This window comes from Lissotriton helveticus, assembly GCF_964261635.1.
Source record: "Lissotriton helveticus chromosome 3_1 unlocalized genomic scaffold, aLisHel1.1 SUPER_3_unloc_1, whole genome shotgun sequence".
NCBI lineage: Eukaryota > Metazoa > Chordata > Amphibia > Caudata > Salamandridae > Lissotriton > Lissotriton helveticus.
Window position 1 is genome coordinate 3,604,900 of NW_027611740.1, and position 72,089 is coordinate 3,676,988.

Below are 72,089 nucleotides of genomic sequence, written 5' to 3' on the forward strand. Positions count from 1 at the left end.
GTTCAAGCAAAAACAGCTGATCTTTGACAAAAGAGATAACACCCCCCCATTACGTCATGCTTCAGAAAGGTGAAAAATTGTCCATTTTCAAATGTTTTATTTTTGAATGTCAGTTCACATTTGTAGGTGAATTATTAGTTTTAGAGCTAAAATTAGCATGTTTAAAGTGATTTTCATGCTTCCTGTGGCCCTAAACACAAAGTTTGTGGAATGGTTAAAAGTGCATGAAAATGGCCAATTTGCTCACTCTGAGGTCTCAAAAAGTGTTTCTTCACCCCGGGAAGTGAATTAAATACCATTTGGAGGCATTTAATGTTCAAGCAAAAACAGCTGATTTTTGACAAAAGAGATAACACCCCCCATTAAGTAATTCTTCAGAAAGGTAAAAAATGGTCAGTTTTCAAATGTTTTATTTTTGAACGTCAGTTCACATTTGTAGGTGGATTATTAGTTTTAGAGCTAAAATTAGCATATTTAAAGTGATTTTCATGCTTCCAGGGGCTCTAAACACAAGATTTGTGGAATGGTTAAAAGTGCATGAAAATGGCCAATTTGCCCACTCTGAGGTCTCAAAAAGTGTTTCTTCACCCCGGGAAGTGAATTAAATACCATTTGGAGGCATTTAATGTTCAAGCAAAAACGGCAGATTTTTGACAAAAGAGATAACACCCCCCCATTACGTCATTCTTCAGAAAGGTGAAAAATGGTCCGTTTTCAAATGTTTTATTTTTGAACGTCAGTTCACATTTGTAGGTGGATTATTAGTTTTAGAACTAAAATTAGCATGTTTAAAGTGATTTTCATGCTTTCAGGGGCTCTAAACACAAGATTTGTGGAATGGTTAAAAGTGCATGAAAATGGCCAATTTGCTCACTCTGAGGTCTCAAAAAGTGTTTCTTCACCCCGGGAAGTGAATTAAATACCATTTGGAGGCATTTAATGTTCAATCAAAAACAGCTGATTTTTGACAAAAGAGATAACACCTCCCATTACGTCATGCTTCAGAAAGGTGAAAAATTGTCCGTTTTTAAATGTTTTTTTTTTAATGTCAGTTCACATTTGTAGGTGGATTATTAGTTTTAAAGCTAAAATTAGCATGTTTAAAGTGATTTTCATGCTTCCTGTGGCCCTAAACACAAGGATTGTGGAATGGTTAAAAGTGCATGAAAATGGCCAATTTGCTCACTCTGAGGTCTCAAAAAGAGTTTCTTCACCCCGGGAAGTGAATTAAATACCATTTGGAGGCATTTAATGTTCAAGCAAAAACAGCTGATTTTTGACAAAAGAGATAACACCCCCCCATTACGTAATTCTTCAGAAAGGTGAAAAATTGTCTGTTTTCAAATGTTTTATTTTTGAATGTCAGTTCACATTTGTAGGTGGATTATTAGTTTTAGAGCTAAAATTAGCATATTTAAAGTGATTTTCATGCTTCCAGGGGCTCTAAACACAAGATTTGTGGAATGGTTAAAAGTGCATGAAAATGGCCAATTTGCTCACTCTGAGGTCTCAAAAAGTGTTTCTTCACCCCGGGAAGTGAATTAAATACCATTTGTAGGCATTTAATGTTCAATCAAAAACAGCTGATTTTTGACAAAAGAGATAACACCCCCCATTACGTCATGCTTCAGAAAGGTGAAAAATGGTCCGTTTTCAAATGTTTTATTTTTGAACGTCAGTTCACATTTGTAGGTGGATTATTAGTTTTAGAGCTAAAATTAGCATGTTTAAAGTGATTTTCATGCTTCCAGGGGCTCAAAACACAAGATTTGTGGAATGGTTAAAAGTTCATGAAAATGGCCAATTTGCTCACTCTGAGGTCTCAAAAAGTGTTTCTTCACCCCGGGAAGTGAATTAAATACCATTTGGAGGCATTTAATGTTCAAGCAAAAACAGCTGATTTTTGACAAAAGGGATAACACCCCCCCCCATTACGTAATGCTTCAGAAAGGTGAAAAATGGTCCGTTTTCAAATGTTTTATTTTTGAAGGTCAGTTCACATTTGTAGGTGGATTATTAGTTTTAGAGCTAAAATTAGCATGTTTAAAGTGATTTTCATGCTTCCAGGGGCCCGGGAAGTGAATTAAATACCATTTGGAGGCATTTAATGTTCAAGCAAAAACGGCTGATTTTTGACAAAAGAGATAACACCCCCCCATTAAGTCATGCTTCAGAAAGGTGAAAAATTGTCCATTTTCAAATGTTTTATTTTTGAATGTCAGTTCACATTTGTAGGTGAATTATTAGTTTTAGAGCTAAAATTAGCATGTTTAAAGTGATTTTCATGCTTCCTGTGGCCCTAAACACAAAGTTTGTGGAATGGTTAAAAGTGCATGAAAATGGCCAATTTGCTCACTCTGAGGTCTCAAAAAGTGTTTCTTCACCCCGGGAAGTGAATTAAATACCATTTGGAGGCATTTAATGTTCAAGCAAAAACAGCTGATTTTTGACAAAAGAGATAACACCCCCCCATTAAGTAATTCTTCAGAAAGGTGAAAAATGGTCCGTTTTCAAATGTTTTATTTTTGAACGTCAGTTCACATTTGTAGGTGGATTATTAGTTTTAGAGCTAAAATTAGCATATTTAAAGTGATTTTCATGCTTCCAGGGGCTCTAAACACAAGAATTGTGGAATGGCTAAAAGTGCATGAAAATGGCCAATTTGCCCACTCTGAGGTCTCAAAAAGTGTTTCTTCACCCCGGGAAGTGAATTAAATACCATTTGGAGGCATTTAATGTTCAAGCAAAAACGGCTGATTTTTGACAAAAGAAATAACACCCCCCATTACGTCATTCTTCAGAAAGGTGAAAAATGGTCCGTTTTCAAATGTTTTATTTTTGAACGTCAGTTCACATTTGTAGGTGGATTATTAGTTTTAGAGCTAAAATTAGCATGTTTAAAGTGATTTTCATGCTTCCAGGGGCCCGGGAAGTGAATTAAATACCATTTGGAGGCATTTAATGTTCAAGCAAAAACGGCTGATTTTTGACAAAAGAGATAACACCCCCCCATTAGGTCATGCTTCAGAAAGGTGAAAAATTGTCCATTTTCAAATGTTTTATTTTTGAATGTCAGTTCACATTTGTAGGTGAATTATTAGTTTTAGAGCTAAAATTAGCATGTTTAAAGTGATTTTCATGCTTCCTGTGGCCCTAAACACAAAGTTTGTGGAATGGTTAAAAGTACATGAAAATGGCCAATTTTCTCACTCTGAGGTCTCAAAAAGTGTTTCTTCACCCCGGGAAGTGAATTAAATACCATTTGGAGGCATTTAATGTTCAAGCAAAAACAGCTGATTTTTGACAAAAGAGATAACACCCCCCCATTAAGTAATTCTTCAGAAAGGTGAAAAATGGTCCGTTTTCAAATGTTTTATTTTTGAACGTCAGTTCACATTTGTAGGTGGATTATTAGTTTTAGAGCTAAAATTAGCATGTTTAAAGTGATTTTCATGCTTCCAGGGGCTCTAACCACAAGATTTGTGGAATGGTTAAAAGTGCATGAAAATGGCCAATTTGCCCACTCTGAGGTCTCAAAAAGTGTTTCTTCACCCCGGGAAGTGAATTAAATACCATTTGGAGGCATTTAATGTTCAAGCAAAAACGGCTGATTTTTGACAAAAGAGATAACACCCCCCATTACGTCATTCTTCAGAAAGGTGAAAAATGGTCCGTTTTCAAATGTTTTATTTTTGAACGTCAGTTCACATTTGTAGGTGGATTATTAGTTTTAGAGCTAAAATTAGCATGTTTAAAGTGATTTTCATGCTTCCAGGGGCCCGGGAAGTGAATTAAATACCATTTGGAGGCATTTAATGTTCAAGCAAAAACAGCTGATCTTTGACAAAAGAGATAACACCCCCCCATTACGTCATGCTTCAGAAAGGTGAAAAATTGTCCATTTTCAAATGTTTTATTTTTGAATGTCAGTTCACATTTGTAGGTGAATTATTAGTTTTAGAGCTAAAATTAGCATGTTTAAAGTGATTTTCATGCTTCCTGTGGCCCTAAACACAAAGTTTGTGGAATGGTTAAAAGTGCATGAAAATGGCCAATTTGCTCACTCTGAGGTCTCAAAAAGTGTTTCTTCACCCCGGGAAGTGAATTAAATACCATTTGGAGGCATTTAATGTTCAAGCAAAAACAGCTGATTTTTGACAAAAGAGATAACACCCCCCCATTAAGTAATTCTTCAGAAAGGTGAAAAATGGTCCGTTTTCAAATGTTTTATTTTTGAACGTCAGTTCACATTTGTAGGTGGACTATTAGTTTTAGAGCTAAAATTAGCATGTTTAAAGTGATTTTCATGCTTCCAGGGGCTCTAAACACAAGATTTGTGGAATGGTTAAAAGTGCATGAAAATGGCCAATTTGCCCACTCTGAGGTCTCAAAAAGTGTTTCTTCACCCCGGGAAGAGAATTAAATACCATTTGGAGGCATTTAATGTTCAAGCAAAAACAGCTGATTTTTGACAAAAGAGATAACACCCCCCCATTACGTCATTCTTCAGAAAGGTGAAGAATGGTCCGTTTTCAAATGTTTTATTTTTGAACGTCAGTTCACATTTGTAGGTGGATTATTAGTTTTAGAGCTAAAATTAGCATGTTTAAAGTGATTTTCATGCTTCCAGGGGCCCGGGAAGTGAATTAAATACCATTTGGAGGCATTTAATGTTCAAGCAAAAACGGCTGATTTTTGACAAAAGAGATAACACCCCCCCATTACGTCATGCTTCAGAAAGGTGAAAAATTGTCCATTTTCAAATGTTTTATTTTTGAATGTCAGTTCACATTTGTAGGTGAATTATTAGTTTTAGAGCTAAAATTAGCATGTTTAAAGTGATTTTCATGCTTCCTGTGGCCCTAAACACAAAGTTTGTGGAATGGTTAAAAGTGCATGAAAATGGCCAATTTGCTCACTCTGAGGTCTCAAAAAGTGTTTCTTCACCCCGGGAAGTGAATTAAATACCATTTGGAGGCATTTAATGTTCAAGCAAAAACAGCTGATTTTTGACAAAAGAGATAACACCCCCCCATTAAGTAATTCTTCAGAAAGGTGAAAAATGGTCCGTTTTCAAATGTTTTATTTTTGAACGTCAGTTCACATTTGTAGGTGGACTATTAGTTTTAGAGCTAAAATTAGCATGTTTAAAGTGATTTTCATGCTTCCAGGGGCTCTAAACACAAGATTTGTGTAATGGTTAAAAGTGCATGAAAATGGCCAATTTGCCCACTCTGAGGTCTCAAAAAGTGTTTCTTCACCCCGGGAAGAGAATTAAATACCATTTGGAGGCATTTAATGTTCAAGCAAAAACGGCTGATTTTTGACAAAAGAGATAACACCCCCCCATTACGTCATTCTTCAGAAAGGTGAAGAATGGTCCGTTTTCAAATGTTTTATTTTTGAACGTCAGTTCACATTTGTAGGTGGATTATTAGTTTTAGAGCTAAAATTAGCATGTTTAAAGTGATTTTCATGCTTCCAGGGGCCCGGGAAGTGAATTAAATACCATTTGGAGGCATTTAATGTTCAAGCAAAAACAGCTGATCTTTGACAAAAGAGATAACACCCCCCCATTACGTCATGCTTCAGAAAGGTGAAAAATTGTCCATTTTCAAATGTTTTATTTTTGAATGTCAGTTCACATTTGTAGGTGAATTATTAGTTTTAGAGCTAAAATTAGCATGTTTAAAGTGATTTTCATGCTTCCTGTGGCCCTAAACACAAAGTTTGTGGAATGGTTAAAAGTGCATGAAAATGGCCAATTTGCTCACTCTGAGGTCTCAAAAAGTGTTTCTTCACCCCGGGAAGTGAATTAAATACCATTTGGAGGCATTTAATGTTCAAGCAAAAACAGCTGATTTTTGACAAAAGAGATAACACCCCCCATTAAGTAATTCTTCAGAAAGGTAAAAAATGGTCAGTTTTCAAATGTTTTATTTTTGAACGTCAGTTCACATTTGTAGGTGGATTATTAGTTTTAGAGCTAAAATTAGCATATTTAAAGTGATTTTCATGCTTCCAGGGGCTCTAAACACAAGATTTGTGGAATGGTTAAAAGTGCATGAAAATGGCCAATTCGCCCACTCTGAGGTCTCAAAAAGTGTTTCTTCACCCCGGGAAGAGAATTAAATACCATTTGGAGGCATTTAATGTTCAAGCAAAAACGGCTGATTTTTGACAAAAGAGATAACACCCCCCCATTACGTCATTCTTCAGAAAGGTGAAGAATGGTCCGTTTTCAAATGTTTTATTTTTGAACGTCAGTTCACATTTGTAGGTGGATTATTAGTTTTAGAGCTAAAATTAGCATGTTTAAAGTGATTTTCATGCTTCCAGGGGCCCGGGAAGTGAATTAAATACCATTTGGAGGCATTTAATGTTCAAGCAAAAACAGCTGATCTTTGACAAAAGAGATAACACCCCCCCATTACGTCATGCTTCAGAAAGGTGAAAAATTGTCCATTTTCAAATGTTTTATTTTTGAATGTCAGTTCACATTTGTAGGTGAATTATTAGTTTTAGAGCTAAAATTAGCATGTTTAAAGTGATTTTCATGCTTCCTGTGGCCCTAAACACAAAGTTTGTGGAATGGTTAAAAGTGCATGAAAATGGCCAATTTGCTCACTCTGAGGTCTCAAAAAGTGTTTCTTCACCCCGGGAAGTGAATTAAATACCATTTGGAGGCATTTAATGTTCAAGCAAAAACAGCTGATTTTTGACAAAAGAGATAACACCCCCCATTAAGTAATTCTTCAGAAAGGTAAAAAATGGTCAGTTTTCAAATGTTTTATTTTTGAACGTCAGTTCACATTTGTAGGTGGATTATTAGTTTTAGAGCTAAAATTAGCATATTTAAAGTGATTTTCATGCTTCCAGGGGCTCTAAACACAAGATTTGTGGAATGGTTAAAAGTGCATGAAAATGGCCAATTTGCCCACTCTGAGGTCTCAAAAAGTGTTTCTTCACCCCGGGAAGTGAATTAAATACCATTTGGAGGCATTTAATGTTCAAGCAAAAACGGCAGATTTTTGACAAAAGAGATAACACCCCCCCATTACGTCATTCTTCAGAAAGGTGAAAAATGGTCCGTTTTCAAATGTTTTATTTTTGAACGTCAGTTCACATTTGTAGGTGGATTATTAGTTTTAGAGCTAAAATTAGCATGTTTAAAGTGATTTTCATGCTTTCAGGGGCTCTAAACACAAGATTTGTGGAATGGTTAAAAGTGCATGAAAATGGCCAATTTGCTCACTCTGAGGTCTCAAAAAGTGTTTCTTCACCCCGGGAAGTGAATTAAATACCATTTGGAGGCATTTAATGTTCAATCAAAAACAGCTGATTTTTGACAAAAGAGATAACACCTCCCATTACGTCATGCTTCAGAAAGGTGAAAAATTGTCCGTTTTTAAATGTTTTTTTTTAATGTCAGTTCACATTTGTAGGTGGATTATTAGTTTTAAAGCTAAAATTAGCATGTTTAAAGTGATTTTCATGCTTCCTGTGGCCCTAAACACAAGGTTTGTGGAATGGTTAAAAGTGCATGACAATGGCCAATTTGCTCACTCTGAGGTCTCAAAAAGAGTTTCTTCACCCCGGGAAGTGAATTAAATACCATTTGGAGGCATTTAATGTTCAAGCAAAAACAGCTGATTTTTGACAAAAGAGATAACACCCCCCCATTACGTAATTCTTCAGAAAGGTGAAAAATTGTCTGTTTTCAAATGTTTTATTTTTGAATGTCAGTTCACATTTGTAGGTGGATTATTAGTTTTAGAGCTAAAATTAGCATATTTAAAGTGATTTTCATGCTTCCAGGGGCTCTAAACACAAGATTTGTGGAATGGTTAAAAGTGCATGAAAATGGCCAATTTGCTCACTCTGAGGTCTCAAAAAGTGTTTCTTCACCCCGGGAAGTGAATTAAATACCATTTGTAGGCATTTAATGTTCAATCAAAAACAGCTGATTTTTGACAAAAGAGATAACACCCCCCATTACGTCATGCTTCAGAAAGGTGAAAAATGGTCCGTTTTCAAATGTTTTATTTTTGAACGTCAGTTCACATTTGTAGGTGGATTATTAGTTTTAGAGCTAAAATTAGCATGTTTAAAGTGATTTTCATGCTTCCAGGGGCTCAAAACACAAGATTTGTGGAATGGTTAAAAGTTCATGAAAATGGCCAATTTGCTCACTCCGAGGTCTCAAAAAGTGTTTCTTCACCCCGGGAAGTGAATTAAATACCATTTGGAGGCATTTAATGTTCAAGCAAAAACAGCTGATTTTTGACAAAAGGGATAACACCCCCCCCCATTACGTAATGCTTCAGAAAGGTGAAAAATGGTCCGTTTTCAAATGTTTTATTTTTGAAGGTCAGTTCACATTTGTAGGTGGATTATTAGTTTTAGAGCTAAAATTAGCATGTTTAAAGTGATTTTCATGCATCCAGGGGCCCGGGAAGTGAATTAAATACCATTTGGAGGCATTTAATGTTCAAGCAAAAACGGCTGATTTTTGACAAAAGAGATAACACCCCCCCATTAAGTCATGCTTCAGAAAGGTGAAAAATTGTCCATTTTCAAATGTTTTATTTTTGAATGTCAGTTCACATTTGTAGGTGAATTATTAGTTTTAGAGCTAAAATTAGCATGTTTAAAGTGATTTTCATGCTTCCTGTGGCCCTAAACACAAAGTTTGTGGAATGGTTAAAAGTGCATGAAAATGGCCAATTTGCTCACTCTGAGGTCTCAAAAAGTGTTTCTTCACCCCGGGAAGTGAATTAAATACCATTTGGAGGCATTTAATGTTCAAGCAAAAACAGCTGATTTTTGACAAAAGAGATAACACCCCCCCATTAAGTAATTCTTCAGAAAGGTGAAAAATGGTCCGTTTTCAAATGTTTTATTTTTGAACGTCAGTTCACATTTGTAGGTGGATTATTAGTTTTAGAGCTAAAATTAGCATATTTAAAGTGATTTTCATGCTTCCAGGGGCTCTAAACACAAGAATTGTGGAATGGCTAAAAGTGCATGAAAATGGCCAATTTGCCCACTCTGAGGTCTCAAAAAGTGTTTCTTCACCCCGGGAAGTGAATTAAATACCATTTGGAGGCATTTAATGTTCAAGCAAAAACGGCTGATTTTTGACAAAAGAAATAACACCCCCCCCATTACGTCATTCTTCAGAATGGTGAAAAATGGTCCATTTTCAAATGTTTTATTTTTGAACGTCAGTTCACATTTGTAGGTGGATTATTAGTTTTAGAGCTAAAATTAGCATGTTTAAAGTGATTTTCATGCTTCCAGGGGCCCGGGAAGTGAATTAAATACCATTTGGAGGCATTTAATGTTCAAGCAAAAACGGCTGATTTTTGACAAAAGAGATAACACCCCCCCATTACGTCATTCTTCAGAAAGGTGAAGAATGGTCCGTTTTCAAATGTTTTATTTTTGAACGTCAGTTCACATTTGTAGGTGGATTATTAGTTTTAGAGCTAAAATTAGCATGTTTAAAGTGATTTTCATGCTTCCAGGGGCCCGGGAAGTGAATTAAATACCATTTGGAGGCATTTAATGTTCAAGCAAAAACAGCTGATCTTTGACAAAAGAGATAACACCCCCCCATTACGTCATGCTTCAGAAAGGTGAAAAATTGTCCATTTTCAAATGTTTTATTTTTGAATGTCAGTTCACATTTGTAGGTGAATTATTAGTTTTAGAGCTAAAATTAGCATGTTTAAAGTGATTTTCATGCTTCCTGTGGCCCTAAACACAAAGTTTGTGGAATGGTTAAAAGTGCATGAAAATGGCCAATTTGCTCACTCTGAGGTCTCAAAAAGTGTTTCTTCACCCCGGGAAGTGAATTAAATACCATTTGGAGGCATTTAATGTTCAAGCAAAAACAGCTGATTTTTGACAAAAGAGATAACACCCCCCATTAAGTAATTCTTCAGAAAGGTAAAAAATGGTCAGTTTTCAAATGTTTTATTTTTGAACGTCAGTTCACATTTGTAGGTGGATTATTAGTTTTAGAGCTAAAATTAGCATATTTAAAGTGATTTTCATGCTTCCAGGGGCTCTAAACACAAGATTTGTGGAATGGTTAAAAGTGCATGAAAATGGCCAATTTGCCCACTCTGAGGTCTCAAAAAGTGTTTCTTCACCCCGGGAAGTGAATTAAATACCATTTGGAGGCATTTAATGTTCAAGCAAAAACGGCAGATTTTTGACAAAAGAGATAACACCCCCCCATTACGTCATTCTTCAGAAAGGTGAAAAATGGTCCGTTTTCAAATGTTTTATTTTTGAACGTCAGTTCACATTTGTAGGTGGATTATTAGTTTTAGAACTAAAATTAGCATGTTTAAAGTGATTTTCATGCTTTCAGGGGCTCTAAACACAAGATTTGTGGAATGGTTAAAAGTGCATGAAAATGGCCAATTTGCTCACTCTGAGGTCTCAAAAAGTGTTTCTTCACCCCGGGAAGTGAATTAAATACCATTTGGAGGCATTTAATGTTCAATCAAAAACAGCTGATTTTTGACAAAAGAGATAACACCTCCCATTACGTCATGCTTCAGAAAGGTGAAAAATTGTCCGTTTTTAAATGTTTTTTTTTTAATGTCAGTTCACATTTGTAGGTGGATTATTAGTTTTAAAGCTAAAATTAGCATGTTTAAAGTGATTTTCATGCTTCCTGTGGCCCTAAACACAAGGATTGTGGAATGGTTAAAAGTGCATGAAAATGGCCAATTTGCTCACTCTGAGGTCTCAAAAAGAGTTTCTTCACCCCGGGAAGTGAATTAAATACCATTTGGAGGCATTTAATGTTCAAGCAAAAACAGCTGATTTTTGACAAAAGAGATAACACCCCCCCATTACGTAATTCTTCAGAAAGGTGAAAAATTGTCTGTTTTCAAATGTTTTATTTTTGAATGTCAGTTCACATTTGTAGGTGGATTATTAGTTTTAGAGCTAAAATTAGCATATTTAAAGTGATTTTCATGCTTCCAGGGGCTCTAAACACAAGATTTGTGGAATGGTTAAAAGTGCATGAAAATGGCCAATTTGCTCACTCTGAGGTCTCAAAAAGTGTTTCTTCACCCCGGGAAGTGAATTAAATACCATTTGTAGGCATTTAATGTTCAATCAAAAACAGCTGATTTTTGACAAAAGAGATAACACCCCCCATTACGTCATGCTTCAGAAAGGTGAAAAATGGTCCGTTTTCAAATGTTTTATTTTTGAACGTCAGTTCACATTTGTAGGTGGATTATTAGTTTTAGAGCTAAAATTAGCATGTTTAAAGTGATTTTCATGCTTCCAGGGGCTCAAAACACAAGATTTGTGGAATGGTTAAAAGTTCATGAAAATGGCCAATTTGCTCACTCTGAGGTCTCAAAAAGTGTTTCTTCACCCCGGGAAGTGAATTAAATACCATTTGGAGGCATTTAATGTTCAAGCAAAAACAGCTGATTTTTGACAAAAGGGATAACACCCCCCCCCATTACGTAATGCTTCAGAAAGGTGAAAAATGGTCCGTTTTCAAATGTTTTATTTTTGAAGGTCAGTTCACATTTGTAGGTGGATTATTAGTTTTAGAGCTAAAATTAGCATGTTTAAAGTGATTTTCATGCTTCCAGGGGCCCGGGAAGTGAATTAAATACCATTTGGAGGCATTTAATGTTCAAGCAAAAACGGCTGATTTTTGACAAAAGAGATAACACCCCCCCATTAAGTCATGCTTCAGAAAGGTGAAAAATTGTCCATTTTCAAATGTTTTATTTTTGAATGTCAGTTCACATTTGTAGGTGAATTATTAGTTTTAGAGCTAAAATTAGCATGTTTAAAGTGATTTTCATGCTTCCTGTGGCCCTAAACACAAAGTTTGTGGAATGGTTAAAAGTGCATGAAAATGGCCAATTTGCTCACTCTGAGGTCTCAAAAAGTGTTTCTTCACCCCGGGAAGTGAATTAAATACCATTTGGAGGCATTTAATGTTCAAGCAAAAACAGCTGATTTTTGACAAAAGAGATAACACCCCCCCATTAAGTAATTCTTCAGAAAGGTGAAAAATGGTCCGTTTTCAAATGTTTTATTTTTGAACGTCAGTTCACATTTGTAGGTGGATTATTAGTTTTAGAGCTAAAATTAGCATATTTAAAGTGATTTTCATGCTTCCAGGGGCTCTAAACACAAGAATTGTGGAATGGCTAAAAGTGCATGAAAATGGCCAATTTGCCCACTCTGAGGTCTCAAAAAGTGTTTCTTCACCCCGGGAAGTGAATTAAATACCATTTGGAGGCATTTAATGTTCAAGCAAAAACGGCTGATTTTTGACAAAAGAAATAACACCCCCCATTACGTCATTCTTCAGAAAGGTGAAAAATGGTCCGTTTTCAAATGTTTTATTTTTGAACGTCAGTTCACATTTGTAGGTGGATTATTAGTTTTAGAGCTAAAATTAGCATGTTTAAAGTGATTTTCATGCTTCCAGGGGCCCGGGAAGTGAATTAAATACCATTTGGAGGCATTTAATGTTCAAGCAAAAACGGCTGATTTTTGACAAAAGAGATAACACCCCCCCATTAGGTCATGCTTCAGAAAGGTGAAAAATTGTCCATTTTCAAATGTTTTATTTTTGAATGTCAGTTCACATTTGTAGGTGAATTATTAGTTTTAGAGCTAAAATTAGCATGTTTAAAGTGATTTTCATGCTTCCTGTGGCCCTAAACACAAAGTTTGTGGAATGGTTAAAAGTACATGAAAATGGCCAATTTTCTCACTCTGAGGTCTCAAAAAGTGTTTCTTCACCCCGGGAAGTGAATTAAATACCATTTGGAGGCATTTAATGTTCAAGCAAAAACAGCTGATTTTTGACAAAAGAGATAACACCCCCCCATTAAGTAATTCTTCAGAAAGGTGAAAAATGGTCCGTTTTCAAATGTTTTATTTTTGAACGTCAGTTCACATTTGTAGGTGGATTATTAGTTTTAGAGCTAAAATTAGCATGTTTAAAGTGATTTTCATGCTTCCAGGGGCTCTAACCACAAGATTTGTGGAATGGTTAAAAGTGCATGAAAATGGCCAATTTGCCCACTCTGAGGTCTCAAAAAGTGTTTCTTCACCCCGGGAAGTGAATTAAATACCATTTGGAGGCATTTAATGTTCAAGCAAAAACGGCTGATTTTTGACAAAAGAGATAACACCCCCCATTACGTCATTCTTCAGAAAGGTGAAAAATGGTCCGTTTTCAAATGTTTTATTTTTGAACGTCAGTTCACATTTGTAGGTGGATTATTAGTTTTAGAGCTAAAATTAGCATGTTTAAAGTGATTTTCATGCTTCCAGGGGCCCGGGAAGTGAATTAAATACCATTTGGAGGCATTTAATGTTCAAGCAAAAACAGCTGATCTTTGACAAAAGAGATAACACCCCCCCATTACGTCATGCTTCAGAAAGGTGAAAAATTGTCCATTTTCAAATGTTTTATTTTTGAATGTCAGTTCACATTTGTAGGTGAATTATTAGTTTTAGAGCTAAAATTAGCATGTTTAAAGTGATTTTCATGCTTCCTGTGGCCCTAAACACAAAGTTTGTGGAATGGTTAAAAGTGCATGAAAATGGCCAATTTGCTCACTCTGAGGTCTCAAAAAGTGTTTCTTCACCCCGTGAAGTGAATTAAATACCATTTGGAGGCATTTAATGTTCAAGCAAAAACAGCTGATTTTTGACAAAAGAGATAACACCCCCCCATTAAGTAATTCTTCAGAAAGGTGAAAAATGGTCCGTTTTCAAATGTTTTATTTTTGAACGTCAGTTCACATTTGTAGGTGGATTATTAGTTTTAGAGCTAAAATTAGCATATTTAAAGTGATGTTCATGCTTGCAGGGGCTCTAAACACAAGATTTGTGGAATGGTTAAAAGTGCATGAAAATGGCCAATTTGCCCACTCTGAGGTCTCAAAAAGTGTTTCTTCACCCCGGGAAGTGAATTAAATACCATTTGGAGGCATTTAATGTTCAAGCAAAAACGGCAGATTTTTGACAAAAGAGATAACACCCCCCCATTACGTCATTCTTCAGAAAGGTGAAAAATTGGCAGTTTTCAATTTTTTTATTTTTGAACGTCAGTTCACATTTGTAGGTGGATTATTAGTTTTAGAGCTAAAATTAGCATGTTTAAAGTGATTTTCATGCTTCCAGGGGCCCGGGAAGTGAATTAAATACCATTTGGAGGCATTTAATGTTCAAGCAAAAACAGCTGATCTTTGACAAAAGAGATAACACCCCCCCATTACGTCATTCTTCAGAAAGGTGAAAAATTGGCCGTTTTCAAATGTTTTATTTTTGAACGTCAGTTCACATTTGTAGGTGGATTATTAGTTTTATAGCTAAAATTAGCATGTTTAAAGTGATTTTCATGCTTCCAGGGGCTCTAAACACAAGATTTGTGGAATGGTTAAAAGTGCATGAAAATGGCCAATTTGCTCACTCTGAGGTCTCAAAAAGTGTTTCTTCACCCCGGGAAGTGAATTAAATACCATTTGGAGGCATTTAATGTTCAATCAAAAACAGCTGATTTTTGACAAAAGAGATCACACCTCCCATTACGTCATGCTTCAGAAAGGTGAAAAATTGTCCGTTTTCAAATGTTTTATTTTTGAATGTCAGTTCACATTTGTAGGTGGATTATTAGTTTTAGAGCTAAAATTAGCATGTTTAAAGTGATTTTCATGCTTCCTGTGGCCCTAAACACAAGGTTTGTGGAATGGTTAAAAGTGCATGAAAATGGCCAATTTGCTCACTCTGAGGTCTCAAAAAGTGTTTCTTCACCCCGGGAAGTGAATTAAATACCATTTGGAGGCATTTAATGTTCAAGCAAAAACAGCTGATTTTTGACAAAAGAGATAACACCCCCCCATTAAGTAATTCTTCAGAAAGGTGAAAAATGGTCCGTTTTCAAATGTTTTATTTTTCAACGTCAGTTCACATTTGTGGGTGGATTATTAGTTTTAGAGCTAAAATTAGCATATTTAAAGTGATTTTCATGCTTCCAGGGGCTCTAAACACAAGATTTGTGGAATGGTTAAAAGTGCATGAAAATGGCCAATTTGCCCACTCTGAGGTCTCAAAAAGTGTTTCTTCACCCCGGGAAGTGAATTAAATACCATTTGGAGGCATTTAATGTTCAAGCAAAAACAGCTGATTTTTGACAAAAGAGATAACACCCCCCCATTACGTCATTCTTCAGAAAGGTGAAAAATGGTCCGTTTTCAAATGTTTTATTTTTGAACGTCAGTTCACATTTGTAGGTGGATTATTAGTTTTAGAGCTAAAATTAGCATGTTTAAAGTGATTTTCATGCTTCCAGGGGCCCGGGAAGTGAATTAAATACCATTTGGAGGCATTTAATGTTCAAGCAAAAACGGCTGATTTTTGACAAAAGAGATAACACCCCCCCATTACGTCATGCTTCAGAAAGGTGAAAAATTGTCCATTTTCAAATGTTTTATTTTTGAATGTCAGTTCACATTTGTAGGTGAATTATTAGTTTTAGAGCTAAAATTAGCATGTTTAAAGTGATTTTCATGCTTCCTGTGGCCCTAAACACAAAGTTTGTGGAATGGTTAAAAGTGCATGAAAATGGCCAATTTGCTCACTCTGAGGTCTCAAAAAGTGTTTCTTCACCCCGGGAAGTGAATTAAATACCATTTGGAGGCATTTAATGTTCAAGCAAAAACAGCTGATTTTTGACAAAAGAGATAACACCCCCCCATTAAGTAATTCTTCAGAAAGGTAAAAAATGGTCCGTTTTCAAATGTTTTATTTTTGAACGTCAGTTCACCTTTGTAGGTGGATTATTAGTTTTAGAGCTAAAATTAGCATATTTAAAGTGATTTTCATGCTTCCAGGGGCTCTAAACACAAGATTTGTGGAATGGTTAAAAGTGCATGAAATTGGCCAATTTGCCCACTCTGAGGTCTCAAAAAGTGTTTCTTCACCCCGGGAAGTGAATTAAATACCATTTGGAGGCATTTATTGTTCAAGCAAAAACGGCTGATTTTTGACAAAAGAGATAACACCCCCCCATTACGTCATTCTTCAGAAAGGTGAAAAATGGTCCGTTTTCAAATGTTTTATTTTTGAACGTCAGTTCACATTTGTAGGTGGATTATTAGTTTTAGAGCTAAAATTAGCATGTTTAAAGTGATTTTCATGCTTCCAGGGGCCCGGGAAGTGAATTAAATACCATTTGGAGGCATTTAATGTTCAAGCAAAAACAGCTGATCTTTGACAAAAGAGATAACACCCCCCATTACGTCATTCTTCAGAAAGGTGAAAAATGGTCCGTTTTCAAATGTTTTATTTTTGAACGTCAGTACACATTTGTAGGTGGATTATTAGTTTTAGAGCTAAAATTAGCATGTTTAAAGTGATTTTCATGCTTCCAGGGGCTCTAAACACAAGATTTGTGGAATGGTTAAAAGTGCATGAAAATGGCCAATTTGCTCACTCTGAGGTCTCAAAAAGTGTTTCTTCACCCCGGGAAGTGAATTAAATACCATTTGGAGGCATTTAATGTTCAATCAAAAACAGCTGATTTTTGACAAAAGAGATAACACCTCCCATTACGTCATGCTTCAGAAAGGTGAAAAATTGTCCGTTTTCAAATGTTTTATTTTTGAATGTCAGTTCACATTTGTAGGTGGATTATTAGTTTTAGAGCTAAAATTAGCATGTTTAAAGTGATTTTCATGCTTCCTGTGGCCCTAAACACAAGGTTTGTGGAATGGTTAAAAGTGCATGAAAATGGCCAATTTGCTCACTCTGAGGTCTCAAAAAGTGTTTCTTCACCCCGGGAAGTGAATTAAATACCATTTGTAGGCATTTAATGTTCAATCAAAAACAGCTGATTTTTGACAAAAGAGATAACACCCCCCATTACGTCATTCTTCAGAAAGGTGAAAAATGGTCCGTTTTCAAATGTTTTATTTTTGAACGTCAGTTCACATTTGTAGGTGGATTATTAGTTTTAGAGCTAAAATTAGCATGTTTAAAGTGATTTTCATGCTTCCAGGGGCTCTAAACACAAGATTTGTGGAATGGTTAAAAGTGCATGAAAATGGCCAGATTGCACACTCTGAGGTCTCAAAAAGTGTTTCTTCACCCCGGGAAGTTAATTAAATACCATTTGTAGGCATTTAATGTTCAAGCAAAAACAGCTGATTTTTGACAAAAGAGATAACACCCCCCCCATTACGTAATGCTTCAGAAAGGTGAAAAATGGTCCGTTCAAATGTTTTATTTTTGAAGGTCAGTTCACATTTGTAGGGGGATTATTAGTTTTAGAGCTAAAATTGGCATGTTTAAAGTGATTTTCATGCTTCCAGGGGCCCGGGAAGTAAATTAAATACCATTTGGAGGCATTTAATGTTCAAGAAAAAACGGCTGATTTTTGACAAAAGAGATAACACCCCCCCATTACGTCATTCTTCAGAAAGGTGAAAAATGGTCCGTTTTCAAATGTTTTATTTTTGAACGTCAGTTCACATTTGTAGGTGGATTATTAGTTTTAGAGCTAAAATTAGCATGTTTAAAGTGATTTTCATGCTTCCAGGGGCTCTAAACACAAGATTTGTGGAATGGTTAAAAGTGCATGAAAATGGCCAATTTGCTCACTCTGAGGTCTCAAAAAGTGTTTCTTCACCCCGGGAAGTGTCCGTTTTCAAATGTTTTTTTTTTAATGGCAGTTCACATTTGTAGGTGGATTATTAGTTTTAGAGCTAAAATTAGCATGTTTAAAGTGATTTTCATGCTTCCTGTGGCCCTAAACACAAGGTTTGTGGAATGGTTAAAAGTGCATGAAAATGGCCAATTTGCTCACTCTGAGGTCTCAAAAAGAGTTTCTTCACCCCGGGAAGTGAATTAAATACCATTTGGAGGCATTTAATGTTCAAGCAAAAACAGCTGATTTTTGACAAAAGAGATAACACCCCCCCCCATTACGTAATTCTTCAGAAAGGTGAAAAATTGTCTGTTTTCAAATGTTTAATTTTTGAATGTCAGTTCACATTTGTAGGTGGATTATTAGTTTTAGAGCTAAAATTAGCATATTTAAAGTGATTTTCATGCTTCCAGGGGCTCTAAACACAAGATTTGTGGAATGGTTAAAAGTGCATGAAAATGGCCAATTTGCTCACTCTGAGGTCTCAAAAAGTGTTTCTTCACTCCGGGAAGTGAATTAAATACCATTTGGAGGCATTTAATGTTCAAGCAAAAACGGCTGATTTTTGACAAAAGAGATAACACCCCCCCATCACGTCATTCTTCAGAAAGGTGAAAATAGGTCCGTTTTCAAATGTTTTATTTTTGAACACAGTTCACATTTGTAGGTGGATTATTAGTTTTAGAGCTAAAATTAGCATGTTTAAAGTGATTTTCATGCTTCCAGGGGCTCTAAACACAAGATTTGTGGAATGGTTAAAAGTGCATGAAAATGGCCAATTTGCTCACTCTGAGGTCTCAAAAAGTGTTTCTTCACCCCGGGAAGTGAATTAAATACCATTTGGAGTCATTTAATGTTCAATCAAAAACAGCTGATTTTTGACAAAAGAGATAACACCCCCCATTACGTCATGCTTCAGAAAGGTGAAAAATGGTCCGTTTTCAAATGTTTTATTTTTGAACGTCAGTTCACATTTGTAGGTGGATTATTAGTTTTAGAGCTAAAATTAGCATGTTTAAAGTGATTTTCATGCTTCCAGGGGCTCAAAACACAAGATTTGTGGAATGGTTAAAAGTTCATGAAAATGGCCAATTTGCTCACTCTGAGATCTCAAAAAGTGTTTCTTCACCCCGGGAAGTGAATTAAATACCATTTGGAGGCATTTAATGTTCAAGCAAAAACAGCTGATTTTTGACAAAAGGGATAACCCCCCCATTACGTAATGCTTCAGAAAGGTGAAAAATGGTCCGTTTTCAAATGTTTTATTTTTGAAGGTCAGTTCACATTTGTAGGTGGATTATTAGTTTTAGAGCTAAAATTAGCATGTTTAAAGTGATTTTCATGCTTCCAGGGGCCCGGGAAGTGAATTAAATACCATTTGGAGGCATTTAATGTTCAAGCAAAAACGGCTGATTTTTGACAAAAGAGATAACACCCCCCCATTACGTCATGCTTCAGAAAGGTGAAAAATTGTCCATTTTCAAATGTTTTATTTTTGAATGTCAGTTCACATTTGTAGGTGAATTATTAGTTTTAGAGCTAAAATTAGCATGTTTAAAGTGATTTTCATGCTTCCTGTGGCCCTAAACACAAAGTTTGTGGAATGGTTAAAAGTGCATGAAAATGGCCAATTTGCTCACTCTGAGGTCTCAAAAAGTGTTTCTTCACCCCGGGAAGTGAATTAAATACCATTTGGAGGCATTTAATGTTCAAGCAAAAACAGCTGATTTTTGACAAAAGAGATAACACCCCCCCATTAAGTAATTCTTCAGAAAGGTGAAAAATGGTCCGTTTTCAAATGTTTTATTTTTGAACGTCAGTTCACATTTGTAGGTGGATTATTAGTTTAGGAGCTAAAATTAGCATATTTAAAGTGATTTTCATGCTTCCAGGGGCTCTAAACACAAGAATTGTGGAATGGCTAAAAGTGCATGAAAATGGCCAATTTGCCCACTCTGAGGTCTCAAAAAGTGTTTCTTCACCCCGGGAAGTGAATTAAATACCATTTGGAGGCATTTAATGTTCAAGCAAAAACGGCTGATTTTTGACAAAAGAAATAACACCCCCCCCCATTACGTCATTCTTCAGAAAGGTGAAAAATGGTCCGTTTTCAAATGTTTTATTTTTGAACGTCAGTTCACATTTGTAGGTGGATTATTAGTTTTAGAGCTAAAATTAGCATGTTTAAAGTGATTTTCATGCTTCCAGGGGCCCGGGAAGTGAATTAAATACCATTTGGAGGCATTTAATGTTCAAGCAAAAACGGCTGATTTTTTACAAAAGAGATAACACCCCCCCATTACGTCATGCTTCAGAAAGGTGAAAAATTGTCCATTTTCAAATGTTTTATTTTTGAATGTCAGTTCACATTTGTAGGTGAATTATTAGTTTTAGAGCTAAAATTAGCATGTTTAAAGTGATTTTCATGCTTCCTGTGGCCCTAAACACAAAGTTTGTGGAATGGTTAAAAGTGCATGAAAATGGCCAATTTGCTCACTCTGAGGTCTCAAAAAGTGTTTCTTCACCCCGGGAAGTGAATTAAATACCATTTGGAGGCATTTAATGTTCAAGCAAAAACAGCTGATTTTTGACAAAAGAGATAACACCCCCCCATTAAGTAATTCTTCAGAAAGGTGAAAAATGGTCCGTTTTCAAAAGTTTTATTTTTGAACGTCAGTTCACATTTGTAGGTGGATTATTAGTTTTAGAGCTAAAATTAGCATGTTTAAAGTGATTTTCATGCTTCCAGGGGCTCTAAACACAAGATTTGTGGAATGGTTAAAAGTGCATGAAAATGGCCAATTTGCCCACTCTGAGGTCTCAAAAAGTGTTTCTTCACCCCGGGAAGTGAATTAAATACCATTTGGAGGCATTTAATGTTCAAGCAAAAACGGCTGATTTTTGACAAAAGAGATAACACCCCCCCATTACGTCATTCTTCAGAAAGGTGAAGAATGGTCCGTTTTCAAATGTTTTATTTTTGAACGTCAGTTCACATTTGTAGGTGGATTATTAGTTTTAGAGCTAAAATTAGCATGTTTAAAGTGATTTTCATGCTTCCAGGGGCCCGGGAAGTGAATTAAATACCATTTGGAGGCATTTAATGTTCAAGCAAAAACAGCTGATCTTTGACAAAAGAGATAACACCCCCCATTACGTCATGCTTCAGAAAGGTGAAAAATTGTCCATTTTCAAATGTTTTATTTTTGAATGTCAGTTCACATTTGTAGGTGAATTATTAGTTTTAGAGCTAAAATTAGCATGTTTAAAGTGATTTTCATGCTTCCTGTGGCCCTAAACACAAAGTTTGTGGAATGGTTAAAAGTGCATGAAAATGGCCAATTTGCTCACTCTGAGGTCTCAAAAAGTGTTTCTTCACCCCGGGAAGTGAATTAAATACCATTTGGAGGCATTTAATGTTCAAGCAAAAACAGCTGATTTTTGACAAAAGAGATAACACCCCCCATTAAGTAATTCTTCAGAAAGGTAAAAAATGGTCCGTTTTCAAATGTTTTATTTTTGAACGTCAGTTCACATTTGTAGGTGGATTATTAGTTTTAGAGCTAAAATTAGCATATTTAAAGTGATTTTCATGCTTCCAGGGGCTCTAAACACAAGATTTGTGGAATGGTTAAAAGTGCATGAAAATGGCCAATTTGCCCACTCTGAGGTCTCAAAAAGTGTTTCTTCACCCCGGGAAGTGAATTAAATACCATTTGGAGGCATTTAATGTTCAAGCAAAAACGGCAGATTTTTGACAAAAGAGATAACACCCCCCCATTACGTCATTCTTCAGAAAGGTGAAAAATGGTCCGTTTTCAAATGTTTTATTTTTGAACGTCAGTTCACATTTGTAGGTGGATTATTAGTTTTAGAGCTAAAATTAGCATGTTTATAGTGATTTTCATGCTTTCAGGGGCTCTAAACACAAGATTTGTGGAATGGTTAAAAGTGCATGAAAATGGCCAATTTGCTCACTCTGAGGTCTCAAAAAGTGTTTCTTCACCCCGGGAAGTGAATTAAATACCATTTGGAGGCATTTAATGTTCAATCAAAAACAGCTGATTTTTGACAAAAGAGATAACACCTCCCATTACGTCATGCTTCAGAAAGGTGAAAAATTGTCCGTTTTTAAATGTTTTTTTTTTAATGTCAGTTCACATTTGTAGGTGGATTATTAGTTTTAGAGCTAAAATTAGCATGTTTAAAGTGATTTTCATGCTTCCTGTGGCCCTAAACACAAGGTTTGTGGAATGGTTAAAAGTGCATGAAAATGGCCAATTTGCTCACTCTGAGGTCTCAAAAAGAGTTTCTTCACCCCGGGAAGTGAATTAAATACCATTTGGAGGCATTTAATGTTCAAGCAAAAACAGCTGATTTTTGAAAAAAGAGATAACACCCCCCCATTACGTAATTCTTCAGAAAGGTGAAAAATTGTCTGTTTTCAAATGTTTTATTTTTGAATGTCAGTTCACATTTGTAGGTGGATTATTACTTTTAGAGCTAAAATTAGCATATTTAAAGTGATTTTCATGCTTCCAGGGGCTCTAAACACAAGATTTGTGGAATGGTTAAAAGTGCATGAAAATGGCCAATTTGCTCACTCTGAGGTCTCAAAAAGTGTTTCTTCACCCCGGGAAGTGAATTAAATACCATTTGTAGGCATTTAATGTTCAATCAAAAACAGCTGATTTTTGACAAAAGAGATAACACCCCCCATTACGTCATGCTTCAGAAAGGTGAAAAATGGTCCGTTTTCAAATGTTTTATTTTTGAACGTCAGTTCACATTTGTAGGTGGATTATTCGTTTTAGAGCTAAAATTAGCATGTTTAAAGTGATTTTCATGCTTCCAGGGGCTCAAAACACAAGATTTGTGGAATGGTTAAAAGTTCATGAAAATGGCCAATTTGCTCACTCTGAGGTCTCAAAAAGTGTTTCTTCACCCCGGGAAGTGAATTAAATACCATTTGGAGGCATTTAATGTTCAAGCAAAAACAGCTGATTTTTGACAAAAGGGATAACACCCCCCCCCATTACGTAATGCTTCAGAAAGGTGAAAAATGGTCCGTTTTCAAATGTTTTATTTTTGAAGGTCAGTTCACATTTGTAGGTGGATTATTAGTTTTAGAGCTAAAATGAGCATGTTTAAAGTGATTTTCATGCTTCCAGGGGCCCGGGAAGTGAACTAAATACCATTTGGAGGCATTTAATGTTCAAGCAAAAACGGCTGATTTTTGACAAAAGAGATAACACCCCCCCATTAAGTCATGCTTCAGAAAGGTGAAAAATTGTCCATTTTCAAATGTTTTATTTTTGAATGTCAGTTCACATTTGTAGGTGAATTATTAGTTTTAGAGCTAAAATTAGCATGTTTAAAGTGATTTTCATGCTTCCTGTGGCCCTAAACACAAAGTTTGTGGAATGGTTAAAAGTGCATGAAAATGGCCAATTTTCTCACTCTGAGGTCTCAAAAAGTGTTTCTTCACCCCGGGAAGTGAATTAAATACCATTTGGAGGCATTTAATGTTCAAGCAAAAACAGCTGATTTTTGACAAAAGAGATAACACCCCCCCCATTAAGTAATTCTTCAGAAAGGTGAAAAATGGTCCGTTTTCAAATGTTTTATTTTTGAACGTCAGTTCACATTTGTAGGTGGATTATTAGTTTTAGAGCTAAAATTAGCATGTTTAAAGTGATTTTCATGCTTCCAGGGGCTCTAACCACAAGATTTGTGGAATGGTTAAAAGTGCATGAAAATGGCCAATTTGCCCACTCTGAGGTCTCAAAAAGTGTTTCTTCACCCCCGGGAAGTGAATTAAATACCATTTGGAGGCATTTAATGTTCAAGCAAAAACGGCTGATTTTTGACAAAAGAGATAACACCCCCCATTACGTCATTCTTCAGAAAGGTGAAAAATGGTCCGTTTTCAAATGTTTTTTTTTTGAACGTCAGTTCACATTTGTAGGTGGATTATTAGTTTTAGAGCTAAAATTAGCATGTTTAAAGTGATTTTCATGCTTCCAGGGGCCCGGGAAGTGAATTAAATACCATTTGGAGGCATTTAATGTTCAAGCAAAAACAGCTGATCTTTGACAAAAGAGATAACACCCCCCCATTACGTAATTCTTCAGAAAGGTGAAAAATTGTCTGTTTTCAAATGTTTTATTTTTGAATGTCAGTTCACATTTGTAGGTGGCTTATTAGTTTTAGAGCTAAAATTAGCATATTTAAAGTGATTTTCATGCTTCCAGGGGCTCTAAACACAAGATTTGTGGAATGGTTAAAAGTGCATGAAAATGGCCAATTTGCTCACTCTGAGGTCTCAAAAAGTGTTTCTTCACCCCGGGAAGTGAATTAAATACCATTTGTAGGCATTTAATGTTCAATCAAAAACAGCTGATTTTTGACAAAAGAGATAACACCCCCCATTACGTCATGCTTCAGAAAGGTGAAAAATGGTCCGTTTTCAAATGTTTTATTTTTGAACGTCAGTTCACATTTGTAGGTGGATTATTAGTTTTAGAGCTAAAATTAGCATGTTTAAAGTGATTTTCATGCTTCCAGGGGCTCAAAACACAAGATTTGTGGAATGGTTAAAAGTTCATGAAAATGGCCAATTTGCTCACTCTGAGGTCTCAAAAAGTGTTTCTTCACCCCGGGAAGTGAATTAAATACCATTTGGAGGCATTTAATGTTCAAGCAAAAACAGCTGATTTTTGACAAAAGGGATAACACCCCCCCCATTACGTAATGCTTCAGAAAGGTGAAAAATGGTCCGTTTTCAAATGTTTTATTTTTGAAGGTCAGTTCACATTTGTAGGTGGATTATTAGTTTTAGAGCTAAAATTAGCATGTTTAGGGGGGCGTGGCTACGCAAGCGGCGATGGCGGTTGCAGCTTGATCGAGCTCCCGCCGGCCCGCCATTGATCCGACGATTTATCCTGGTCCCCGAGCCCTTGACCCACAGCCAAAACGGGGTTGCGGATACCAGAAGTGCCTGTGACCGCCCGGTGTGTCCAGTGGAGATCCTGCGCATCCGCGCGGCGCTGGGCGGCGGAGTGCGTGGTGCGGCCTGGTGGACTGCGGCGCTGCCGGGGCCTCGATTATTGAACTGACGGAAGGCGGGCTGCGACCGGGGGTCGGCGGCGGCGCCCCGTGTGCCCTGGGGCAGAGAGACTGCTGACGGGCTGCTCCTCCGGGGCCTGGCTGAGCCCTAGGGCGGCGTGGACGCTGCGGACGGCCCGGAGCGGCGGGGGCGGCCTGGTGGCCCGAGTGCAGCCGGGACCTCGATTTTCGCGGCCTGGTGTCTGGGGCCGGCAGCACACGGGGGAGACGGGTGCCCTGGTGAGCCCTATCGGCGGCGAGTGTGCCGGAGCGACTGCACTGCATTCCAGCAGCTACTGTGAGTAGTGGGGCCCCACTTATCCTTCCCCCCCCCCCCCGGGCCCACGGACCAGCAGGGACGGCTTCGCTGTGGCGTGTGCAGCATTGAGCCCACGCTCCAACTAGACGAGCACTACTGGCCACAGCGAGCCACGATCACTGGCGGCTGGTGTGGGGGCAGGGACTGAGATCCACGCGGCGCTGCATCCATCAGTAAGCCGGCCCGAAGTGCCCTGTCTAGGATTTCCCGGGGCCGACGGCGGCCGAGTGGCCCTACTGCTGCTGCCATCATGACCAGAGGGGGTAACAACTCTGCTAAGCAGGTCACCATAGATAAATTCACCGGGCCTAGTGGGGGCCCCGGGCCATCGGGGGGTGGCCCGCCTGGAGGAGGACCGGATAACGCGGCCCTTATGGCGGCCATAACCCAGTCGCGAGACACGCTGGACGCCAAGATAGGGGCCGTTGGCGCAGATGTCACACTATTGCGCCAGGACCTGAGGAACGCAGTGGCTCGGATCACGGAGACAGAATCCAGGGTGTCAGTGGTGGAGGACGATGTGAGCAACCTTAAAAAGAGAATGGCGGCGATGGAATCGGCGCAGCGGATTACGGCGCTCCGTGTGGAGGATGCAGAAGGGCGGGCGCGCCGTAACAACCTCCGCTTCCTTGGCTTTCCGGAGAGCTGTGGGACGGGTGGCATGGAACAGTTCCTTACGCAGTGGTTAGAATCATGGATGCCCCCGGGGACGCTGTCTGCATGCTTCATCATTGAAAGGGCGCACCGTGCCCTGGCACAGAAACCACCCGAGGGCGAGCGACCTAGGGCGGTGATCGCACGGCTGCTGAACTACCATGACAGGGACGCCATCTTGAGGGAAGCCAGAAATAAGGAAACCCTCTTATGTGAGAATCAGAAGATATTGATCTTCCCTGACTACACCAAAATCGTCCAGCAGCAGCGCCACTCCTTCATGGCAGCCAAGGCAAAGTTGAGGGGCCTTAAGCTACAGTATTCCCTGCTGTATCCAGCGCGCTTGAGAGTGATATTCCAGTCACGGACGCTATTCTTTGATACGCCGGAAGACGTGTTCAAGTGGACCGATGAAACGGTGCAGGTCAGATCGAATCCGCAACCAGGGCTCAATCCGGGCTCCCCTGGGGGCTCGCCTCGGCCGCAGCGGGACCGACCGTCTAGACATGGCCGACCCAGACGTTCCAAATCACGCAAGCGAGCGGCCTCGGCCGACGGCACGCAGCACACTGCTAGAACCGAAGACTCCGAACAATCTAGCACTGATCATTGAAGCCTTCGGGGCCTCGGCTCCATGCTCTGTTACTGCGACTGCAAGTCCCAGATAGACGCACCTGGTCGCCTGAGTCCTGCTACCTTGATGGCTGTATCGCGGCCCTGTGACAGTGCTACTACTGTCTACTGAGATTAGATGAGACTGTGGGGGGGGGGGGTTCGGGGACTGCGTAATGGTGGCTGCAACTCTCCCGTTGTGAGAGGGACACCGAGGGGAGGGGGGAGAGTTCGATGTTTCTTATTGGGATGTTGGGATCCATTGGTATGAGTGGGCCTGAGCCCGCTGTTTCGGTCTCGGGACTGCTCATACCGCGACAGATACTTCATGGTTCTTTGAGGTATAGGGTGGGGGGTAGCGGGGGTTGGGCGGTCAGGGTTGTGGCCGCTGAGTTGGGGTTTGGGATTGTTGGGGACGGTGGGGCAGGGGGGTGGGTGATGTTCTTTGGGGTGGATGGTACAGTGCATGTGTGTGTTGCTATAATGTCTCATGTGGCGCGTGGTGGGTGGCGCGGGAGCGGAGGGCTTATGTGGTGGACTCCGATAGACTATGGCTGATTCGATTCATCGGACTACTGAGGACTCTATGCGAGTGGTCACGTGGAATGTCAGGGGATTGCTGGACAAAATCAAGCGTGGGGCGGTTTTGCGATGGGGTAAGAGGGCGGCGGCAGATGTATTACTACTCCAGGAAACTCATATGATGGGCACGAAGGCACTGGGCCTGCAGAGGTTTGGCTACCAACATGTTTTCCATGCCGGGTTTACTAGGGGATCCAGGGGAGTGGCCATATTGATTCACCGTAGGATGTCGTATATTCATGAGAAACATTGGATAGATCCACAGGGTCGCTACTTGTTTGTGAAAGGCAAGGTGGGCGCAGAACCTATAGTGTTTGGGTGTGTGTATGCCCCCCCTCCCCTGCAGTGGGCCCTGGCTGAGAGGCTGTTCTCTGTGTGGGACGATATATCTGGGCCAATGGCAGTAATTGGGGGAGACTGGAATGACGTGATGGATGTGTGCTTGGATCGCCGGAGGCGCCTGGAAATGGCTGAGTCTCCTTCCCCCTCCCCTCCGCCCACTAGACTGCATGCAATGAGTGAGGGGCTGGGCTGGGTGGATGCTTGGCGACATCTCCATCCTGCGACCCGTGAATTTACATACATGTCGGCGGTACATGGGTCATTTTCGCGCATAGACTGTGTGTTTTTACCCCGGGAATGCCTGAGTAGGGTACTGAGCGCGGCCATTTTGCCGAGGGGCCTCTCCGACCATTCCCCAGTCTCAGTTAACATTGACCTCATGCGGACACGGCAGCCATTCCGGTGGAGGATGTCCTCGTGGCATCTGCTACAGCCAGCCTATACTAAACACTTGCGAGAAACCATAGACCACTACTGGCGGGAGAACTTGATAGAGGGGGCGGACGTGGAAGTGGTATGGGAAGCAATGAAGCCTACCGTGCGTGGTGTGGATATCGCGTGGTGCTCGGGGGCCCGTAGGCGGCGCCGGGAACAAACTGCAGTGGCGGCTGAGCGGGTGGAGGCCCTAGAAAGAGAAAGCCGCGAGGGTGGAGATGAGATCGGGCTCAGGCGGCTTTTACAAGCACAGCAATCGTATGCGTCCCTCTTGATGGATGAAGCCAGACAGGCGTGGCTGGCCACCAGGAGTAGGGTGTATCAGTGGGGGGACAAGTCGTGCTCCATGCTCCACCGCTTGTGCCAACACAACTTTCAACCCCTTGTGCTGCCGGGCATCATGGACGGTAACGGAGAGGTCCTGACTGACCCTGGCAAGTTGGCGGCGAGCTTCGCCTCGTACTTTGAAGCCCAATACGCCTCTTGTGACCGATTGCCTGAGGGTGCATTGGACCAGTTTTTCGCGGGTTTACCGCCAGTACAAGTATCGGACGAGACCAAGGAGCTCCTAGATGCACCCCTCACAGCGGAGGAGCTGGGAGATGCTCTGGGGCAGCTTAATGCGGGTAAGGCTCCTGGACCCAATGGCTACCCGTGTGAATTTTTCAAAAAATTCCACGTACAGCTAGGGCCACACTATCGCCGAGTTCTTGAGGTTGCGAGGACGCGGGGCACGTTGCCTCCCGATTGGCGCCATGCCGAAATAGTGGTATTTCAGAAACCTGGTAGGCCCCCGGGCAGCCATGACTCGTACAGACCCATCTCCCTCATCAACATAGAGGCGAAAATTCTGGCCAAGGCCCTGGCGAACCGCCTGGCTCCGTATATTACAGATCTAGTTCACTCTGATCAGGCGGGCTTCATGCCCCACCGGGCAACGCGACACAATATTAGACGGGCACAGGTGGCGCTAGGCGCTGTTGGGGCCGTGGGGGACCAGGCGGCACTGCTGTTGGCTGATATCAACAAGGCTTTTGATTCGGTCAGCTGGACATACCTGTTTACATTACTGTCGTGGCTCAACCTGGGCCCGGTTTTTCGCTCCTATATCGAACTACTCTATACGGACATCACGGCGTCGGTGCGAGTCGCCGGGGCAGTGTCAGAGAAGTTCCGCATTGGCCGAGGGACAAGACAGGGGTGCCCTCTTTCCCCATATCTTTTTGCCTTAGCAATGGAACCCCTAGCGGCCAGAGTTCGTAGAGACGCGTTGATACGGGGCTTTGAGTGGAATACCACACTGTTGGATAAAATTGCACTATACGCGGACGATGTCCTCTTCTTCCTAACCGATCTACAGCACTCCGGCCCACGTGTCCTGGAGGTCATGCAACTCTTCGGAGAGGTGTCGGGTCTGTACCTCAACGTCCGTAAATCTACCCTATGGGTGATACAGGGAGATATGGTGACGGATCCCTGGGCTTCGGAACTGCAGGTGGCCACTGCTGGCCTGAAATACCTTGGGGTATTCCTTTCGAACTCGGTGGACGCGGCCTGGGAACATAACCTCTTGCCCGTCTGGGAGCGGGTCCAGGCAGATATTACAACTTGGTCCAGAATGCCTCTCTCCATTTTTGGCAGGTCGGCTATCTTTAAGATGGTTGCACTGCCGCGCCTACTCTACCAACTACAGAACCATCCGTATCCTATCCCGCCCCAGTGGTTCCGGCGGGTTGAATCAGTGCTGGGCCGTTTCCTTTGGGCTGGCGGTGCCGCCAGGGTGGCGCTGCGCACATGTTTCCTGTCCACGTACTGTGGGGGCCTGGCCACCTCGGATATACGGTCATACTACCAAGCCGCCCATCTTCTTGTTCTAAATGAATGGTGGTATGGGGACGGTGGAGATCCGGCGTACGCTCTAGAACGTGCGTTGATGGGAGATAACTCGCTCCACACTATCTTATACTCGCCCCGGCTACGTCGGCCGTTGCCGAAAGTCACTCAACTTGTATTTGGGATATGGCGGCAGGCCCTGCGTCGCATGGGTTGGTGGGGTAGACTGACCGCGGAAACGCCGTTGTGGCGTAACGGTTTGCTGCCAGAACTTTCTAAGCTATCAGGCTTCGATGGATGGGACTCAATAGGGATATCGCAGCTCGGTCACGTGATGTCCGGGACGACTCTCAAATCTTTCCAGGCTCTTAGTGCTGAATTTGGTATGCCCCAATCTCAATTTTATCGCTATTTACAACTTCGACATGCATTGACGCCCAGTATCACTAATCTTGACTCGCTCCCGGAATTCAGCCCGATCGAGGCGAAGGTGTTCATGGGCGACCTTGGAGACAAAAAAGTATCGCGCATTTACCAGACCATGGTTGTACATTGCTCTTCCACTCTTCTTCGGCTGAAGGCGCACTGGGAGGCCGATGTGGGGCCGCTGGATGAGGATGACTGGCGGGAGGCGTTAGAATCCCCGAAGGGGGCAGCTATAGCGATGCGGTTTCGCCTCATACAGTTCAAAATTTTGCATAGGGCTTACTATACTCGAGAGCGTCTGTGGAAGGCGGGCCTGATTGAGTCCCCGGAATGTCTGAGATGTGGGGCGGCAGTAGGTACATTGCTCCACACGGTGTGGTCGTGTTCAAAACTAGCTGGTTTTTGGAGGGGTGTATGGGGCTGTCTGTCGGAGGTATTGAGCTGGACCCTTCCCCGTACCCACCGCCTGGGCCTGCTACACATCCTGGAAGGGGTTGGTGGTAATGTCTATAAGCGTCACCTGCTCCTCCTGGGACTGATGGTAGCCAAAAGAGATATGGCCCGAGCATGGAAGGATGTGAGGCCCCCCCCCTGGCTGCGTGGAAGGCAGGCTTAGATTTTTGTATGGGCCTGGAGAGGCCAATCTTTGAGGCGCGGGGCTGCCCTCGCAAACATTTCAAGATATGGAAGCGGTGGGCAGACTATAGAGATTTGACGCTGGACCCCCCGGAGGACCCGGAGGAAGACCTATAGCCTAGTCTGCCCCGGAGAAGTCAACTCCCACACTCACACTTGCTGCGCAAAGTGATACGGTGCATATGGCTCACACACACGTGCATAGGGTTAGGGAGGGTTGAGGGAGGGTTCGGGGAGTTGGGTAGGTAAATTCTGAATTAAGGAAGATGGGGTTGGGGTTTTCTGTACCAATGGTTCCGCTGGTTCATTGCTTCAATGCTCAGATTTATCTTGCAAATGTAACTACAATGCCTAGTGGTATCGTCCTGATTGTGGGATGCCACTTTCATCCATATGCTCATCTTTATCAATAAAATCGTTGTGAAAAAAAAAATTAGCATGTTTAAAGTGATTTTCATGCTTCCAGGGGCCCGGGAAGTGAATTAAATACCATTTGGAGGCATTTAATGTTCAAGCAAAAACGGCTGATTTTTGACAAAAGAGATAACACCCCCCATTAAGTCATGCTTCAGAAAGGTGAAAAATTGTCCATTTTCAAATGTTTTATTTTTGAATGTCAGTTCACATTTGTAGGTGAATTATTAGTTTTAGAGCTAAAATTAGCATGTTTAAAGTGATTTTCATGCTTCCTGTGGCCCTAAACACAAAGTTTGTGGAATGGTTAAAAGTGCATGAAAATGGCCAATTTGCTCACTCTGAGGTCTCAAAAAGTGTTTCTTCACCCCGGGAAGTGAATTAAATACCATTTGGAGGCATTTAATGTTCAAGCAAAAACGGCTGATTTTTGACAAAAGAGATAACACCCCCCCATTAGGTCATGCTTCAGAAAGGTGAAAAATTGTCCATTTTCAAATGTTTTATTTTTGAATGTCAGTTCACATTTGTAGGTGAATAATTAGTTTTAGAGCTAAAATTAGCATGTTTAAAGTGATTTTCATGCTTCCTGTGGCCCTAAACACAAAGTTTGTGGAATGGTTAAAAGTGCATGAAAATGGCCAATTTTCTCACTCTGAGGTCTCAAAAAGTGTTTCTTCACCCTGGGAAGTGAATTAAATACCATTTGGAGGCATTTAATGTTCAAGCAAAAACAGCTGATTTTTGACAAAAGAGATAACACCCCCCCATTAAGTAATTCTTCAGAAAGGTGAAAAATGGTCCGTTTTCAAATGTTTTATTTTTGAACGTCAGTTCACATTTGTAGGTGGATTATTAGTTTTAGAGCTAAAATTAGCATGTTTAAAGTGATTTTCATGCTTCCAGGGGCTCTAACCACAAGATTTGTGGAATGGTTAAAAGTGCATGAAAATGGCCAATTTGCACACTCTGAGGTCTCAAAAAGTGTTTCTTCACCCCGGGAAGTGAATTAAATACCATTTGGAGGCATTTAATGTTCAAGCAAAAACGGCTGATTTTTGACAAAAGAGATAACACCCCCCATTACGTCATTCTTCAGAAAGGTGAAAAATGGTCCGTTTTCAAATGTTTTATTTTTGAACGTCAGTTCACATTTGTAGGTGGATTATTAGTTTTAGAGCTAAAATTAGCATGTTTAAAGTGATTTTCATGCTTCCAGGGGCCCGGGAAGTGAATTAAATACTATTTGGAGGCATTTAATGTTCAAGCAAAAACAGCTGATCTTTGACAAAAGAGATAACACCCCCCCATTACGTCATGCTTCAGAAAGGTGAAAAATTGTCCATTTTCAAATGTTTTATTTTTGAATGTCAGTTCACATTTGTAGGTGAATTATTAGTTTTAGAGCTAAAATTAGCATGTTTAAAGTGATTTTCATGCTTCCTGTGGCCCTAAACACAAAGTTTGTGGAATGGTTAAAAGTGCATGAAAATGGCCAATTTGCTCACTCTGAGGTCTCAAAAAGTGTTTCTTCACCCCGTGAAGTGAATTAAATACCATTTGGAGGCATTTAATGTTCAAGCAAAAACAGCTGATTTTTGACAAAAGAGATAACACCCCCCCATTAAGTAATTCTTCAGAAAGGTGAAAAATGGTCCGTTTTCAAATGTTTTATTTTTGAACGTCAGTTCACATTTGTAGGTGGATTATTAGTTTTAGAGCTAAAATTAGCATATTTAAAGTGATGTTCATGCTTGCAGGGGCTCTAAACACAAGATTTGTGGAATGGTTAAAAGTGCATGAAAATGGCCAATTTGCCCACTCTGAGGTCTCAAAAAGTGTTTCTTCACCCCGGGAAGTGAATTAAATACCATTTGGAGGCATTTAATGTTCAAGCAAAAACGGCAGATTTTTGACAAAAGAGATAACACCCCCCCATTACGTCATTCTTCAGAAAGGTGAAAAATTGGCAGTTTTCAAATTTTTTATTTTTGAACGTCAGTTCACATTTGTAGGTGGATTATTAGTTTTAGAGCTAAAATTAGCATGCTTAAAGTGATTTTCATGCTTCCAGGGGCCCGGGAAGTGAATTAAATACCATTTGGAGGCATTTAATGTTCAAGCAAAAACAGCTGATCTTTGACAAAAGAGATAACACCCCCCATTACGTCATTCTTCAGAAAGGTGAAAAATTGGCCGTTTTCAAATGTTTTATTTTTGAACGTCAGTTCACATTTGTAGGTGGATTATTAGTTTTATAGCTAAAATTAGCATGTTTAAAGTGATTTTCATGCTTCCAGGGGCTCTAAACACAAGATTTGTGGAATGGTTAAAAGTGCATGAAAATGGCCAATTTGCTCACTCTGAGGTCTCAAAAAGTGTTTCTTCACCCCGGGAAGTGAATTAAATACCATTTGGAGGCATTTAATGTTCAATCAAAAACAGCTGATTTTTGACAAAAGAGATCACACCTCCCATTACGTCATGCTTCAGAAAGGTGAAAAATTGTCCGTTTTCAAATGTTTTATTTTTGAATGTCAGTTCACATTTGTAGGTGGATTATTAGTTTTAGAGCTAAAATTAGCATGTTTAAAGTGATTTTCATGCTTCCTGTGGCCCTAAACACAAGGTTTGTGGAATGGTTAAAAGTGCATGAAAATGGCCAATTTGCTCACTCTGAGGTCTCAAAAAGTGTTTCTTCACCCCGGGAAGTGAATTAAATACCATTTGGAGGCATTTAATGTTCAAGCAAAAACAGCTGATTTTTGACAAAAGAGATAACACCCCCCCATTAAGTAATTCTTCAGAAAGGTGAAAAATGGTCCGTTTTCAAATGTTTTATTTTTCAACGTCAGTTCATATTTGTGGGTGGATTATTAGTTTTAGAGCTAAAATTAGCATATTTAAAGTGATTTTCATGCTTCCAGGGGCTCTAAACACAAGATTTGTGGAATGGTTAAAAGTGCATGAAAATGGCCAATTTGCCCACTCTGAGGTCTCAAAAAGTGTTTCTTCACCCCGGGAAGTGAATTAAATACCATTTGGAGGCATTTAATGTTCAAGCAAAAACGGCTGATTTTTGACAAAAGAGATAACACCCCCCCATTACGTCATTCTTCAGAAAGGTAAAAAATGGTCCGTTTTCAAATGTTTTATTTTTGAACGTCAGTTCACATTTGTAGGTGGATTATTAGTTTTAGAGCTAAAATTAGCATGTTTAAAGTGATTTTCATGCTTCCAGGGGCCCAGGAAGTGAATTAAATACCATTTGGAGGCATTTAATGTTCAAGCAAAAACGGCTGATTTTTGACAAAAGAGATAACACCCCCCCATTACGTCATGCTTCAGAAAGGTGAAAAATTGTCCATTTTCAAATGTTTTATTTTTGAATGTCAGTTCACATTTGTAGGTGAATTATTAGTTTTAGAGCTAAAATTAGCATGTTTAAAGTGATTTTCATGCTTCCTGTGGCCCTAAACACAAAGTTTGTGGAATGGTTAAAAGTGCATGAAAATGGCCAATTTGCTCACTCTGAGGTCTCAAAAAGTGTTTCTTCACCCCGGGATGTGAATTAAATACCATTTGGAGGCATTTAATGTTCAAGCAAAAACAGCTGATTTTTGACAAAAGAGATAACACCCCCCCATTAAGTAATTCTTCAGAAAGGTAAAAAATGGTCCGTTTTCAAATGTTTTATTTTTGAACGTCAGTTCACATTTGTAGGTGGATTATTAGTTTTAGAGCTAAAATTAGCATATTTAAAGTGATTTTCATGCTTCCAGGGGCTCTAAACACAAGATTTGTGGAATGGTTAAAAGTGCATGAAAATGGCCAATTTGCCCACTCTGAGGTCTCAAAAAGTGTTTCTTCACCCCGGGAAGTGAATTAAATACCATTTGGAGGCATTTATTGTTCAAGCAAAAACGGCTGATTTTTGACAAAAGAGATAACACCCCCCCATTACGTCATTCTTCAGAAAGGTGAAAAATGGTCCGTTTTCAAATGTTTTATTTTTGAACGTCAGTTCACATTTGTAGGTGGATTATTAGTTTTAGAGCTAAAATTAGCATGTTTAAAGTGATTTTCATGCTTCCAGGGGCCCGGGAAGTGAATTAAATACCATTTGGAGGCATTTAATGTTCAAGCAAAAACAGCTGATCTTTGACAAAAGAGATAACACCCCCCCATTACGTCATTCTTCAGAAAGGTGAAAAATGGTCCGTTTTCAAATGTTTTATTTTTGAACGTCAGTACACATTTGTAGGTGGATTATTAGTTTTAGAGCTAAAATTAGCATGTTTAAAGTGATTTTCATGCTTCCAGGGGCTCTAAACACAAGATTTGTGGAATGGTTAAAAGTGCATGAAAATGGCCAATTTGCTCACTCTGAGGTCTCAAAAAGTGTTTCTTCACCCCGGGAAGTGAATTAAATACCATTTGGAGGCATTTAATGTTCAATCAAAAACAGCTGATTTTTGACAAAAGAGATAACACCTCCCATTACGTCATGCTTCAGAAAGGTGAAAAATTGTCCGTTTTCAAATGTTTTATTTTTGAATGTCAGTTCACATTTGTAGGTGGATTATTAGTTTTAGAGCTAAAATTAGCATGTTTAAAGTGATTTTCATGCTTCCTGTGGCCCTAAACACAAGGTTTGTGGAATGGTTAAAAGTGCATGAAAATGGCCAATTTGCTCAGTCTGAGGTCTCAAAAAGTGTTTCTTCACCCCGGGAAGTGAATTAAATACCATTTGTAGGCATTTAATGTTCAATCAAAAACAGCTGATTTTTGACAAAAGAGATAACACCCCCCATTACGTCATTCTTCAGAAAGGTGAAAAATGGTCCGTTTCCAAATGTTTTATTTTTGAACGTCAGTTCACATTTGTAGGTGGATTATTAGTTTTAGAGCTAAAATTAGCATGTTTAAAGTGATTTTCATGCTTCCAGGGGCTCTAAACACAAGATTTGTGGAATGGTTAAAAGTGCATGAAAATGGCCAGATTGCACACTCTGAGGTCTCAAAAAGTGTTTCTTCACCCCGGGAAGTGAATTAAATACCATTTGGAGGCATTTAATGTTCAAGCAAAAACGGCTGATTTTTGACAAAAGAGATAACACCCCCCATTACGTCATTCTTCAGAAAGGTGAAAAATGGTCCGTTTTCAAATGTTTTATTTTTGAACGTCAGTTCACATTTGTAGGTGGATTATTAGTTTTAGAGCTAAAATTAGCATGTTTAAAGTGATTTTCATGCTTCCAGGGGCCCGGGAAGTGAATTAAATACTATTTGGAGGCATTTAATGTTCAAGCAAAAACAGCTGATCTTTGACAAAAGAGATAACACCCCCCCATTACGTCATGCTTCAGAAAGGTGAAAAATTGTCCATTTTCAAATGTTTTATTTTTGAATGTCAGTTCACATTTGTAGGTGAATTATTAGTTTTAGAGCTAAAATTAGCATGTTTAAAGTGATTTTCATGCTTCCTGTGGCCCTAAACACAAAGTTTGTGGAATGGTTAAAAGTGCATGAAAATGGCCAATTTGCTCACTCTGAGGTCTCAAAAAGTGTTTCTTCACCCCGTGAAGTGAATTAAATACCATTTGGAGGCATTTAATGTTCAAGCAAAAACAGCTGATTTTTGACAAAAGAGATAACACCCCCCCATTAAGTAATTCTTCAGAAAGGTGAAAAATGGTCCGTTTTCAAATGTTTTATTTTTGAACGTCAGTTCACATTTGTAGGTGGATTATTAGTTTTAGAGCTAAAATTAGCATATTTAAAGTGATGTTCATGCTTGCAGGGGCTCTAAACACAAGATTTGTGGAATGGTTAAAAGTGCATGAAAATGGCCAATTTGCCCACTCTGAGGTCTCAAAAAGTGTTTCTTCACCCCGGGAAGTGAATTAAATACCATTTGGAGGCATTTAATGTTCAAGCAAAAACGGCAGATTTTTGACAAAAGAGATAACACCCCCCCATTACGTCATTCTTCAGAAAGGTGAAAAATTGGCAGTTTTCAAATTTTTTATTTTTGAACGTCAGTTCACATTTGTAGGTGGATTATTAGTTTTAGAGCTAAAATTAGCATGTTTAAAGTGATTTTCATGCTTCCAGGGGCCCGGGAAGTGAATTAAATACCATTTGGAGGCATTTAATGTTCAAGCAAAAACAGCTGATCTTTGACAAAAGAGATAACACCCCCCCATTACGTCATTCTTCAGAAAGGTGAAAAATTGGCCGTTTTCAAATGTTTTATTTTTGAACGTCAGTTCACATTTGTAGGTGGATTATTAGTTTTATAGCTAAAATTAGCATGTTTAAAGTGATTTTCATGCTTCCAGGGGCTCTAAACACAAGATTTGTGGAATGGTTAAAAGTGCATGAAAATGGCCAATTTGCTCACTCTGAGGTCTCAAAAAGTGTTTCTTCACCCCGGGAAGTGAATTAAATACCATTTGGAGGCATTTAATGTTCAATCAAAAACAGCTGATTTTTGACAAAAGAGATCACACCTCCCATTACGTCATGCTTCAGAAAGGTGAAAAATTGTCCGTTTTCAAATGTTTTATTTTTGAATGTCAGTTCACATTTGTAGGTGGATTATTAGTTTTAGAGCTAAAATTAGCATGTTTAAAGTGATTTTCATGCTTCCTGTGGCCCTAAACACAAGGTTTGTGGAATGGTTAAAAGTGCATGAAAATGGCCAATTTGCTCACTCTGAGGTCTCAAAAAGTGTTTCTTCACCCCGGGAAGTGAATTAAATACCATTTGGAGGCATTTAATGTTCAAGCAAAAACAGCTGATTTTTGACAAAAGAGATAACACCCCCCCATTAAGTAATTCTTCAGAAAGGTGAAAAATGGTCCGTTTTCAAATGTTTTATTTTTCAACGTCAGTTCATATTTGTGGGTGGATTATTAGTTTTAGAGCTAAAATTAGCATATTTAAAGTGATTTTCATGCTTCCAGGGGCTCTAAACACAAGATTTGTGGAATGGTTAAAAGTGCATGAAAATGGCCAATTTGCCCACTCTGAGGTCTCAAAAAGTGTTTCTTCACCCCGGGAAGTGAATTAAATACCATTTGGAGGCATTTAATGTTCAAGCAAAAACGGCTGATTTTTGACAAAAGAGATAACACCCCCCCATTACGTCATTCTTCAGAAAGGTAAAAAATGGTCCGTTTTCAAATGTTTTATTTTTGAACGTCAGTTCACATTTGTAGGTGGATTATTAGTTTTAGAGCTAAAATTAGCATGTTTAAAGTGATTTTCATGCTTCCAGGGGCCCGGGAAGTGAATTAAATACCATTTGGAGGCATTTAATGTTCAAGCAAAAACGGCTGATTTTTGACAAAAGAGATAACACCCCCCCATTACGTCATGCTTCAGAAAGGTGAAAAATTGTCCATTTTCAAATGTTTTATTTTTGAATGTCAGTTCACATTTGTAGGTGAATTATTAGTTTTAGAGCTAAAATTAGCATGTTTAAAGTGATTTTCATGCTTCCTGTGGCCCTAAACACAAAGTTTGTGGAATGGTTAAAAGTGCATGAAAATGGCCAATTTGCTCACTCTGAGGTCTCAAAAAGTGTTTCTTCACCCCGGGAAGTGAATTAAATACCATTTGGAGGCATTTAATGTTCAAGCAAAAACAGCTGATTTTTGACAAAAGAGATAACACCCCCCCATTAAGTAATTCTTCAGAAAGGTAAAAAATGGTCCGTTTTCAAATGTTTTATTTTTGAACGTCAGTTCACATTTGTAGGTGGATTATTAGTTTTAGAGCTACAATTAGCATATTTAAAGTGATTTTCATGCTTCCAGGGGCTCTAAACACAAGATTTGTGGAATGGTTAAAAGTGCATGAAAATGGCCAATTTGCCCACTCTGAGGTCTCAAAAAGTGTTTCTTCACCCCGGGAAGTGAATTAAATACCATTTGGAGGCATTTATTGTTCAAGCAAAAATGGCTGATTTTTGACAAAAGAGATAACACCCCCCCATTACGTCATTCTTCAGAAAGGTGAAAAATGGTCCGTTTTCAAATGTTTTATTTTTGAACGTCAGTTCACATTTGTAGGTGGATTATTAGTTTTAGAGCTAAAATTAGCATGTTTAAAGTGATTTTCATGCTTCCAGGGGCCCGGGAAGTGAATTAAATACCATTTGGAGGCATTTAATGTTCAAGCAAAAACAGCTGATCTTTGACAAAAGAGATAACACCCCCCCATTACGTCATTCTTCAGAAAGGTGAAAAATGGTCCGTTTTCAAATGTTTTATTTTTGAACGTCAGTACACATTTGTAGGTGGATTATTAGTTTTAGAGCTAAAATTAGCAAGTTTAAAGTGATTTTCATGCTTCCAGGGGCTCTAAACACAAGATTTGTGGAATGGTTAAAAGTGCATGAAAATGGCCAATTTGCTCACTCTGAGGTCTCAAAAAGTGTTTCTTCACCCCGGGAAGTGAATTAAATACCATTTGGAGGCATTTAATGTTCAATCAAAAACAGCTGATTTTTGACAAAAGAGATAACACCTCCCATTACGTCATGCTTCAGAAAGGTGAAAAATTGTCCGTTTTCAAATGTTTTATTTTTGAATGTCAGTTCACATTTGTAGGTGGATTATTAGTTTTAGAGCTAAAATTAGCATGTTTAAAGTGATTTTCATGCTTCCTGTGGCCCTAAACACAAGGTTTGTGGAATGGTTAAAAGTGCATGAAAATGGCCAATTTGCTCAGTCTGAGGTCTCAAAAAGTGTTTCTTCACCCCGGGAAGTGAATTAAATACCATTTGTAGGCATTTAATGTTCAATCAAAAACAGCTGATTTTTGACAAAAGAGATAACACCCCCCATTACGTCATTCTTCAGAAAGGTGAAAAATGGTCCGTTTCCAAATGTTTTATTTTTGAACGTCAGTTCACATTTGTAGGTGGATTATTAGTTTTAGAGCTAAAATTAGCATGTTTAAAGTGATTTTCATGCTTCCAGGGGCTCTAAACACAAGATTTGTGGAATGGTTAAAAGTGCATGAAAATGGCCAATTTGCTCACTCTGAGGTCTCAAAAAGTGTTTCTTCACCCCGGGAAGTGAATTAAATACCATTTGGAGGCATTTAATGTTCAATCAAAAACAGCTGATTTTTGACAAAAGAGATAACACCTCCCATTACGTCATGCTTCAGAAAGGTGAAAAATTGTCCGTTTTCAAATGTTTTATTTTTGAATGTCAGTTCACATTTGTAGGTGGATTATTAGTTTTAGAGCTAAAATTAGCATGTTTAAAGTGATTTTCATGCTTCCTGTGGCCCTAAACACAAGGTTTGTGGAATGGTTAAAAGTGCATGAAAATGGCCAATTTGCTCAGTCTGAGGTCTCAAAAAGTGTTTCTTCACCCCGGGAAGTGAATTAAATACCATTTGGAGGCATTTAATGTTCAAGCAAAAACGGCTGATTTTTGACAAAAGAGATAACACCCCCCCATTACGTCATTCTTCAGAAAGGTAAAAAATGGTCCGTTTTCAAATGTTTTATTTTTGAACGTCAGTTCACATTTGTAGGTGGATTATTAGTTTTAGAGCTAAAATTAGCATGTTTAAAGTGATTTTCATGCTTCCAGGGGCCCGGGAAGTGAATTAAATACCATTTGGAGGCATTTAATGTTCAAGCAAAAACGGCTGATTTTTGACAAAAGAGATAACACCCCCCCATTACGTCATGCTTCAGAAAGGTGAAAAATTGTCCATTTTCAAATGTTTTATTTTTGAATGTCAGTTCACATTTGTAGGTGAATTATTAGTTTTAGAGCTAAAATTAGCATGTTTAAAGTGATTTTCATGCTTCCTGTGGCCCTAAACACAAAGTTTGTGGAATGGTTAAAAGTGCATGAAAATGGCCAATTTGCTCACTCTGAGGTCTCAAAAAGTGTTTCTTCACCCCGGGAAGTGAATTAAATACCATTTGGAGGCATTTAATGTTCAAGCAAAAACAGCTGATTTTTGACAAAAGAGATAACACCCCCCCATTAAGTAATTCTTCAGAAAGGTAAAAAATGGTCCGTTTTCAAATGTTTTATTTTTGAACGTCAGTTCACATTTGTAGGTGGATTATTAGTTTTAGAGCTACAATTAGCATATTTAAAGTGATTTTCATGCTTCCAGGGGCTCTAAACACAAGATTTGTGGAATGGTTAAAAGTGCATGAAAATGGCCAATTTGCCCACTCTGAGGTCTCAAAAAGTGTTTCTTCACCCCGGGAAGTGAATTAAATACCATTTGGAGGCATTTATTGTTCAAGCAAAAATGGCTGATTTTTGACAAAAGAGATAACACCCCCCCATTACGTCATTCTTCAGAAAGGTGAAAAATGGTCCGTTTTCAAATGTTTTATTTTTGAACGTCAGTTCACATTTGTAGGTGGATTATTAGTTTTAGAGCTAAAATTAGCATGTTTAAAGTGATTTTCATGCTTCCAGGGGCCCGGGAAGTGAATTAAATACCATTTGGAGGCATTTAATGTTCAAGCAAAAACAGCTGATCTTTGACAAAAGAGATAACACCCCCCCATTACGTCATTCTTCAGAAAGGTGAAAAATGGTCCGTTTTCAAATGTTTTATTTTTGAACGTCAGTACACATTTGTAGGTGGATTATTAGTTTTAGAGCTAAAATTAGCAAGTTTAAAGTGATTTTCATGCTTCCAGGGGCTCTAAACACAAGATTTGTGGAATGGTTAAAAGTGCATGAAAATGGCCAATTTGCTCACTCTGAGGTCTCAAAAAGTGTTTCTTCACCCCGGGAAGTGAATTAAATACCATTTGGAGGCATTTAATGTTCAATCAAAAACAGCTGATTTTTGACAAAAGAGATAACACCTCCCATTACGTCATGCTTCAGAAAGGTGAAAAATTGTCCGTTTTCAAATGTTTTATTTTTGAATGTCAGTTCACATTTGTAGGTGGATTATTAGTTTTAGAGCTAAAATTAGCATGTTTAAAGTGATTTTCATGCTTCCTGTGGCCCTAAACACAAGGTTTGTGGAATGGTTAAAAGTGCATGAAAATGGCCAATTTGCTCAGTCTGAGGTCTCAAAAAGTGTTTCTTCACCCCGGGAAGTGAATTAAATACCATTTGTAGGCATTTAATGTTCAATCAAAAACAGCTGATTTTTGACAAAAGAGATAACACCCCCCATTACGTCATTCTTCAGAAAGGTGAAAAATGGTCCGTTTCCAAATGTTTTATTTTTGAACGTCAGTTCACATTTGTAGGTGGATTATTAGTTTTAGAGCTAAAATTAGCATGTTTAAAGTGATTTTCATGCTTCCAGGGGCTCTAAACACAAGATTTGTGGAATGGTTAAAAGTGCATGAAAATGGCCAGATTGCACACTCTGAGGTCTCAAAAAGTGTTTCTTCACCCCGGGAAGTTAATTAAATACCATTTGTAGGCATTTAATGTTCAAGCAAAAACAGCTGATTTTTGACAAAAGAGATAACACCCCCCCCATTATGTAATGCTTCAGAAAGGTGAAAAATGGTCCGTTCAAATGTTTTATTTTTGAAGGTCAGTTCACATTTGTAGGGGGATTATTAGTTTTAGAGCTAAAATTGGCATGTTTAAAGTGATTTTCATGCTTCCAGGGGCCCGGGAAGTAAATTAAATACCATTTGGAGGCATTTAATGTTCAAGAAAAAACGGCTGATTTTTGACAAAAGAGATAACACCCCCCCATTACGTCATTCTTCAGAAAGGTGAAAAATGGTCCGTTTTCAAATGTTTTATTTTTGAACGTCAGTTCACATTTGTAGGTGGATTATTAGTTTTAGAGCTAAAATTAGCATGTTTAAAGTGATTTTCATGCTTCCAGGGGCTCTAAACACAAGATTTGTGGAATGGTTAAAAGTGCATGAAAATGGCCAATTTGCTCACTCTGAGGTCTCAAAAAGTGTTTCTTCACCCCGGGAAGTGAATTAAATACCATTTGGAGGCATTTAATGTTCAATCAAAAACAGCTGATTTTTGACAAAAGAGATAACACCTCCCATTACGTCATGCTTCAGAAAGGTGAAAAATTGTCCGTTTTCAAATGTTTTTTTTTTAATGGCAGTTCACATTTGTAGGTGGATTATTAGTTTTAGAGCTAAAATTAGCATGTTTAAAGTGATTTTCATGCTTCCTGTGGCCCTAAACACAAGGTTTGTGGAATGGTTAAAAGTGCATGAAAATGGCCAATTTGCTCACTCTGAGGTCTCAAAAAGAGTTTCTTCACCCCGGGAAGTGAATTAAATACCATTTGGAGGCATTTAATGTTCAAGCAAAAACAGCTGATTTTTGACAAAAGAGATAACACCCCCCCCATTACGTAATTCTTCAGAAAGGTGAAAAATTGTCTGTTTTCAAATGTTTAATTTTTGAATGTCAGTTCACATTTGTAGGTGGATTATTAGTTTTAGAGCTAAAATTAGCATATTTAAAGTGATTTTCATGCTTCCAGGGGCTCTAAACACAAGATTTGTGGAATGGTTAAAAGTGCATGAAAATGGCCAATTTGCTCACTCTGAGGTCTCAAAAAGTGTTTCTTCACTCCGGGAAGTGAATTAAATACCATTTGGAGGCATTTAATGTTCAAGCAAAAACGGCTGATTTTTGACAAAAGAGATATAACCCCCCCATCACGTCATTCTTCAGAAAGGTGAAAATAGGTCCGTTTTCAAATGTTTTATTTTTGAACACAGTTCACATTTGTAGGTGGATTATTAGTTTTAGAGCTAAAATTAGCATGTTTAAAGTGATTTTCATGCTTCCAGGGGCTCTAAACACAAGATTTGTGGAATGGTTAAAAGTGCATGAAAATGGCCAATTTGCTCACTCTGAGGTCTCAAAAAGTGTTTCTTCACCCCGGGAAGTGAATTAAATACCATTTGGAGTCATTTAATGTTCAATCAAAAACAGCTGATTTTTGACAAAAGAGATAACACCCCCCATTACGTCATGCTTCAGAAAGGTGAAAAATGGTCCGTTTTCAAATGTTTTATTTTTGAACGTCAGTTCACATTTGTAGGTGGATTATTAGTTTTAGAGCTAAAATTAGCATGTTTAAAGTGATTTTCATGCTTCCAGGGGCTCAAAACACAAGATTTGTGGAATGGTTAAAAGTTCATGAAAATGGCCAATTTGCTCACTCTGAGGTCTCAAAAAGTGTTTCTTCACCCCGGGAAGTGAATTAAATACAATTTGGAGGCATTTAATGTTCAAGCAAAAACAGCTGATTTTTGACAAAAGGGATAACCCCCCCATTACGTAATGCTTCAGAAAGGTGAAAAATGGTCCGTTTTCAAATGTTTTATTTTTGAAGGTCAGTTCACATTTGTAGGTGGATTATTAGTTTTAGAGCTAAAACTAGCATGTTTAAAGTGATTTTCATGCTTCCAGGGGCCCGGGAAGTGAATTAAATACCATTTGGAGGCATTTAATGTTCAAGCAAAAACGGCTGATTTTTGACAAAAGAGATAACACCCCCCCATTAAGTCATGCTTCAGAAAGGTGAAAATTGTCCATTTTCAAATGTTTTATTTTTGAATGTCAGTTCACATTTGTAGGTGAATTATTAGTTTTAGAGCTAAAATTAGCATGTTTAAAGTGATTTTCATGCTTCCTGTGGCCCTAAACACAAAGTTTGTGGAATGGTTAAAAGTGCATGAAAATGGCCAATTTGCTCACTCTTAGGTCTCAAAAAGTGTTTCTTCACCCCGGGAAGTGAATTAAATACCATTTGGAGGCATTTAATGTTCAAGCAAAAACGGCTGATTTTTGACAAAAGAGATAACACCCCCCCATTACGTCATTCTTCAGAAAGGTAAAAAATGGTCCGTTTTCAAATGTTTTATTTTTGAACGTCAGTTCACATTTGTAGGTGGATTATTAGTTTTAGAGCTAAAATTAGCATGTTTAAAGTGATTTTCATGCTTCCAGGGGCCCGGGAAGTGAATTAAATACCATTTGGAGGCATTTAATGTTCAAGCAAAAACGGCTGATTTTTGACAAAAGAGATAACACCCCCCCATTACGTCATGCTTCAGAAAGGTGAAAAATTGTCCATTTTCAAATGTTTTATTTTTGAATGTCAGTTCACATTTGTAGGTGAATTATTAGTTTTAGAGCTAAAATTAGCATGTTTAAAGTGATTTTCATGCTTCCTGTGGCCCTAAACACAAAGTTTGTGGAATGGTTAAAAGTGCATGAAAATGGCCAATTTGCTCACTCTGAGGTCTCAAAAAGTGTTTCTTCACCCCGGGAAGTGAATTAAATACAATTTGGAGGCATTTAATGTTCAAGCAAAAACAGCTGATTTTTGACAAAAGAGATAACACCCCCCCATTAAGTAATTCTTCAGAAAGGTAAAAAATGGTCCGTTTTCAAATGTTTTATTTTTGAACGTCAGTTCACATTTGTAGGTGGATTATTAGTTTTAGAGCTACAATTAGCATATTTAAAGTGATTTTCATGCTTCCAGGGGCTCTAAACACAAGATTTGTGGAATGGTTAAAAGTGCATGAAAATGGCCAATTTGCCCACTCTGAGGTCTCAAAAAGTGTTTCTTCACCCCGGGAAGTGAATTAAATACCATTTGGAGGCATTTATTGTTCAAGCAAAAACGGCTGATTTTTGACAAAAGAGATAACACCCCCCCATTACGTCATTCTTCAGAAAGGTGAAAAATGGTCCGTTTTCAAATGTTTTATTTTTGAACGTCAGTTCACATTTGTAGGTGGATTATTAGTTTTAGAGCTAAAATTAGCATGTTTAAAGTGATTTTCATGCTTCCAGGGGCCCGGGAAGTGAATTAAATACCATTTGGAGGCATTTAATGTTCAAGCAAAAACAGCTGATCTTTGACAAAAGAGATAACACCCCCCCATTACGTCATTCTTCAGAAAGGTGAAAAATGGTCCGTTTTCAAATGTTTTATTTTTGAACGTCAGTACACATTTGTAGGTGGATTATTAGTTTTAGAGCTAAAATTAGCAAGTTTAAAGTGATTTTCATGCTTCCAGGGGCTCTAAACACAAGATTTGTGGAATGGTTAAAAGTGCATGAAAATGGCCAATTTGCTCACTCTGAGGTCTCAAAAAGTGTTTCTTCACCCCGGGAAGTGAATTAAATACCATTTGGAGGCATTTAAAGTTCAATCAAAAACAGCTGATTTTTGACAAAAGAGATAACACCTCCCATTACGTCATGCTTCAGAAAGGTGAAAAATTGTCCGTTTTCAAATGTTTTATTTTTGAATGTCAGTTCACATTTGTAGGTGGATTATTAGTTTTAGAGCTAAAATTAGCATATTTAAAGTGATTTTCATGCTTCCTGTGGCCCTAAACACAAGGTTTGTGGAATGGTTAAAAGTGCATGAAAATGGCCAATTTGCTCAGTCTGAGGTCTCAAAAAGTGTTTCTTCACCCCGGGAAGTGAATTAAATACCATTTGTAGGCATTTAATGTTCAATCAAAAACAGCTGATTTTTGACAAAAGAGATAACACCCCCCATTACGTCATTCTTCAGAAAGGTGAAAAATGGTCCGTTTCCAAATGTTTTATTTTTGAACGTCAGTTCACATTTGTAGGTGGATTATTAGTTTTAGAGCTAAAATTAGCATGTTTAAAGTGATTTTCATGCTTCCAGGGGCTCTAAACACAAGATTTGTGGAATGGTTAAAAGTGCATGAAAATGGCCAGATTGCACACTCTGAGGTCTCAAAAAGTGTTTCTTCACCCCGGGAAGTTAATTAAATACCATTTGTAGGCATTTAATGTTCAAGCAAAAACAGCTGATTTTTGACAAAAGAGATAACACCCCCCCCATTATGTAATGCTTCAGAAAGGTGAAAAATGGTCCGTTCAAATGTTTTATTTTTGAAGGTCAGTTCACATTTGTAGGGGGATTATTAGTTTTAGAGCTAAAATTGGCATGTTTAAAGTGATTTTCATGCTTCCAGGGGCCCGGGAAGTAAATTAAATACCATTTGGAGGCATTTAATGTTCAAGAAAAAACGGCTGATTTTTGACAAAAGAGATAACACCCCCCCATTACGTCATTCTTCAGAAAGGTGAAAAATGGTCCGTTTTCAAATGTTTTATTTTTGAACGTCAGTTCACATTTGTAGGTGGATTATTAGTTTTAGAGCTAAAATTAGCATGTTTAAAGTGATTTTCATGCTTCCAGGGGCTCTAAACACAAGATTTGTGGAATGGTTAAAAGTGCATGAAAATGGCCAATTTGCTCACTCTGAGGTCTCAAAAAGTGTTTCTTCACCCCGGGAAGTGAATTAAATACCATTTGGAGGCATTTAATGTTCAATCAAAAACAGCAGATTTTTGACAAAAGAGATAACACCTCCCATTACGTCATGCTTCAGAAAGGTGAAAAATTGTCCGTTTTCAAATGTTTTTTTTTTAATGGCAGTTCACATTTGTAGGTGGATTATTAGTTTTAGAGCTAAAATTAGCATGTTTAAAGTGATTTTCATGCTTCCTGTGGCCCTAAACACAAGGTTTGTGGAATGGTTAAAAGTGCATGAAAATGGCCAATTTGCTCACTCTGAGGTCTCAAAAAGAGTTTCTTCACCCCGGGAAGTGAATTAAATACCATTTGGAGGCATTTAATGTTCAAGCAAAAACAGCTGATTTTTGACAAAAGAGATAACACCCCCCCCATTACGTAATTCTTCAGAAAGGTGAAAAATTGTCTGTTTTCAAATGTTTAATTTTTGAATGTCAGTTCACATTTGTAGGTGGATTATTAGTTTTAGAGCTAAAATTAGCATATTTAAAGTGATTTTCATGCTTCCAGGGGCTCTAAACACAAGATTTGTGGAATGGTTAAAAGTGCATGAAAATGGCCAATTTGCTCACTCTGAGGTCTCAAAAAGTGTTTCTTCACTCCGGGAAGTGAATTAAATACCATTTGGAGGCATTTAATGTTCAAGCAAAAACGGCTGATTTTTGACAAAAGAGATATAACCCCCCCATCACGTCATTCTTCAGAAAGGTGAAAATAGGTCCGTTTTCAAATGTTTTATTTTTGAACACAGTTCACATTTGTAGGTGGATTATTAGTTTTAGAGCTAAAATTAGCATGTTTAAAGTGATTTTCATGCTTCCAGGGGCTCTAAACACAAGATTTGTGGAATGGTTAAAAGTGCATGAAAATGGCCAATTTGCTCACTCTGAGGTCTCAAAAAGTGTTTCTTCACCCCGGGAAGTGAATTAAATACCATTTGGAGTCATTTAATGTTCAATCAAAAACAGCTGATTTTTGACAAAAGAGATAACACCCCCCATTACGTCATGCTTCAGAAAGGTGAAAAATGGTCCGTTTTCAAATGTTTTATTTTTGAACGTCAGTTCACATTTGTAGGTGGATTATTAGTTTTAGAGCTAAAATTAGCATGTTTAAAGTGATTTTCATGCTTCCAGGGGCTCAAAACACAAGATTTGTGGAATGGTTAAAAGTTCATGAAAATGGCCAATTTGCTCACTCTGAGGTCTCAAAAAGTGTTTCTTCACCCCGGGAAGTGAATTAAATACAATTTGGAGGCATTTAATGTTCAAGCAAAAACAGCTGATTTTTTACAAAAGGGATAACCCCCCCATTACGTAATGCTTCAGAAAGGTGAAAAATGGTCCGTTTTCAAATGTTTTATTTTTGAAGGTCAGTTCACATTTGTAGGTGGATTATTAGTTTTAGAGCTAAAATTAGCATGTTTAAAGTGATTTTCATGCTTCCAGGGGCCCGGGAAGTGAATTAAATACCATTTGGAGGCATTTAATGTTCAAGCAAAAACGGCTGATTTTTGACAAAAGAGATAACACCCCCCCATTAAGTCATGCTTTAGAAAGGTGAAAATTGTCCATTTTCAAATGTTTTATTTTTGAATGTCAGTTCACATTTGTAGGTGAATTATTAGTTTTAGAGCTAAAATTAGCATGTTTAAAGTGATTTTCATGCTTCCTGTGGCCCTAAACACAAAGTTTGTGGAATGGTTAAAAGTGCATGAAAATGGCCAATTTGCTCACTCTTAGGTCTCAAAAAGTGTTTCTTCACCCCGGGAAGTGAATTAAATACCATTTGGAGGCATTTAATGTTCAAGCAAAAACGGCTGATTTTTGACAAAAGAGAAAACACCCCCCCATTACGTCATTCTTCAGAAAGGTGAAAAATGGTCCGTTTTCAAATGTTTTATTTTTGAACGTCAGTTCACATTTGTAGGTGGATTATTAGTTTTAGAGCTAAAATTAGCATGTTTAAAGTGATTTTCATGCATCCAGGGGCCCGGGAAGTGAATTAAATACCATTTGGAGGCATTTAATGTTCAAGCAAAAACTGCTGATTTTTGACAAAAGAGATAACACCCCCCCATTACGTCATGCTTCAGAAAGGTGAAAAATTGTCCATTTTTAAATGTTTTATTTTTGAATGTCAGTTCACATTTGTAGGTGAATTATTAGTTTTAGAGCTCAAATTAGCATGTTTAAAGTGATTTTCATGCTTCCAGGGGCTGTAAACACAAGATTTGTGGAATGGTTAAAAGTGCATGAAAATGGCCAATTTGCTCACTCTGAGGTCTCAAAAAGTGTTTCTTCACCCCGGGAAGTGAATTAAATACCATTTGGAGGCATTTAATGTTCAAGCAAAAACAGCTGATTTTTGACAAAAGAGATAACACCCCCCCCCATTACGTCATTCTTCAGAAAGGTGAAAAATGGTCCATTTTCAAATGTTTTATTTTTGAACGTCAGTTCACATTTGTAGGTGGATTATTAGTTTTAGAGCTAAAATTAGCATGTTTAAAGTGATTTTCATGCTTCCAGGGGCTCTAAACACAAGATTTGTGGAATGGTTAAAAGTGCATGAAAATGGCCAATTTGCTCACTCTGAGGTCTCAAAAAGTGTTTCTTCACCCCGGGAAGTGAATTAAATACCATTTGGAGGCATTTAATGTTCAAGCAAAAACAGCTGATCTTTGACAAAAGAGATAACACCCCCCCATTACGTCATTCTTCAGAAAGGTGAAAAATTGGCCGTTTTCAAATGTTTTATTTTTGAACGTCAGTTCACATTTGTAGGTGGATTATTAGTTTTATAGCTAAAATTAGCATGTTTAAAGTGATTTTCATGCTTCCAGGGGCTCTAAACACAAGATTTGTGGAATGGTTAAAAGTGCATGAAAATGGCCAATTTGCTCACTCTGAGGTCTCAAAAAGTGTTTCTTCACCCCGGGAAGTGAATTAAATACCATTTGGAGGCATTTAATGTTCAATCAAAAACAGCTGATTTTTGACAAAAGAGATCACACCTCCCATTACGTCATGCTTCAGAAAGGTGAAAAATTGTCCGTTTTCAAATGTTTTATTTTTGAATGTCAGTTCACATTTGTAGGTGGATTATTAGTTTTAGAGCTAAAATTAGCATGTTTAAAGTGATTTTCATGCTTCCTGTGGCCCTAAACACAAGGTTTGTGGAATGGTTAAAAGTGCATGAAAATGGCCAATTTGCTCACTCTGAGGTCTCAAAAAGTGTTTCTTCACCCCGGGAAGTGAATTAAATACCATTTGGAGGCATTTAATGTTCAAGCAAAAACAGCTGATTTTTGACAAAAGAGATAACACCCCCCCATTAAGTAATTCTTCAGAAAGGAGAAAAATGGTCCGTTTTCAAATGTTTTATTTTTCAACGTCAGTTCATATTTGTGGGTGGATTATTAGTTTTAGAGCTAAAATTAGCATATTTAAAGTGATTTTCATGCTTCCAGGGGCTCTAAACACAAGATTTGTGGAATGGTTAAAAGTGCATGAAAATGGCCAATTTGCCCACTCTGAGGTCTCAAAAAGTGTTTCTTCACCCCGGGAAGTGAATTAAATACCATTTGGAGGCATTTAATGTTCAAGCAAAAACGGCTGATTTTTGACAAAAGAGATAACACCCCCCCATTACGTCATTCTTCAGAAAGGTAAAAAATGGTCCGTTTTCAAATGTTTTATTTTTGAACGTCAGTTCACATTTGTAGGTGGATTATTAGTTTTAGAGCTAAAATTAGCATGTTTAAAGTGATTTTCATGCTTCCAGGGGCCCGGGAAGTGAATTAAATACCATTTGGAGGCATTTAATGTTCAAGCAAAAACGGCTGATTTTTGACAAAAGAGATAACACCCCCCCATTACGTCATGCTTCAGAAAGGTGAAAAATTGTCCATTTTCAAATGTTTTATTTTTGAATGTCAGTTCACATTTGTAGGTGAATTATTAGTTTTAGAGCTAAAATTAGCATGTTTAAAGTGATTTTCATGCTTCCTGTGGCCCTAAACACAAAGTTTGTGGAATGGTTAAAAGTGCATGAAAATGGCCAATTTGCTCACTCTGAGGTCTCAAAAAGTGTTTCTTCACCCCGGGAAGTGAATTAAATACCATTTGGAGGCATTTAATGTTCAAGCAAAAACAGCTGATTTTTGACAAAAGAGATAACACCCCCCCATTAAGTAATTCTTCAGAAAGGTAAAAAATGGTCCGTTTTCAAATGTTTTATTTTTGAACGTCAGTTCACATTTGTAGGTGGATTATTAGTTTTAGAGCTAAAATTAGCATATTTAAAGTGATTTTCATGCTTCCTGGGGCTCTAAACACAAGATTTGTGGAATGGTTAAAAGTGCATGAAAATGGCCAATTTGCCCACTCTGAGGTCTCAAAAAGTGTTTCTTCACCCCGGGAAGTGAATTAAATACCATTTGGAGGCATTTATTGTTCAAGCAAAAACGGCTGATTTTTGACAAAAGAGATAACACCCCCCCATTACGTCATTCTTCAGAAAGGTGAAAAATGGTCCGTTTTCAAATGTTTTATTTTTGAACGTCAGTTCACATTTGTAGGTGGATTATTAGTTTTAGAGCTAAAATTAGCATGTTTAAAGTGATTTTCATGCTTCCAGGGGCCCGGGAAGTGAATTAAATACCATTTGGAGGCATTTAATGTTCAAGCAAAAACAGCTGATCTTTGACAAAAGAGATAACACCCCCCCATTACGTCATTCTTCAGAAAGGTGAAAAATGGTCCGTTTTCAAATGTTTTATTTTTGAACGTCAGTACACATTTGTAGGTGGATTATTAGTTTTAGAGCTAAAATTAGCATGTTTAAAGTGATTTTCATGCTTCCAGGGGCTCTAAACACAAGATTTGTGGAATGGTTAAAAGTGCATGAAAATGGCCAATTTGCTCACTCTGAGGTCTCAAAAAGTGTTTCTTCACCCCGGGAAGTGAATTAAATACCATTTGGAGGCATTTAATGTTCAATCAAAAACAGCTGATTTTTGACAAAAGAGATAACACCTCCCATTACGTCATGCTTCAGAAAGGTGAAAAATTGTCCGTTTTCAAATGTTTTATTTTTGAATGTCAGTTCACATTTGTAGGTGGATTATTAGTTTTAGAGCTAAAATTAGCATGTTTAAAGTGATTTTCATGCTTCCTGTGGCCCTAAACACAAGGTTTGTGGAATGGTTAAAAGTGCATGAAAATGGCCAATTTGCTCAGTCTGAGGTCTCAAAAAGTGTTTCTTCACCCCGGGAAGTGAATTAAATACCATTTGTAGGCATTTAATGTTCAATCAAAAACAGCTGATTTTTGACAAAAGAGATAACACCCCCCATTACGTCATTCTTCAGAAAGGTGAAAAATGGTCCGTTTCCAAATGTTTTATTTTTGAACGTCAGTTCACATTTGTAGGTGGATTATTAGTTTTAGAGCTAAAATTAGCATGTTTAAAGTGATTTTCATGCTTCCAGGGGCTCTAAACACAAGATTTGTGGAATGGTTAAAAGTGCATGAAAATGGCCAGATTGCACACTCTGAGGTCTCAAAAAGTGTTTCTTCACCCCGGGAAGTTAATTAAATACCATTTGTAGGCATTTAATGTTCAAGCAAAAACAGCTGATTTTTGACAAAAGAGATAACACCCCCCCCATTATGTAATGCTTCAGAAAGGTGAAAAATGGTCCGTTCAAATGTTTTATTTTTGAAGGTCAGTTCACATTTGTAGGGGGATTATTAGTTTTAGAGCTAAAATTGGCATGTTTAAAGTGATTTTCATGCTTCCAGGGGCCCGGGAAGTAAATTAAATACCATTTGGAGGCATTTAATGTTCAAGAAAAAACAGCTGATTTTTGACAAAAGAGATAACACCCCCCCATTACGTCATTCTTCAGAAAGGTGAAAAATGGTCCGTTTTCAAATGTTTTATTTTTGAACGTCAGTTCACATTTGTAGGTGGATTATTAGTTTTAGAGCTAAAATTAGCATGTTTAAAGTGATTTTCATGCTTCCAGGGGCTCTAAACACAAGATTTGTGGAATGGTTAAAAGTGCATGAAAATGGCCAATTTGCTCACTCTGAGGTCTCAAAAAGTGTTTCTTCACCCCGGGAAGTGAATTAAATACCATTTGGAGGCATTTAATGTTCAATCAAAAACAGCTGATTTTTGACAAAAGAGATAACACCTCCCATTACGTCATGCTTCAGAAAGGTGAAAAATTGTCCGTTTTCAAATGTTTTTTTTTTAATGGCAGTTCACATTTGTAGGTGGATTATTAGTTTTAGAGCTAAAATTAGCATGTTTAAAGTGATTTTCATGCTTCCTGTGGCCCTAAACACAAGGTTTGTGGAATGGTTAAAAGTGCATGAAAATGGCCAATTTGCTCACTCTGAGGTCTCAAAAAGAGTTTCTTCACCCCGGGAAGTGAATTAAATACCATTTGGAGGCATTTAATGTTCAAGCAAAAACAGCTGATTTTTGACAAAAGAGATAACACCCCCCCCATTACGTAATTCTTCAGAAAGGTGAAAAATTGTCTGTTTTCAAATGTTTAATTTTTGAATGTCAGTTCACATTTGTAGGTGGATTATTAGTTTTAGAGCTAAAATTAGCATATTTAAAGTGATTTTCATGCTTCCAGGGGCTCTAAACACAAGATTTGTGGAATGGTTAAAAGTGCATGAAAATGGCCAATTTGCTCACTCTGAGGTCTCAAAAAGTGTTTCTTCACTCCGGGAAGTGAATTAAATACCATTTGGAGGCATTTAATGTTCAAGCAAAAACGGCTGATTTTTGACAAAAGAGATATAACCCCCCCATCACGTCATTCTTCAGAAAGGTGAAAATAGGTCCGTTTTCAAATGTTTTATTTTTGAACACAGTTCACATTTGTAGGTGGATTATTAGTTTTAGAGCTAAAATTAGCATGTTTAAAGTGATTTTCATGCTTCCAGGGGCTCTAAACACAAGATTTGTGGAATGGTTAAAAGTGCATGAAAATGGCCAATTTGCTCACTCTGAGGTCTCAAAAAGTGTTTCTTCACCCCGGGAAGTGAATTAAATACCATTTGGAGTCATTTAATGTTCAATCAAAAACAGCTGATTTTTGACAAAAGAGATAACACCCCCCATTACGTCATGCTTCAGAAAGGTGAAAAATGGTCCGTTTTCAAATGTTTTATTTTTGAACGTCAGTTCACATTTGTAGGTGGATTATTAGTTTTAGAGCTAAAATTAGCATGTTTAAAGTGATTTTCATGCTTCCAGGGGCTCAAAACACAAGATTTGTGGAATGGTTAAAAGTTCATGAAAATGGCCAATTTGCTCACTCTGAGGTCTCAAAAAGTGTTTCTTCACCCCGGGAAGTGAATTAAATACAATTTGGAGGCATTTAATGTTCAAGCAAAAACAGCTGATTTTTGACAAAAGGGATAACCCCCCCATTACGTAATGCTTCAGAAAGGTGAAAAATGGTCCGTTTTCAAATGTTTTATTTTTGAAGGTCAGTTCACATTTGTAGGTGGATTATTAGTTTTAGAGCTAAAATTAGCATGTTTAAAGTGATTTTCATGCTTCCAGGGGCCCGGGAAGTGAATTAAATACCATTTGGAGGCATTTAATGTTCAAGCAAAAACGGCTGATTTTTGACAAAAGAGATAACACCCCCCCATTAAGTCATGCTTCAGAAAGGTGAAAATTGTCCATTTTCAAATGTTTTATTTTTGAATGTCAGTTCACATTTGTAGGTGAATTATTAGTTTTAGAGCTAAAATTAGCATGTTTAAAGTGATTTTCATGCTTCCTGTGGCCCTAAACACAAAGTTTGTGGGATGGTTAAAAGTGCATGAAAATGGCCAATTTGCTCACTCTTAGGTCTCAAAAAGTGTTTCTTCACCCCGGGAAGTGAATTAAATACCATTTGGAGGCATTTAATGTTCAAGCAAAAACGGCTGATTTTTGACAAAAGAGAAAACACCCCCCCATTACGTCATTCTTCAGAAAGGTGAAAAATGGTCCGTTTTCAAATGTTTTATTTTTGAACGTCAGTTCACATTTGTAGGTGGATTATTAGTTTTAGAGCTAAAATTAGCATGTTTAAAGTGATTTTCATGCATCCAGGGGCCCGGGAAGTGAATTAAATACCATTTGGAGGCATTTAATGTTCAAGCAAAAACTGCTGATTTTTGACAAAAGAGATAACACCCCCCCATTACGTCATGCTTCAGAAAGGTGAAAAATTGTCCATTTTTAAATGTTTTATTTTTGAATGTCAGTTCACATTTGTAGGTGAATTATTAGTTTTAGAGCTCAAATTAGCATGTTTAAAGTGATTTTCATGCTTCCAGGGGCTGTAAACACAAGATTTGTGGAATGGTTAAAAGTGCATGAAAATGGCCAATTTGCTCACTCTGAGGTCTCAAAAAGTGTTTCTTCACCCCGGGAAGTGAATTAAATACCATTTGTAGGCATTTAATGTTCAATCAAAAACAGCAGATTTTTGACAAAAGAGATAACACCCCCCCATTACGTCATTCTTCAGAAAGGTGAAAAATGGTCCGTTTCCAAATGTTTTATTTTTGAACGTCAGTTCACATTTGTAGGTGGATTATTAGTTTTAGAGCTAAAATTAGCATGTTTAAAGTGATTTTCATGCTTCCAGGGGCTCTAAACACAAGATTTGTGGAATGGTTAAAAGTGCATGAAAATGGCCAATTTGCTCACTCTGAGGTCTCAAAAAGTGTTTCTTCACTCCGGGAAGTGAATTAAATACCATTTGGAGGCATTTAATGTTCAAGCAAAAACGGCTGATTTTTGACAAAAGAGATATAACCCCCCCATCACGTCATTCTTCAGAAAGGTGAAAATAGGTCCGTTTTCAAATGTTTTATTTTTGAACACAGTTCACATTTGTAGGTGGATTATTAGTTTTAGAGCTAAAATTAGCATGTTTAAAGTGATTTTCATGCTTCCAGGGGCTCTAAACACAAGATTTGTGGAATGGTTAAAAGTGCATGAAAATGGCCAATTTGCTCACTCTGAGGTCTCAAAAAGTGTTTCTTCACCCCGGGAAGTGAATTAAATACCATTTGGAGTCATTTAATGTTCAATCAAAAACAGCTGATTTTTGACAAAAGAGATAACACCCCCCATTACGTCATGCTTCAGAAAGGTGAAAAATGGTCCGTTTTCAAATGTTTTATTTTTGAACGTCAGTTCACATTTGTAGGTGGATTATTAGTTTTAGAGCTAAAATTAGCATGTTTAAAGTGATTTTCATGCTTCCAGGGGCTCAAAACACAAGATTTGTGGAATGGTTAAAAGTTCATGAAAATGGCCAATTTGCTCACTCTGAGGTCTCAAAAAGTGTTTCTTCACCCCGGGAAGTGAATTAAATACAATTTGGAGGCATTTAATGTTCAAGCAAAAACAGCTGATTTTTGACAAAAGGGATAACCCCCCCATTACGTAATGCTTCAGAAAGGTGAAAAATGGTCCGTTTTCAAATGTTTTATTTTTGAAGGTCAGTTCACATTTGTAGGTGGATTATTAGTTTTAGAGCTAAAATTAGCATGTTTAAAGTGATTTTCATGCTTCCAGGGGCCCGGGAAGTGAATTAAATACCATTTGGAGGCATTTAATGTTCAAGCAAAAACGGCTGATTTTTGACAAAAGAGATAACACCCCCCCATTAAGTCATGCTTCAGAAAGGTGAAAATTGTCCATTTTCAAATGTTTTATTTTTGAATGTCAGTTCACATTTGTAGGTGAATTATTAGTTTTAGAGCTAAAATTAGCATGTTTAAAGTGATTTTCATGCTTCCTGTGGCCCTAAACACAAAGTTTGTGGAATGGTTAAAAGTGCATGAAAATGGCCAATTTGCTCACTCTTAGGTCTCAAAAAGTGTTTCTTCACCCCGGGAAGTGAATTAAATACCATTTGGAGGCATTTAATGTTCAAGCAAAAACGGCTGATTTTTGACAAAAGAGAAAACACCCCCCCATTACGTCATTCTTCAGAAAGGTGAAAAATGGTCCGTTTTCAAATGTTTTATTTTTGAACGTCAGTTCACATTTGTAGGTGGATTATTAGTTTTAGAGCTAAAATTAGCATGTTTAAAGTGATTTTCATGCATCCAGGGGCCCGGGAAGTGAATTAAATACCATTTGGAGGCATTTAATGTTCAAGCAAAAACTGCTGATTTTTGACAAAAGAGATAACACCCCCCCATTACGTCATGCTTCAGAAAGGTGAAAAATTGTCCATTTTTAAATGTTTTATTTTTGAATGTCAGTTCACATTTGTAGGTGAATTATTAGTTTTAGAGCTCAAATTAGCATGTTTAAAGTGATTTTCATGCTTCCAGGGGCTCTAAACACAAGATTTGTGGAATGGTTAAAAGTGCATGAAAATGGCCAATTTGCTCACTCTGAGGTCTCAAAAAGTGTTTCTTCACTCCGGGAAGTGAATTAAATACCATTTGGAGGCATTTAATGTTCAAGCAAAAACGGCTGATTTTTGACAAAAGAGATATAACCCCCCCATCACGTCATTCTTCAGAAAGGTGAAAATAGGTCCGTTTTCAAATGTTTTATTTTTGAACACAGTTCACATTTGTAGGTGGATTATTAGTTTTAGAGCTAAAATTAGCATGTTTAAAGTGATTTTCATGCTTCCAGGGGCTCTAAACACAAGATTTGTGGAATGGTTAAAAGTGCATGAAAATGGCCAATTTGCTCACTCTGAGGTCTCAAAAAGTGTTTCTTCACCCCGGGAAGTGAATTAAATACCATTTGGAGTCATTTAATGTTCAATCAAAAACAGCTGATTTTTGACAAAAGAGATAACACCCCCCATTACGTCATGCTTCAGAAAGGTGAAAAATGGTCCGTTTTCAAATGTTTTATTTTTGAACGTCAGTTCACATTTGTAGGTGGATTATTAGTTTTAGAGCTAAAATTAGCATGTTTAAAGTGATTTTCATGCTTCCAGGGGCTCAAAACACAAGATTTGTGGAATGGTTAAAAGTTCATGAAAATGGCCAATTTGCTCACTCTGAGGTCTCAAAAAGTGTTTCTTCACCCCGGGAAGTGAATTAAATACAATTTGGAGGCATTTAATGTTCAAGCAAAAACAGCTGATTTTTGACAAAAGGGATAACCCCCCCATTACGTAATGCTTCAGAAAGGTGAAAAATGGTCCGTTTTCAAATGTTTTATTTTTGAAGGTCAGTTCACATTTGTAGGTGGATTATTAGTTTTAGAGCTAAAATTAGCATGTTTAAAGTGATTTTCATGCTTCCAGGGGCCCGGGAAGTGAATTAAATACCATTTGGAGGCATTTAATGTTCAAGCAAAAACTGCTGATTTTTGACAAAAGAGATAACACCCCCCCATTACGTCATGCTTCAGAAAGGTGAAAAATTGTCCATTTTTAAATGTTTTATTTTTGAATGTCAGTTCACATTTGTAGGTGAATTATTAGTTTTAGAGCTCAAATTAGCATGTTTAAAGTGATTTTCATGCTTCCAGGGGCTGTAAACACAAGATTTGTGGAATGGTTAAAAGTGCATGAAAATGGCCAATTTGCTCACTCTGAGGTCTCAAAAAGTGTTTCTTCACCCCGGGAAGTGAATTAAATACCATTTGGAGGCATTTAATGTTCAAGCAAAAACAGCTGATTTTTGACAAAAGAGATAACACCCCCCCCATTACGTCATTCTTCAGAAAGGTGAAAAATGGTCCTTTTTCAAATGTTTTATTTTTGAACGTCAGTTCACATTTGTAGGTGGATTATTAGTTTTAGAGCTAAAATTAGCATGTTTAAAGTGATTTTCATGCTTCCAGGGGCTCTAAACACAAGATTTGTGGAATGGTTAAAAGTGCATGAAAATGGCCAATTTGCTCACTCTGAGGTCTCAAAAAGTGTTTCTTCACCCCGGGAAGTGAATTAAATACCATTTGGAGGCATTTAATGTTCAAGCAAAAACGGCTGATTTTTGACAAAAGAGATAACACCCCCCCATTACGTCATGCTTCAGAAAGGTGAAAAATGGTCCATTTTCAAATGTTTTATTTTTGAAAGTCAGTTCACATTTGTAGGTGGATTATTAGTTTTAGAGCTAAAATTAGCATGTTTAAAGTGATTTTCATGCTTCCAGGGGCCCGGGAAGTGAATTAAATACCATTTGGAGGCATTTAATGTTCCAGCAAAAACGGCTGATTTTTGACAAAAGAGATAACACCGCCCCATTACGTAATTCTTCAGAAAGGTGAAAAATGGTCCGTCTTCAAATGTTTTATTTTTGAACATCAGTTCATATTTGTAGGTGGATTATTAGTTTTAGAGCTAAAATTAGCATGTTTAAAGTGATTTTCATGCTTCCAGGGGCCCGGGAAGTGAATTAAATACCATTTGGAGGCATTTAATGTTCAAGCAAAAACGGCTGATTTTTGACAAAAGAGATAACACCCCCCCATTACGTCATGCTTCAGAAAGGTGAAAAATGGTCCGTTTTCAAATGTTTTATTTTTGAACGTCAGCTCACATTTGTAGGTGTATTATTAGTTTTAGAGCTAAATTTAGCATGTTTAAAGTGATTTTCATGCTTCCAGGGGCTCTAAACACAAGATTTGTGGAATGGTTAAAAGTGCATGAAAATGGCCAATTTGCTCACTCTGAGGTCTCAAAAAGTGTTTCTTCACCCCGGGAAGTGAATTAAATACCATTTGGAGGCATTTAATGTTCAAGCAAAAACGGCTGATTTTTGACAAAAGAGATAACACCCCCCCATTACGTCATGCTTCAGAAAGGTGAAAAATGGTCCGTTTTCAAATGTTTTATTTTTGAATGTCAATTCACATTTGTAGGTGGATTATTAGTTTTAGAGAAAAAATTAGCATGTTTAAAGTGATTTTCATGCTTCCAGGGGCCCGGGAAGTGAATTAAATACCATTTGGAGGCATTTAATGTTCAAGCAAAAACGGCTGATTTTTGACAAAAGAGATAACACCCCCCCATTACGTCATGCTTCAGAAAGGTGAAAAATGGTCCGTCTTCAAATGTTTTATTTTTGAATGTCAGTTCACATTTGTAGGTGGATTATTAGTTTTAGAGCTAAAATTAGCATGTTTAAAGTGATTTTCATGCTTCCAGGGGCTCTAAACACAAGATTTGTGGAATGGTTAAAGGTGCATGAAAATGGCCAATTTGCTCACTCTGGGGTCTCAAAAAGTGTTTCTTCACCCCGGGAAGTGAATTAAATACCATTTGGAGGCATTTAATGTTCAAGCAAAAACGGCTGATTTTTGACAAAAGAGATAACACCCCCCCATTACGTCATTCTTCAGAAAGGTGAAAAATGGTCCGTTTTCAAATGTTTTATTTTTGAACGTCAGCTCACATTTGTAGGTGGATTATTAGTTTTAGAACTAAATTTAGCATGTTTAAAGTGATTTTCATGCTTCCAGGGGCTCTAAACACAAGATTTGTGGAATGGTTAAAAGTGCATGAAAATGGCCAATTTGCTCACTCTGAGGTCTCAAAAAGTGTTTCTTCACCCCGGGAAGTGAATTAAATACCATTTGGAGGCATTTAATGTTCAAGCAAAAACGGCTGATTTTTGACAAAAGAGATAACACCACCCCATTACGTCATGCTTCAGAAAGGTGAAAAATGGTCCGTTTTCAAATGTTTTATTTTTGAATGTCAATTCACATTTGTAGGTGGATTATTAGTTTTAGAGCTAAAATTAGCATGTTTAAAGTGATTTTCATGCTTCCAGGGGCCCGGGAAGTGATTTAAATACCATTTGGAGGCATTTAATGTTCAAGCAAAAACAGCTGATTTTTGACAAAAGAGATAACACCCCCCCCATTACGTCATGCTTCAGAAAGGTGAAAAATTGTCCGTTTTCAAATGTTTTATTTTTGAATGTCAGTTCAGATTTGTAGGTGGATTATTAGTTTTAGAGCTAAAATTAGCATGTTTAAAGTGATTTTCATGCTTCCTGTGGCCCTAAACACAAGGTTTGTGGAATGGTTAAAAGTGCATGAAAATTGCCAATTTGCTCACTCTGAGGTCTCAAAAAGTGTTTCTTCACCCCGGGAAGTGAATTAAATACCATTTGGAGGCATTTAATGCTCAAGCAAAAACAGCTGATTTTTGACAAAAGAGATAACACCCCCCCATTACGTAATTCTTCAGAAAGGTGAAAAATTGTCTGTTTTCAAATGTTTTATTTTTGAATGTCAGTTCACATTTGTAGGTGGATTATTAGTTTTAGAGCTAAAATTAGCATATTTAAAGTGATTTTCATGCTTCCAGGGGCTCTAAACACAAGATTTGTGGAATGGTTAAAAGTGCATGAAAATGGCCAATTTGCCCACTCTGAGGTCTCAAAAAGTGTTTCTTCACCCCGGGAAGTGAATTAAATACCATTTGGAGGCATTTAATGTTCAAGCAAAAACGGCTGATTTTTGACAAAAGAGATAACACCCCCCCATTACGTCATTCTTCAGAAAGGTGAAAAATTGGTCCGTTTTCAAATGTTTTATTTTTGAACGTCAGTTCACATTTGTAGGTGGATTATTAGTTTTAGAGCTAAAATTAGCATGTTTAAAGTGATTTTCATGCTTCCAGGGGCTCAAAACACAAGATTTGTGGAATGGTTAAAAGTTCATGAAAATGGCCAATTTGCTCACTCTGAGGTCTCAAAAAGTGTTTCTTCACCCCGGGAAGTTAATTAAATACCATTTGTAGGCATTTAATGTTCAAGCAAAAACAGCTGATTTTTGACAAAAGAGATAACACCCCCCCCATTACGTAATGCTTCAGAAAGGTGAAAAATGGTCCGTTCAAATGTTTTATTTTTGAAGGTCAGTTCACATTTGTAGGGGGATTATTAGTTTTAGAGCTAAAATTGGCATGTTTAAAGTGATTTTCATGCTTCCAGGGGCCCGGGAAGTAAATTAAATACCATTTGGAGGCATTTAATGTTCAAGAAAAAACGGCTGATTTTTGACAAAAGAGATAACACCCCCCCATTACGTCATTCTTCAGAAAGGTGAAAAATGGTCCGTTTTCAAATGTTTTATTTTTGAACGTCAGTTCACATTTGTAGGTGGATTATTAGTTTTAGAGCTAAAATTAGCATGTTTAAAGTGATTTTCATGCTTCCAGGGGCTCTAAACACAAGATTTGTGGAATGGTTAAAAGTGCATGAAAATGGCCAATTTGCTCACTCTGAGGTCTCAAAAAGTGTTTCTTCACCCCGGGAAGTGAATTAAATACCATTTGGAGGCATTTAATGTTCAATCAAAAACAGCTGATTTTTGACAAAAGAGATAACACCTCCCATTACGTCATGCTTCAGAAAGGTGAAAAATTGTCCGTTTTCAAATGTTTTTTTTTTAATGGCAGTTCACATTTGTAGGTGGATTATTAGTTTTAGAGCTAAAATTAGCATGTTTAAAGTGATTTTCATGCTTCCTGTGGCCCTAAACACAAGGTTTGTGGAATGGTTAAAAGTGCATGAAAATGGCCAATTTGCTCACTCTGAGGTCTCAAAAAGAGTTTCTTCACCCCGGGAAGTGAATTAAATACCATTTGGAGGCATTTAATGTTCAAGCAAAAACAGCTGATTTTTGACAAAAGAGATAACACCCCCCCCATTACGTAATTCTTCAGAAAGGTGAAAAATTGTCTGTTTTCAAATGTTTAATTTTTGAACACAGTTCACATTTGTAGGTGGATTATTAGTTTTAGAGCTAAAATTAGCATGTTTAAAGTGATTTTCATGCTTCCAGGGGCTCTAAACACAAGATTTGTGGAATGGTTAAAAGTGCATGAAAATGGCCAATTTGCTCACTCTGAGGTCTCAAAAAGTGTTTCTTCACCCGGGGAAGTGAATTAAATACCATTTGGAGTCATTTAATGTTCAATCAAAAACAGCTGATTTTTGACAAAAGAGATAACACCCCCCATTACGTCATGCTTCAGAAAGGTGAAAAATGGTCCGTTTTCAAATGTTTTATTTTTGAACGTCAGTTCACATTTGTAGGTGGATTATTAGTTTTAGAGCTAAAATTAGCATGTTTAAAGTGATTTTCATGCTTCCAGGGGCTCAAAACACAAGATTTGTGGAATGGTTAAAAGTTCATGAAAATGGCCAATTTGCTCACTCTGAGGTCTCAAAAAGTGTTTCTTCACCCCGGGAAGTGAATTAAATACCATTTGGAGGCATTTAATGTTCAAGCAAAAACAGCTGATTTTTGACAAAAGGGATAACCCCCCCATTACGTAATGCTTCAGAAAGGTGAAAAATGGTCCGTTTTCAAATGTTTTATTTTTGAAGGTCAGTTCACATTTGTAGGTGGATTATTAGTTTTAGAGCTAAAATTAGCATGTTTAAAGTGATTTTCATGCTTCCAGGGGCCCGGGAAGTGAATTAAATACCATTTGGAGGCATTTAATGTTCAAGCAAAAACGGCTGATTTTTGACAAAAGAGATAACACCCCCCCATTAAGTCATGCTTCAGAAAGGTGAAAATTGTCCATTTTCAAATGTTTTATTTTTGAATGTCAGTTCACATTTGTAGGTGAATTATTAGTTTTAGAGCTAAAATTAGCATGTTTAAAGTGATTTTCATGCTTCCTGTGGCCCTAAACACAAAGTTTGTGGAATGGTTAAAAGTGCATGAAAATTGCCAATTTGCTCACTCTGAGGTCTCAAAAAGTGTTTCTTCACCCCGGGAAGTGAATTAAATACCATTTGGAGGCATTTAATGTTCAAGCAAAAACGGCTGATTTTTGACAAAAGAGAAAACACCCCCCCATTACGTCATTCTTCAGAAAGGTGAAAAATGGTCCGTTTTCAAATGTTTTATTTTTGAACGTCAGTTCACATTTTTAGGTGGATTATTAGTTTTAGAGCTAAAATTAGCATGTTTACAGTGATTTTCATGCATCCAGGGGCCCGGGAAGTGAATTAAATACCATTTGGAGGCATTTAATGTTCAAGCAAAAACTGCTGATTTTTGACAAAAGAGATAACACCCCCCCATTACGTCATGCTTCAGAAAGGTGAAAAATTGTCCATTTTTAAATGTTTTATTTTTGAATGTCAGTTCACATTTGTAGGTGAATTATTAGTTTTAGAGCTCAAATTAGCATGTTTAAAGTGATTTTCATGCTTCCAGGGGCTGTAAACACAAGATTTGTGGAATGGTTAAAAGTGCATGAAAATGGCCAATTTGCTCACTCTGAGGTCTCAAAAAGTGTTTCTTCACCCCGGGAAGTGAATTAAATACCATTTGGAGGCATTTAATGTTCAAGCAAAAACAGCTGATTTTTGACAAAAGAGATAACACCCTTCATTACGTAATTCTTCAGAAAGGTGAAAAATTGTCTGTTTTCAAATGTTTTATTTTTGAACGTCAGTTCACATTTGTAGGTGGATTATTAGTTTTAGAGCTAAAATTAGCATGTTTAAAGTGATTTTCATGCTTCCAGGGGCCCGGGAAGTGAATTAAATACCATTTGGAGGCATTTAATGTTCCAGCAAAAACGGCTGATTTTTGACAAAAGAGATAACACCGCCCCATTACGTAATTCTTCAGAAAGGTGAAAAATGGTCCGTCTTCAAATGTTTTATTTTTGAACGTCAGTTCATATTTGTAGGTGGATTATTAGTTTTAGAGCTAAAATTAGCATGTTTAAAGTGATTTTCATGCTTCCTGTGGCCCTAAACACAAGGTTTGTGGAATGGTTAAAAGTGCATGAAAATGGCCAATTTGCTCACTCTGAGGTCTCAAAAAGTGTTTCTTCACCCCGGGAAGTGAATTAAATACCATTTGGAGGCATTTAATGTTCAAGCAAAAACGGCTGATTTTTGACAAAAGAGATAACACCCCCCCATTACGTCATGCTTCAGAAAGGTGAAAAATGGTCCATTTTCAAATGTTTTATTTTTGAAAGTCAGTTCACATTTGTAGGTGGATTATTAGTTTTAGAGCTAAAATTAGCATGTTTAAAGTGATTTTCATGCTTCCAGGGGCCCGGGAAGTGAATTAAATACCATTTGGAGGCATTTAATGTTCCAGCAAAAACGGCTGATTTTTGACAAAAGAGATAACACCGCCCCATTACGTAATTCTTCAGAAAGGTGAAAAATGGTCCGTCTTCAAATGTTTTATTTTTGAACGTCAGTTCATATTTGTAGGTGGATTATTAGTTTTAGAGCTAAAATTAGCATGTTTAAAGTGATTTTCATGCTTCCAGGGGCCCGGGAAGTGAATTAAATACCATTTGGAGGCATTTAATGTTCAAGCAAAAACGGCTGATTTTTGACAAAAGAGATAACACCCCCCCATTACGTCATGCTTCAGAAAGGTGAAAAATGGTCCGTTTTCAAATGTTTTATTTTTGAACGTCAGCTCACATTTGTAGGTGGATTATTAGTTTTAGAGCTAAATTTAGCATGTTTAAAGTGATTTTCATGCTTCCAGGGGCTCTAAACACAAGATTTGTGGAATGGTTAAAAGTGCATGAAAATGGCCAATTTGCTCACTCTGAGGTCTCAAAAAGTGTTTCTTCACCCCGGGAAGTGAATTAAATACCATTTGGAGGCATTTAATGTTCAAGCAAAAACGGCTGATTTTTGACAAAAGAGATAACACCCCCCCATTACGTCATGCTTCAGAAAGGTGAAAAATGGTCAGTTTTCAAATGTTTTATTTTTGAATGTCAATTCACATTTGTAGGTGGATTATTAGTTTTAGAGAAAAAATTAGCATGTTTAAAGTGATTTTCATGCTTCCAGGGGCCCGGGAAGTGAATTAAATACCATTTGGAGGCATTTAATGTTCAAGCAAAAACGGCTGATTTTTGACAAAAGAGATAACACCCCCCCATTACGTCATGCTTCAGAAAGGTGAAAAATGGTCCGTCTTCAAATGTTTTATTTTTGAATGTCAGTTCACATTTGTAGGTGGATTATTAGTTTTAGAGCTAAAATTAGCATGTTTAAAGTGATTTTCATGCTTCCAGGGGCTCTAAACACAAGATTTGTGGAATGGTTAAAAGTGCATGAAAATGGCCAATTTGCTCACTCTGGGGTCTCAAAAAGTGTTTCTTCACCCCGGGAAGTGAATTAAATACCATTTGGAGGCATTTAATGTTCAAGCAAAAACGGCTGATTTTTGACAAAAGAGATAACACCCCCCCATTACGTCATTCTTCAGAAAGGTGAAAAATGGTCCGTTTTCAAATGTTTTATTTTTGAACGTCAGCTCACATTTGTAGGTGGATTATTAGTTTTAGAGCTAAATTTAGCATGTTTAAAGTGATTTTCATGCTTCCAGGGGCTCTAAACACAAGATTTGTGGAATGGTTAAAAGTGCATGAAAATGGCCAATTTGCTCACTCTGAGGTCTCAAAAAGTGTTTCTTCACCCCGGGAAGTGAATTAAATACCATTTGGAGGCATTTAATGTTCAAGCAAAAACGGCTGATTTTTGACAAAAGAGATAACACCACCCCATTACGTCATGCTTCAGAAAGGTGAAAAATGGTCCGTTTTCAAATGTTTTATTTTTGAATGTCAATTCACATTTGTAGGTGGATTATTAGTTTTAGAGCTAAAATTAGCATGTTTAAAGTGATTTTCATGCTTCCAGGGGCCCGGGAAGTGAATTAAATACCATTTGGAGGCATTTAATGTTCAAGCAAAAACAGCTGATTTTTGACAAAAGAGATAACACCCCCCCCATTACGTCATGCTTCAGAAAGGTGAAAAATTGTCCGTTTTCAAATGTTTTATTTTTGAATGTCAGTTCAGATTTGTAGGTGGATTATTAGTTTTAGAGCTAAAATTAGCATGTTTAAAGTGATTTTCATGCTTCCTGTGGCCCTAAACACAAGGTTTGTGGAATGGTTAAAAGTGCATGAAAATTGCCAATTTGCTCACTCTGAGGTCTCAAAAAGTGTTTCTTCACCCCGGGAAGTGAATTAAATACCATTTGGAGGCATTTAATGTTCAAGCAAAAACAGCTGATTTTTGACAAAAGAGATAACACCCCCCCATTACGTAATTCTTCAGAAAGGTGAAAAATTGTCTGTTTTCAAATGTTTTATTTTTGAATGTCAGTTCACATTTGTAGGTGGATTATTAGTTTTAGAGCTAAAATTAGCATATTTAAAGTGATTTTCATGCTTCCAGGGGCTCTAAACACAAGATTTGTGGAATGGTTAAAAGTGCATGAAAATGGCCAATTTGCCCACTCTGAGGTCTCAAAAAGTGTTTCTTCACCCCGGGAAGTGAATTAAATACCATTTGGAGGCATTTAATGTTCAAGCAAAAACGGCTGATTTTTGACAAAAGAGATAACACCCCCCCATTACGTCATTCTTCAGAAAGGTGAAAAATTGGTCCGTTTTCAAATGTTTTATTTTTGAACGTCAGTTCACATTTGTAGGTGGATTATTAGTTTTAGAGCTAAAATTAGCATGTTTAAAGTGATTTTCATGCTTCCAGGGGCCCGGGAAGTGAATTAAATACCATTTGGAGGCATTTAATGTTCAAGCAAAAACAGCTGATCTTTGACAAAAGAGATAACACCCCCCCATTACGTCATTCTACAGAAAGGTGAAAAATGGTCCGTTTTCAAATGTTTTATTTTTGAACGTCAGTTCACATTTGTAGGTGGATTATTAGTTTTAGAGCTAAAATTAGCATGTTTAAAGTGATTTTCATGCTTCCAGGGGCTCTAAACACAAGATTTGTGGAATGGTTAAAAGTGCATGAAAATGGCCAATTTGCTCACTCTGAGGTCTCAAAAAGTGTTTCTTCACCCCGGGAAGTGAATTAAATACCATTTGGAGGCATTTAATGTTCAATCAAAAACAGCTGATTTTTGACAAAAGAGATAACACCTCCCATTACGTCATGCTTCAGAAAGGTGAAAAATTGTCCGTTTTCAAATGTTTTTTTTTTTAATGTCAGTTCACATTTGTAGGTGGATTATTAGTTTTAGAGCTAAAATTAGCATGTTTAAAGTGATATTCATGCTTCCTGTGGCCCTAAACACAAGGTTTGTGGAATTGTTAAAAGTGCATGAAAATGGCCAATTTGCTCACTCTGAGGTCTCAAAAAGTGTTTCTTCACCCCGGGAAGTAAATTAAATACCATTTGGAGTCATTTAATGTTCAAGCAAAAACAGCTGATTTTTGACAAAAGAGATAACACCCCCCATTACGTAATTCTTCAGAAAGGTGAAAAATTGTCTGTTTCAAATGTTTTATTTTTGAATGTCAGTTTACATTTGTAGGTGGATTATTAGTTTTAGAGCTAAAATTAGCATATTTAAAGTGATTTTCATGCTTCCAGGGGCTCTAAACACAAGATTTGTGGAATGGTTAAAAGTGCATGAAAATGGCCAATTTGCTCACTCTGAGGTCTCAAAAAGTGTTTCTTCACCCCGGGAAGTGAATTAAATACCATTTGGAGGCATTTAATGTTCAAGCAAAAACGGCTGATTTTTGACAAAAGAGATAACACCCCCCCATTACGTCATTCTGCAGAAAGGTGAAAAATGGTCCGTTTTCAAATGTTTTATTTTTGAACGTCAGTTCACATTTGTAGGTGGATTATTAGTTTTAGAGCTAAAATTAGCATGTTTAAAGTGATTTTCATGCTTCCAGGGGCTCTAAACACAAGATTTGTGGAATGGTTAAAAGTGCATGAAAATGGCCAGATTGCTCACTCTGAGGTCTCAAAAAGTGTTTCTTCACCCCGGGAAGTTAATTAAATACCATTTGTAGGCATTTAATGTTCAAGCAAAAACAGCTGATTTTTGACAAAAGAGATAACACCCCCCCATTACGTAATGCTTCAGAAAGGTGAAAATGGTCCGTTTTCAAATGTTTTATTTTTGAAGGTCAGTTCACATTTGTAGGTGGATTATTAGTTTTAGAGCTAAAATTAGCATGTTTAAAGTGATTTTCATGCTTCCAGGGGCCCGGGAAGTGAATTAAATACCATTTGGAGGCATTTAATGTTCACGAAAAAACGGCTGATTTTTGACAAAAGAGATAACACCCCCCCCATTACGTCATGCTTCAGAAAGGTGAAAAATTGTCCGTTTTCAAATGTTTTATTTTTGAATGTCAGTTCACATTTGTAGGTGAATTATTAGTTTTAGAGCTAAAATTAGCATGTTTAAAGTGATTTTCATGCTTCCTGTGGCCCTAAACACAAAGTTTGTGGAATGGTTAAAAGTGCATGAAAATGGCCAATTTGCTCACTCTGAGGTCTCAAAAAGTGTTTCTTCACCCCGGGAAGTGAATTAAATACCATTTGGAGGCATTTAATGTTCAAGCAAAAACAGCTGATTTTTGACAAAAGAGATAACACCCCCCCATTACGTAATTCTTCAGAAAGGTGAAAAATGGTCCGTTTTCAAATGTTTTATTTTTGAATGTCAGTTCACATTTGTAGGTGGATTATTAGTTTTAGAGCTAAAATTAGCATATTTAAAGTGATTTTCATGTTTCCAGGGGCTCAAAACACAAGATTTGTGGAATGGTTAAAAGTGCATGAAAATGGCCAATTTGCTCACTCTGAGGTCTCAAAAAGTGTTTCTTCACCCCGGGAAGTGAATTAAATACCATTTGGAGGCATTTAATGTTCAAGCAAAAACGGCTGATTTTTGACAAAAGAGATAACACCCCCCCATTACGTCATTCTTCAGAAAGGTGAAAAATGGTCCGTTTTCAAATGTTTTATTTTTGAACGTCAGTTCACATTTGTAGGTGGATTATTAGTTTTAGAGCTAACATTAGCATGTTTAAAGTGATTTTCATGCTTCCAGGGGCTCTAAACACAAGATTTGTGGAATGGTTAATAGTGCATGAAAATGGCCAGATTGCTCACTCTGAGGTCTCAAAAAGTGTTTCTTCACCCCGGGAAGTTAATTAAATACCATTTGTAGGCATTTAATGTTCAAGCAAAAACAGCTGGTTTTTGACAAAAGAGATAACACCCCCCCATTACGTAATGCTTCAGAAAGGTGAAAAATGGTCCGTTTTCAAATGTTTTATTTTTGAAGGTCAATTCACATTTGTAGGTGGATTATTAGTTTTAGAGAAAAAATTAGCATGTTTAAAGTGATTTTCATGCTTCCAGGGGCCCGGGAAGTGAATTAAATACCATTTGGAGGCATTTAATGTTCAAGCAAAAACGGCTGATTTTTGACAAAAGAGATAACACCCCCCCATTACGTCATGCTTCAGAAAGGTGAAAAATGGTCCGTCTTCAAATGTTTTATTTTTGAATGTCAGTTCACATTTGTAGGTGGATTATTAGTTTTAGAGCTAAAATTAGCATGTTTAAAGTGATTTTCATGCTTCCAGGGGCTCTAAACACAAGATTTGTGGAATGGTTAAAAGTGCATGAAAATGGCCAATTTGCTCACTCTGGGGTCTCAAAAAGTGTTTCTTCACCCCGGGAAGTGAATTAAATACCATTTGGAGGCATTTAATGTTCAAGCAAAAACGGCTGATTTTTGACAAAAGAGATAACACCCCCCCATTACGTCATTCTTCAGAAAGGTGAAAAATGGTCCGTTTTCAAATGTTTTATTTTTGAACGTCAGCTCACATTTGTAGGTGGATTATTAGTTTTAGAGCTAAATTTAGCATGTTTAAAGTGATTTTCATGCTTCCAGGGGCTCTAAACACAAGATTTGTGGAATGGTTAAAAGTGCATGAAAATGGCCAATTTGCTCACTCTGAGGTCTCAAAAAGTGTTTCTTCACCCCGGGAAGTGAATTAAATACCATTTGGAGGCATTTAATGTTCAAGCAAAAACGGCTGATTTTTGACAAAAGAGATAACACCCCCTCATTACGTCATGCTTCAGAAAGGTGAAAAATGGTCCGTTTTCAAATGTTTTATTTTTGAATGTCAATTCACATTTGTAGGTGGATTATTAGTTTTAGAGCTAAAATTAGCATGTTTAAAGTGATTTTCATGCTTCCAGGGGCCCGGGAAGTGAATTAAATACCATTTGGAGGCATTTAATGTTCAAGCAAAAACAGCTGATTTTTGACAAAAGAGATAACACCCCCCCATTACGTCATGCTTCAGAAAGGTGAAAAATTGTCCGTTTTCAAATGTTTTATTTTTGAATGTCAGTTCAGATTTGTAGGTGGATTATTAGTTTTAGAGCTAAAATTAGCATGTTTAAAGTGATTTTTAAGGGTGGGCGTAGTTCGCGAAGTAGCGCTACGCGAAGCTACGCGAAGTGCACTTCGCACTACGCGAACTTCACGTAGCACTACGCGAGCTGCGTAGTAGCATGTTCGCACTGTGCAAGATGCGTTTTCAATGATTGCACAGTGCGGACAAGCATCCGGCACTGTGCAAGCATTGAAAACGGCATCTTGCACAGTGCGAGCTGTAGTTTTCTGCTGCTCGAGGAGATTATTACTCGAGCGGCAGCTTTCTCAACGCGAACAGGTAGTTTCTCATTGAGAGCCGTCACGAGCATGCGCAACCACTCACAATGAGAAACCTGACCTCTTCGCGTTGAGAATCTCGCCGGAATTTCATTTTGCTTGCTCGCGGTCGCGAACATGACGTTCAGGACCG